Source organism: Silene latifolia, chromosome 9, assembly GCF_048544455.1.
Source record: "Silene latifolia isolate original U9 population chromosome 9, ASM4854445v1, whole genome shotgun sequence".
In the NCBI taxonomy this organism is placed as follows: Eukaryota; Viridiplantae; Streptophyta; class Magnoliopsida; order Caryophyllales; family Caryophyllaceae; genus Silene; species Silene latifolia.
Genome location: NC_133534.1, coordinates 188,322,702 through 188,394,790, shown reverse-complemented (window position 1 = coordinate 188,394,790; position 72,089 = coordinate 188,322,702).

Genomic DNA, 72,089 nt, shown 5'->3' with positions numbered 1-72,089 from the left:
TCAATTTGAAGTTTGAAAAAGCTATGGCTAGACTTGAAGAAGCATCAAAATCACCAAAGCATCATGTTAATGCCACGACGACATCTTCATCAATCCCAAGTGGGATATGTGAGAATTGTGGAACCTTGGGACATGACCAAAGTGAATGTGGGGGAACAAATGAACAAGTGAATGTTTTCCAAGCATACAAGAGTGGTACCCCTTATTCAAACTATTACAATGAAAACACCAAATTCCATCCAAATCTCTCATACAAAAGACAAAATGTTCAAAACCCTCAACCAACATACACCCCACCTCCCATGAGAAACCAAAATCAAAGACCCTTTTACAACCAAAACCAAGGTTACCAAAATCAAACTCCATACAATCAACAAAATGACCAAGGTTTTGATGTTCAAAAAGCGGTCCTCCAAATGCAAAAGAATCAACAAGAGTTTTTCACTCAAATGCAAAAAGATAGTCAAGCAAAGGAAATCACCATCAACAACATCCTAGCTCACACCAAAATGTTGGAAACCCAATTGACTCAACTAGCATCTTCAAGCTCACAAAGACAAAAGGGGCAATTACCACCTAAAAGTAATCCCCCAAGACATGAAATGGTTAGTGCCATTCACTTGAGAAGTGGTACAAGGTATGAAGCACCGAAGAAGCAAGTTGAGGATGAAGTTGTGGAAGCTAGTGACAAAGAAGAATTTGTGCAAAACTCCAAGGATGGAGAACCATCAAAAGAAGAAATTTCAAAGAAAAATGAAGACAAGGTCAAGGAGAAGGAGCCCATTGTGATTAGACTTCCTTTTCCAAGTCGTCAAGCCAAGCCCAAATTTGATGACCAACTTGGGAAATTTATGGAAATTGTGAAGAATTTGGAAGTCTCAATTCCTTTCACGGAATTAATCAATCACGTATCGGCCTATGCAAAATACATGAAAGACATCCTCACAAAGAAGAAGTAGATCCGGAAGCTTGAGACTATCGCCTTCACTAAGGTGAGTAGCGCAATACTTCAAGGGAGTTCACCTCCAAAACTCAAAGATCCGGGAAGCTTCTCAATACCGTGTACCATTGGCGACACCACAATCAACAAAGCCTTATGTGATCTAGGGGCTAGTGTAAGTGTTATGCCGTACTCGGTTAGTAAAAGGTTGGGGATGGGAGAGCTTAAATGCACCAATATCACACTCCAAATGGCCGATAGATCGACGAAGACACCATTAGGGATATGGGACGATGTTCCCGTAAGAGTTGGGAAATTTTTCATCCCGGTGGACTTTGTCATTGTTGACATGGAAGAAGACTCCAACATTCCAATCATTCTAGGAAGACCTTTCTTACACACCGCGGGTGCGATGATTGATGTAAAGCATGGAGAGCTCACTCTATAAGTGGGAGATGAGAGCATAACTTTCAATCTTGACAAGACCATGAGAGCTCCCCGTTTGCATGAACCATGCTTTATGATTGATCATTATAGCCGGAAGGATGAAAGGAAGAAGTCGAAATTCCAATGGAAGAAGAAAATTGATGATGCTTCATTCAAAGAGCAAATGAATTGTAACAAAGAGAGCTTGAAAAGCTCACCAAAGTCAAGCAATGAAGAGAATAGCCTCATTGGCCAAGACAAGAAAGTGGGAGAGTTGTCTCTATCAACTCAAGAGATCTTTAGTGATCAAGTAGATGAAGTTTGTGGTCTTTGGGACGATGAGTTTGAAGGGATTTTCAATCCCTATATTGGTAATGCTATCGATAAAGACCGACATGAAGCACAACAAGGGCAAAGATCTATTGAAGATCTTTATCATGATAATGAACAAGCTTTTGGCTACTTTTTCAAGGTGTTGAGCAACATCAACAACACCTTGGACATGCCCCCATGACATCTCACTAAGGATGAGAGTTTGGTGGAGTCCTCCCTAAACCACCATTTGTAAATATTTCTAACTCCCTAACTCGCATTTTAATTCTTACATTGCATTTTTTGTCATTTTTGGATTTTTATGCTTTGATCAAGGTAATTATCATTTTGAGAGAAGTGAGGGAGGGACTAATGATTTAATTAATGTGTAGTGCTTTAGCTTAGTGTGAGGATAGCAATTGCCTAGGCTATTCATGCCTTAGTAGTGCCCCTACAATGAAGAACACGAGACTTGAAGAATGAAAAATGACAAGGGATATGCAAGTGCACGGATGGAACTGAATCCGGGTTAAACAGGGAGGTCTTCATGGGAATCCGCTCGTCTTCAGGAAAGACGCCCGTCTTTGCCTGAATCCGCCCGTCCATCTGAGCTGAAAAATTGAAATTTTGGGATTGTTGAAGAATCCGAGCGTCCTGGTAGAGAAGACGCTCGTCTTCAGAAATCCGCCCGTCTTGGAAGGAGAGACGCCCGTCTTTTTGGCTGTGAAAAACAAGAAAGCTCACTGTCTGAGAATCCGCCCGTCTTCAGCAGAAGACGCCCATCCTGCAATTGATAAATCCGAGCGTCTTTGCTGAAAGACGCCCGTCTTTAGGCGAGAATTCTGAACCAAAAAGAGGCAGAATCCGAGCGTCCCGAAGAAAAGACGCCCGTCTTCCCCTGCTGTTTCAAATTTTTCGGGTATTTTAAATACCCCCTCCCACATTCATTTCTTCATTCATTCATTCATTCAAAACACTACCCATAAACCCCAAAACTCAAAACCCTCATCCTCTCCATCACCAAAACAATATTTCCTCAACCAAATTCAACAAAATCAAATCCAAACTTCCTTTTAACAACAATTAATCACTCCTCTTCCAACAAAAATCAAACCAAGCACCAAAATCTTCAACCTTTGAGTCAATTTTTGAAATTATAAAGGCAAAGCCTTTCATCTTAAAATCGATTTGGGTATACTTGGAAATTGAAGATTTTTACTATTTTCTTGGTATTTTCATCAATGGCAAGGACAAAGGGATCAACAAAGGCACCTAAGGCAAAGGCACTCTCAACAAGACAAAAATGTCTTCAAGCAAAGAAAGTCTCATTGGCTATGGTGGTAGCTAATTCAAACTTGGAAGTTCAACAACAACAACCTCCCTTGAAAGCAACAACATCAACAACTCCGGAAATTGCTCAATTATCAAACTATCCGGAGGTAATTTTCATTTCTAACTCCCATAGGGATACATTTGCCAAGTATGCTAGAAAATCCTTTATATCCACCAAATTCATATGTGAAGATGTCTTGAAAAAATTGGGTGTCCTTGAACAAACAAAAGCCTTCTTTGAAGCCATGGGGTTGGGAATATTGTTTGCTACAAGAGAATCGACATACCCCTCCCTTACCTTAGAATTCTTGAGTTCTTTGAAAGTTACTAAGGTAGAGACTAGAGAAAACATCGAGTTCCGCCTTGCCAATGTGAGTAGGCGCATCACCTTTGATGAATTGGGTAAAATATTAGGTCTTAGTGATTCACCTAGTTATTACAAGAATCCCAAAAAGTATGACCCCAGACCTCTTTGGGAGGCGATTTCCGGGAGGAAATTTGAGAACTATCATGCTAGTCGCGCTCTATTAGTCCACCATCCGGGCATTAGAGTGTGGCACAAGGTCATCGGGAATACTATCATTGCAAGAAAAGACACTAACCACTTTACCAAGCTCGATTGTGTTCTACTTGAGTCGACCTTAAATATTGGAAGGGAATTCACCAAGCCTTACAATTCTCTAAGGCTTTTGGTGGAAAGATGGCTAAATGTTGATAGTGGAAAGTAAGGCACCACTTTTATTGTAAATGGAGGTCTAGTCACTCTTTTGGCTAAGTACTTTGATCCGAATTTCAACAAGGATAACAAGTATGTGGCGAAAAAAGGGGGTCATCTCATTGACATGGATGCCATGATTAACAAGTACAAGTGGGTTACCCATAATCCTCTTGACACCAAATATGGGTGGCTCACCAATGAGGCTAGATCTTTTACTTTGCCTTCCAAGATATGCCGTTTGAGTGTCCATCGGACCAACTACCTTCTTCCCCTCTCAAAAGAAACCGAATACATCATCCGTCAACAAAGGGGTGAAATTGAAATGCCCTCCTCCTCCATTGTCTCACCACCCTATCCATTCAAGTATAAAGAGTTCAAACCCGAAGGTGTTGAAGCAAGCAAAGACTATATGACTCTACTTATGCAAGAGATGCACAAACAAGCTTTTAAGGATCGGGAAGATGCATACTTAGCCCAATATCCACCCCTCCTTCATTTAGCTAGGCAAGGACTACTTGATCCTTCATGCCCTTTGCCTAGTTGGGCGGATAGGGAAGTCTTCTTTCCAAGTGCATCTAGGGGTGAGATTCCGGGTGACGATGAGGTTGTCGATGATGAGGTCGTTGATGATAGCATTGATGAAGAGGCTAATGAAGAAGAAGAAGAGGATGATGAAGGAAGTGAGCAAGGAAGTGAAGAAGGAAGTGGTGATGAGTCCACTTCTATTGAGGAAGATGATGACAATGATGATATGGTGGAAGACTAGCAAGCTTTAGAGGCGCCTACCCTCTTGAGGTTTGTCTACTTCTTTCTTTGTTTTATTTATTTATCTTGATGGTTGGAGAGTCCTAGCAACATAGAGGACTAACACCTCGGCCCCATTGAGGTGTTCTTATTTCATTGTTCCCACTTTTGAAAATCCAAAATGACAAATTTAGTTTCATGCATTACATCTTGTGTGCATGAACTACCCCCAACTTTAGGACATTAGAAATAATGTCTATCTCGGTTTGGGGAAGTACATGCATACGCAACGGGAGGTAATCTAAATTACACTCTCCTTCATAAACAAAAACCCATGCATCATGTAGTGTAGATTAGTGTAGCTTGCATTTAGTGTAGAAATCATGCATCATGTTTGCATAATTTCCCATCATTTTGGCCATTGAGGACAATGCCCATATTAGTGTGGGGATGGGGAATTCTAACTTAGCTTTTATTCAAAAATCCAAAAAAATCAAAAAATTTCAAAAAACCATAAAAATTTGAAAAATTTAAAAACCAAAAACAAGTTCATTTCCTTTGTAGTGTAGTCATGTATATATTGTTGTATATATTGTGTTTATTCATCCTTGTTCACATTGATTGACTACGCCACATCCGAGACATGAGGATATTGAAGACCGCATGGTATGATCTTTCCAATCTCCTTTTTCCTCTTTATGTTAATGACTATGTGGCTTTATTTTGATTGATGCGGTATAACAATGTGAACTTAGGACTTGCATTTAGAATTATTTGGCATATTAGTTGGTAGAATCATTTGCATTAGGATGTTTATATGTTAGTTGCATCATGGCATGTAGTTGCATGTTAGAAAAATTTTGCGAAACCGTCTACTTGGGAAGCTTGACAAGTGTATATAGGCCCTAGTAGATGCTTTTTCTTCTTAAGACTTTGCTTGTTAGAATACTTGTAGAACACCCTAGGATGTGTCATGCTAGTATCCTTTGACCCATGGATTAAGGCTGTTGGGCCCTACATTATCCTGCCTGACCTGATATAGGCCAGGCAACAGCCAAAGACAACTTCCAGGCTTTAGAGATCTAAAATCAGGCATTACTTCAACACGGATAGGCACCAAGCAGGAGTTGGTAAAAGACAGGCGAAAGATAACCAGCAGCCTAAAAAGGAGAAGCACCAGGCCACTGCAGGCGACAAATAAGGCAGTTAATATATGCTCCCTACAAAAAAGGAAGACCAATTCCAGAAAGCTATGATAAAGGAAGCAGTCAAAACAACGGCTAAGAAAGAGGCAACCATCTCCGGATAAATAGGGCACATTCCCTATTTACCAGGAATACCTAAACGGCACAAAAACAATTGGAAACAACCACCTATAAATAGAAAGGAGGAGAAGACAAGAAGGATCATCTGAAAGACCATCACTTTTACTCATATTCTTTGTATTCTTAAGCTATATATTCGCCTGTCACGCCTGATATACCAATACTCTGTCAGGCTACTTAAAATCATAGTAACAATCACTCCTGGCTTGGTGCCCGTGGTTTTTTCCCTTATTCCCAGGGTTTTTCCACGTATAAATCCTTGTGTCATTATTTATTAGTTTGTTTTACATTTAATTATACCAATCAGGCGAGTTATTCGAGTTAGATCACCCTACACATAAATCCTTGGCAGGACGCTCTAGATCAACAAAAATCCTGCCAAAACAATTGGCGCCCACCGTGGGGCATCTAACTCAAAAATAATCAAAAGCCCACCATCAAATACCACAAAAAACTAAGAAAAAATGGCAGGAGATAACATTGAGCAACAATTAGTCATGCCAAACAACAACGATTGTTAGAGATGGAACAATCAAACAAAAAATGATCCAGTTGAAGCGAAGTGGCAAAATTGAAAGAATCAGAATCCAGCCTAAAGATACAGCTGGGAGAAAAAGCTTCAGGATCAAAGTTGAAAGTCCAGCCTGGCACACCATTCTCCTCCATCATAAGGAACATTGACTTCTCCAATATTGGTACTCCAACTCCATCAAAATCCAAAGCAGGAGAAGAAACGGACTCAGGAGAACTCCAAAATCAAGAACTCCAAGATCAGACTAACACAGCCATTATGATGGCTATGCTCCAGGAAATCCAAAAACTTCACGAGAGATTTGAAAAGATCCCAGGAGTCCCTACCCCAATTGAAGAAGCAAATCCAGAGAGCTATCTTTGATTCACCCTTCGTGGATGAAATAGCAAAGATAGACCTGCTAAAGAAATTTGTGATTCCCTCAATGAGAATCTATGATGGAACCACGGATCCACAAAACCATGTTGCCTATTACAAGCAAAGGATGCTTTGGCAAAGATCAATTCCCGATGAACTACGTCAAGTCTGCATGTGCAAGGGATTTGGAACAACTCTGAACGGACCTGCCTTGCAATGGTACATAAACCTGCCAAATGGAAGCATCAAGTCCTTTGTGACCTGGTCAATTCTTTCAATCATCGGTTTGCCAAAGAGCAGGAACTAGAAAAGAGATCCAGCGACTGCGGATTAAACAAAAGCCTGGAGAATCCATCAGATCCTACATGACAAGATTCAACAAAGAAAAAGTGTCAATCCCCGGATGTGATGTTGGAACAGCCGTTGAAGCTTTCGAGCAAGGGCTACCCCGGACGATGACCTCTACGATGAAATGACCATGAAGCCCTGTCATACCTTTGAAGATGTCCAAGCATTAGCCATAGGCTATATCAGTGGGAAGAAGACAAAGGCTACAAGGCGATAATGCGACAACAACTCGGGATATGACAAAACCAACGAAAAAAGCTTTAACCACAAAGGAAGCGCCCAGGCCATCTCCCTACACAAGACCTGACAGATCAGAAGTCAACTATACACATGAACAACGAGGTAAATCCTATACTTATCCTCCTGTCCAGGAATATAACTTCTCTGTTGACATTGCAGGATTAATCAAAAGACTTGACCATATGGGAGACATTGTCAAGTGGCCAAAGAAGTCAGACAACCCCAACTCAAGGAAGGACACCACCAGGTGGTGCGAATTTCACATGGACATAGGTCACACAACAGAGGAATGCCTGGGATTACGGAGACAAGTGGCTTACCTGCTAAAGAAAGGATACCTGAAAGACTTGATGCAAACAAAGAACAGGAAGACGATGGAACAAGAAGAAACACGAAAAGGCAACAACGTGACCTACCCCCTGCACCACCCATTTATGAAGTCAAATTCATCAATGGAGGATCAGAAATTTGTGGCCTGACCAGCTCAGCTGCTAAGAAAATTGCCAGGGAGTCAAAAATGAAATCCCCTTTTAAACCTATCAATTTACCTCAAATTACTTTTGACGACACTGATATGTAGGGCATTCCAGACCTCCACCATGACAACCTGGTAATCACCATGCAAATAGGGACTGCACGTGTCATGAGAATCCTGATAGATGGAGGCAGTTCAGTAAACCTGATCATGCTTGATGTCCTTAAAGCAATGAAGATTGATGAAAGCCAAATCATAAAGAAGTCTAATGTCCTAGTAGGATTCAGTGGAGAAACAAGAAACACACTGGGAGAAATACACCTGCCCACATATGTGGAAGGAGTATCTTCATATGAAAGATTTGGAGTCCTGGACTGCCTGTCATCCTATAATGCCATATTGGGAAGACCATGGATCCACAATGTAAGAGCCATACCCTCCACCTATCACCAATGCATCAAAATACCAACAGAATGGGGAGTAGCAACCATTAAAGGTGAACAAAAATCTGCCCAGGAATGTTATACTGAGTCACTGAAGCCTTCCAAGGCAGGTAAGTCCCTCGCCTAGCAATTACTGTACCCTGTCAGGACAACTCATGTGGCAGAAACCAAAATGGAAACTGATCAAGTAATTTTAGACCCTGAGTACCCTAACAGGCACGTACTGGTAGGGTCTGATGTCCCTGATCATATCAGGCCAGAATTAGTAAATTTTCTTAGAGGTAAATCTTCATGTTTTGCCTGGTCACATTTTGATATGACCGGAATAGATGCCAATATTATTACACATAAACTAAATGTTGATGAGTCTTATAAGCCTCCAGTCCCAGAAAAAAGAAGAAAGTTTGCCGCCGAAAGACATGCTATCATTAATGAAGAAGTAGACAAACTATTGGACATGGGGATGATAAGAGAAGTCATGTACCCTAGCTGGCTAGCCAACGTAGTGGTTCAAAAGAAGAATGGCAAGTGGAGAGTTTGTGTAGATTACACAGACCTCAATAAAGCCTGTCCAAAAGACCCATTTCCACTCCCACACATAGACGCAATGGTGGATGCTACAGCAGGACATGAACTCCTGACATTCATGGATGCCTCAAGTGGATTCAATCAAATCAAGATGCACCCATATGATCAGGGAACATCTGCATTTATCACGGAAAGGGGCATATCTTGCTACACAAAGAATGCCCTTTGGCATGAAAAATGCAGGGGCAACATACCAACGCCTGGTCAATACAATGTTTAAAGACCAAATAGGGGACACCATGGAAGTCTATATTGATGACATGGTAGTTAAATCAAAGAAAGCTGAAGATCATGTCAGGGACTTGGAAACAGCCTTTAAGATCCTAGAAGATTTCAATATGAAACTCAACCCATCCAAATGCCATTTTGGGGTATCCTCAGGAAAATTCCTGGGGTACATGGTGACCAAAAGAGGAATAGAAGCTAGCCCAGAACAAATAAGAGCCATACTAGAACTGGAATCCCCAAGTCGACAAAGATATTCAAAACCGACAGACAAGTTGCAGCCCGAATAGATTCATTTCCAGATCATCAGTAAGATGCAAGGCATTCTATGACCTACTCAGGAAGAACAAAGCATTCAAATGGTTACCTGAACACGAATCAGCCTTCCAGGAGCTCAAAACATACCTGACTACACCTCCGCTACTTGCCAAAACTGCAGACAAAGGAGAACCCCCGACGGTCTACCTATCTCATCACGAAACAAAGAGTAAGTGGAGTCCTGACCAAAGAAATTGATGGCCAACAGCATCCAGTCTACTATGTAAGTAAAAGTCTCCTAGATGCAGAAACCAGGTATGGCCTACTTGAAAAATATGTACTTGCTTTAGTAATGTCCTGCACTAAACTTCGACCTTATTTTGAAAGTCACCCAATCATTGTAAGAACCAACTTGCCTATCAAATCTGTCCTGAGAAAGCCTGAGTTGTTAGGCAGAATGGCAAAATGGTCAGTACAAATCAGCACCTATGATATAACCTTTGAACCCAGGACGACAATTAAATCTCAGGCACTAGCAGACTTCGTGGCTGAATTCAGTCCTACCCTAGAACCAGACCTCATAAAAGAGGTCAATCTTCTTGACACCCAAAAAACAGACCAGGAATGGACTCTCCATGTAGATGGGGCAACAAATATGAAAGGCACTCGGCCTAGGATTAGTCCTAAAATCACCACGGGGAGACCGATTGCACAGGCTATTAATTGTGAGTTCAAAGCCACGAATAATGAGGTTTGAATATGAAGCCCGATTCTTTGGATTAAAGGTATGTATAGAACTCGGTGTAGCAAACCTCAAGGTAAAAACTGACTCTCTCTTAATTTCCAATCAAGTTAAAGGAGTATATCTTTGCAAAAGATTCAAAGATGATACTCTATTTAGAATATGTCAAAAACCTTTGCAAAAAATTCAAACCTTTGACATTGACCAAATACCAAGGGACTTAAATACCAGGCGGATGCCCTAGCCACCTGGGATCAAATTTCCGCCCGATGTGTTTGACAAAATACCCATCGTCCACTGCTGGAACCAACCATAGAAAGGCCGAACAAATTTGCCCTATCCAGGAAGATACAAATTCTGGACTAAACCTTACTATGATTGGTTCCTACAGGGATACTCCCTACAAATAAAAACGAAGCAAGGGCCACGAAAATCAAAGCATCCACTTATACCATTATAAATAACACCTTGTTTAAAAAGTCTCAGTGGACCTTACTTACGTTGCCGGAACCAAATGAAGCCACCAGGTCATAGAAGACATACATAATGGATCTGCGGAAATCATAAAGGTGGAAGGAGCACGACAAGCAAAATTCTCGGACAGGCTACTTGGCCAACCCCGAGAGCTGATCGCATAGCATACACTCAAAATGTGAAGCTGTCAAATCCATTCCCCTTATATCCATCAACCATCGAACTACTACATTCCATCTCAGCCCCCTGCCATTCATGAAATGGGGCATGGACATAGTAGGGAAGCTACCTCAGGCGCCTGGACAAAAAGTCTTCATGCTAGCAATGACTGACTACTTTTCCAAATGGATAGAGGCAGACTCTTACAGGCAAGTCAAAGAAAAAGATGTCATATCATTTATCAAAAGGAATATCATATGTAGATATGGAATACCTTCAGAAATAGTCTGTGATAATGGGACACAATTTGTGGGAAAAAGAACAGCTAATTTCTGTGCACAATGGAATATCAATTTAGTCACATCTACACCAGGCTACCCTAAAGCCAACGGCCAAGCAGAATCAAGCAACAAAGTAGTAATCGTTGCACGAAGAAAAAGTGAAAAGAAGAAAAGGAAGATGGGCGGAAGAGCTCCCCTAGTCCTATGGGGCCGACAGGACCACACCCAAAACAGCCACAGGCCAAACACCATATTCCCTGGTCTATGGCTGCGAAGCAGTAATACCAGCAGAAATTCATGTGCCAACTACCAGAAGCAGCCTGAACACAATAGAAGAGAACAGGCCCCTATTACAAGATAACCTACTCTTAACAGAAGAACTGAGAGACGCAGCCAAAGTCAGGATAGCCGCCTACCAACAGACAGTAGCCAGGAGTTATAACAAAAATGTCAACATCAGAGTATTCAAAGAAGGAGACCTGGTACTAAGGAAAGTTTTCCCCAACACCAGAGAAAAGAACGCAGGCAAACTAGCCCCTACATGGGAAGGCCCGTACTTAATTGATTCAATAGTGGGACAAGGAGCTTACAGGCTACAAACTTTGGAAGGAGAAATGATCCCCAGATCTTGGAACATTTCCCACTTAAAACTATTTCATATCTGAGAAGCAGGTAAAACTACCCACCCTATATACATGTGCTAAGTTTCATACCTGCTATATGCTAAAGTTCCCACTTAAAACTATTTCATACCTGCTATGTGCTAAGTTACTTGCCTGTTATTCTTAATTTCACCTAAAACTTTATTTCAAATCCTGAAAACTTGTTTTACGCCTTCTTTTCACTTATTATATGTTATACTTTAGGCTTAAACAAATGTTCAGGATTGAGGGCCACTCCACCCAACCTGAACAACATTTCTAAAAATGCTCTAAATTGGCACCTGCCTGCCTGACCCGAAAATTAAACTGAGCTCAGTACATAAAAAGACAAGTACAAAGGTGGAATAGACCATAGTACTTGTCAAAGAAGCCCTCCTGACAGGCTGAGGGCCATAAGCCCTCCTGACCGGCAACCACCCTCATTCTTAAAAGCCCTCCTGACAGGCAGATAAAGCCACCATTTCCCATAAACACGGAATGAGGGCCATAAGCCCTCCTGACAGGCATTACTCTAACAAAAAAATATCACATGAATGTACAGTACAAATTCCAGTCAAAAACAAAGAAGAAAATCAAGAAAGGAAAGGATATATATATTAAAACCTACCCAGAATACACCCTCCCCCGGGCAGAAGAACACACCGTTTATCCAGGCAAAGCCAACAAAAACCAAAACAAATCCTAAATTATTTGTTCCGGAACATCCCCCCTGAATAGGCCAAAACAACACAAAATCCCACAAACAGAAAAAATCAAACTAGCCCACCTTGGACACGAGCGAGCCAATCCCCTCATCGCCTCCTCCTCTTCTTCATCTCCATCCCCTTCAACATCACTATTTTTCCCTTTGGATGGAGGAGAGTCCACCTCCTCGTCGATGCAACTTACAAAGCTCGGGATAAGTGGTATTGAGATCACCCAATTCCCGATCGGGATTCCAAAAGGCGACTTCAACGAGGCTCTTTCATAGCATCCACACGACCCTTGCCAAAGAAATACAAAGAAAGATCTTTATACCTGGCCCGAACCTCATCCCTCTCTACAGACCAATTCTTCATTTACCTTTAATCTGCTCCTACATAGCCTGTTTTTTCACCTTCAATTCTTCCCCGGGCAATATCAAACTTAGCCTGAAGAGCTTTCAAGGCATCCTGAGCGATTTCAGCTTAGCGGACTCCACCAAAGAACCGAGCCTTCCCCGCCTCATTATCCTCCTTCAACGAATGATTCTCGGCCTTGGACACCTCCAAATCGGCTTTAAGCTTGTCAAAGATCTTTCTTCAAGATTTGTACCTCCCAATCCAAGGCATTTTTTAGACCATGGATGAATCCAGTTGACAGGCACTCCTCAAAGACATCATTAACATTCTAAAACAAAAGAAAATGCCCATCTAAGCCACAAAAAAGAAAACACACACAAAAACCCACAACAAACAAAGACAAAAAATATATACCTCCTGAAGCATGGTAACCAGGTTGGCAAAGATAATCCCTGGAACGATACATAGCGGCAAAGCACGAGCGAAGCTTCCTCTGCCTGGTACTTGAAATAAGGATCATCAACCACAAAAGCCTGAGCCTGAATTTGATCCTTAGCAAACTGGACCTCATCCATACGAGCCCTGACTCCCCTGACCTCATGAACTCCTCCCAAAGACTCATCCACTCTCTTCCTCTTCTCAGGACGATCACTTTCATCCACAATCTTTTCAGGCGACACCAACCGAGCCCCCGCACGTGATTCCCGAATTTGAACAAAGACTATCACTCCCCGTTGCCTCACCGCTCTTTGACTTCTCCCCTGTAATTTGAGAAACCCCCGCCTTCACCAGAGAGACAGACCAAAGCTATCAATTCCGCGAAAGCCCTGGTGGCTGCACGACGAGCATCTAAAATCAGCAATATAAGCATGAATCCAATACAGGAAACAGAATGACAAGACAAGCAAAAGAACTTACTCCCTGACGAGGATGCCCCTGGAACCTTAGTGCTCTTCACAGGCTTATACGTGCTCAACTTAGCCTTCTTAAAACGAGGCATAGAAGCTTGCCCCAGGACAGGCAGGCCAAGCCCTCTCCTCTTCAGTAACGCCATAAACGCCGCTATCCGGTCACCGACCCCTCAAAGATCGTGGATCATTCACCCAATCATCTACTAAAAGAAAGCACGGGCAAAGTAAGTGAACTCTCCAAAAAATACTATTACCAAACCAAAAATTATGCAGAAAGAAAGATTACCTCCTTCAACAATTTGGGTAATTGAGATAGTCCAGTCGGGGGCAATTGAATCGGCCTTGATAAACATATAAGTCTCGAGCCAACCTTTATCATCCCCTGAATCAAAATTGGTGATCAGGTGAGCCATCTTTGACCTGACTCGAAAATTGAACCTCCCAGTAGAATGACTCTTCAGGTGATAGACATTCTTAAAATCATCCAGAGTAATAACCAACTTATGCTTTGAACATAAATGCTCAATAGAATGGACAATCTTCTAAACCATTGGCATGAGTTGAAACGGAGGAACCCTAATAGCCCTAATCACCTCAGTCATGAAAGGAGAAAGGGGAAGTTGACCACCACCCCTGAAAGCCCACTCAAAAATACGTAACCAACCCGGCTACTCCAATTAGCCCCGATAGGACCATTCTCGGAATCCAAACCTCGGCCCATGAGGAATGAGACCCCTGCCCTTTATATAATGCTCAAAAGCAGGTTTCAGTTGATTAGCCTCATGGAAAGAGACTGCCAAAGCCTTATTAGGAGAATACTCAACCCCCTTATAAGACATAGACAGAATCTCTGGAGGAGGAACAATCTCCACCACATCATCCTCAGGGATGACATCAGGGACCCCCTCAACCTCAGCAGAAACCATTTCAACTTCAACAGGAACTTTTTCAACCTCAGCAGGAGCTTTTGAAGCTGCTGTCCTTCTCCTGCCACTAGCCATATATTATTTTTTCTGGAAGATGAATTTTTCAAAGAGAGAATTTTTTAGAAAGAGAAAGAAGAAATTTAGGGATTGAGATATGGAAACAATCACGGCAAAGGAAGGCTATTTATAACCGCAAATCCTAAACGGCTAGAAAAGCAAGTGGTAGAGACTAATCATGACTCTCCTAGGGTTTTGTGAACCTACCCTATTAATGACAAATAACCGTTATAAGAAGTTGAACCAGACACCAATTCTGAATCCGATAGAATGTCCCTGCACAAATCACTTGCCTGGCCCAAATTTTTATCTCCTCATTCCTGGCCAGACCCAATAAAGGAATAAGCAGATAAGGGGCAATTGTTGGGCCCTAAATTATCCTGCCTGACCTGATATAGGCCAGGCAACAGCCAAAGACAACTTCCAGGCTTTAGAGATCTAAAATCAGGCATTACTTCAACACGGATAGGCACCAAGCAGGAGTTGGTAAAAGACAGGCGAAAGATAACCAGCAGCCTAAAAAGGAGAAGCACCAGGCCACTGCAGGCGACAAATAAGGCAGTTAATATATGCTCCCTACAAAAAGGAAGACCAATTCCAGAAAGCTATGATAAAGGAAGCAGTCAAAACAACGGCTAAGAAAGAGGCAACCATCTCCGGATAAATAGGGCACATTCCCTATTTACCAGGAAAACCTAAACGGCACAAAAACAATTGGAAACAACCACCTATAAATAGAAAGGAGGAGAATACAAGAAGGATCATCTGAAAGACCATCACTTTTACTCATATTCTTTGTATTCTTAAGCTATATATTCGCCTGTCACGCCTGATATAACAATACTCTGTCAGGCTACTTAAAATCATAGTAACAATCACTCCTGGCTTGGTGCCCGTGGTTTTTTCCCTTATTCCCAGGGTTTTTCCACGTATAAATCCTTGTGTCATTATTTATTAGTTTGTTTTACATTTAATTATACCAATCAGGCGAGTTATTCGAGTTAGATCACCCTACACATAAATCCTTGGCAGGACGCTCTAGATCAACAAAAATCCTGCCAAAACAAAGGCCTAGTTAAGAGTACCTTATGGTGTGATAACTCCTTGGCTACCGTTTATTCCAAGGTGACCCTTGAAACCATGCATGCATCCATCATCCATGTTCTACCACTTTTTTACCATCAAAGGGAATGGGCACAAAAAGAAATTGATTTGAGTTCAATGAAATGAAAAGTGAAAGAAAGTTTGCAAATTGCATCAAATGAAAAGAGGAGCAAAAATAGACTCCTATGCTTCAAATATAAGGCACCCTCACTACATACGGGGTGACTTTGAAAATGTTCAAAAAGAAATGCAAAGAAAAGTTGAAAATTGTCAAGTATTGAATTGCCAAACATCAAAGAAATGGCAAGAAAGTGTTCTCAAATGTTATATGCCACAAGAAATTGGGGGGAAAAACAAAAACAAAAGCAAACTCCCAAAGTGAAAATCAAATATCTATTGATCCCTTTATCCATCGTATCCATTTTTGTGCATGGTAGAGAGGGGACGACCCTTCTTCTTGTCTAGGCAAGAGGGGGAATTCCGCGATCCTCCAGTGTTTCTAACACCATAGGGAGTCTATTCTTGACAAAAGCATTTAACAATTGAGGACAAAGGTACCCTAGCTTGACACAACTAGGAGGTGATTTATTGGTATCCTTCTAGGCTTAGTAGTTTGAAGAAATTGCATCTATGAAGGAGTGTGTACCCTTAAATTGCTTCCCTTGTAGATAATTTCCGCCACTTAGATGAGGAAAGTGGCTACTCTTTTGTAGATGCATCCATTACTTGATTTTGTGTGCTTAATGTTTGGATGTGTCGCCATTTTGGCAAGACCCACCTTGCCTTCCAAGAAGGCATCCTACCTCATGGTTGTCTTGTTGTGAGTTGAAGGGGCGGAGTGAGACCCGCTAATTGTCTCATATCGGCTATGTTATTAGGTTAGTTTAAATAATGATCCTAGTCTTTGTCACCTCTTTACTCGGGACGAGCAAAGGTTCGGTTTGGGGATATTTGATGTGACCATAATTAGAGCATATTTAGTCCCCGAATTAGCCTTGTTCCCATGATTTTTAGTGCATATTTGGGTCATTTATTGTCTTTAGTTCTTCGTTTTGCATATTCTTTGAGGTTTTGATCCTTTGGTAGGAAAGGAGTGCAAACCTTGCATTTTCATGGCAAAATGAGGCTAAATTGATTGAATTCAATGACCAAGCATCAAGGAGAGATAAGATTAGAAGGCCTTTATACATACTATAGTAGATGGGCAATGATGAGAAAAGATCCTTGCATCCCCGAGGAAATCCTCAAGGATTTTATGAAGAAAAAGGAAGAAAAGAAGAAGGAACGAGACTGCTTGACAATCCGTGCGGATTGCCTAGAAGACGCCCGTCCACCACCCCACAATCCGAGCGTCTTCACCCACAAGACGCCCGGGCAGAACCACCAGAAGACGCCCGTCTTCACCCTCTGGACGCCCGTCCAGAAGCCGCCAAATCCGCCCGTCCCGTGCTAAAGACGCCCGGATTCCCAGACAGTCCCATTTCGTCTTCTACAAGCTTCAAGGAAGGATGCACATCTTTTTCTAGAGACCGGAGTCTCCCTAGAGAGACCGGCGATTCCTCAACAAGGGACTTAATCGTCATTTAAGCTCTTAGTTAACCCTAATTCATGTACCTAATCCCCACTATAAATACCCCATTAGTCTAATTAGAAGAGCATGTTCTTCTTAGCAATCTTTAGTGTAGTTAATATCAATCAAATCTCTCTTTAATCTTGTAATCAACATTTAATCAAGTTTTAATACAAGTTTTATTTCCTTAATCTCTCTCTTGTTCATCCTTTATTTTGGGTAATTGAAGATTATTTGGGTTATTATTGGGAGATTGACAACCTTCCAATCAAGCATCAAGTACTTCTTTTATTCTTTGCTTTATTATTGGAATCATTAGTAGGTATAATTCTCATAATCCCTTTTTAATTATTGTTAATCACTTTCATTTATTCATCATGTTTCACCTTGTTGGTATGATTGACAACCTTGCTAGCATGTTCAACATGATAATGAGTGAGTAGTTTCTTTAGCTAGGGTTAATGGGTAATTAGGGAAACCAACATGGGGAATGATTCATGCTTAAATTAATATGCTTTCATAGTTTATTTGCTTGCTTGTTGTGATCTCAACTTATGCACATGTTATGTTTGATGAAATGTGAGCCTATGAATCCTTGCATTTTTTACCCATCACCTATCTTTTCAATGAGATTTGTAAGACATAAACCAACTCGAGTCTCATTAGACCATGCATATTGTTGAGTAGGGAAGATTAAGTCGACTTGTAGGTGTTGTACAATCTAATCAATTCGGCTACGGAACCCAAACTTTCCTAGGATTGTAAGATATAAACCAACTCGATCCATCACAACAATAATTGCTTGCTTATAACTTGAGAATATGTTTGTATGATCAATTCCCATGAATTCCCTATGACCCCATGACACCCTAGTGCCTTTTATCAATTGTTCACATCCCTTTTAATTCATCTTGCTTGTTTACTTTCATTACTATTTAGTTTAGTGATCTTCTACTTCAAACCTCAATTAAGACACCCTTAGACACCGCTAGTTGCAATAGAAATCTCATCTCAATACCCGTCCCTTGGGATCTGACCTTTACTTGCCTCTTTACTAATTGTAGAGTTGTTTGTGAAGTTATAAATTGTGTTTTGGTCTAGGTGCTCCTAACGACAAGTACTGAAAACTAAACCCCACGAGGGAACACGACCAGTTCCTTCAGGCTACTTTATGCTTGCTATCAGGTCTTTCTTCCTGGGTCTGATAGCTTGCTTATCCCCTGGTGTTCTTTGCCTGTCAAACAATAATTGTATTTGCCCGGACTTTGGTTGCCCCAATCAGCCTAATCGTGCCGGGCTAGACTGAAGTCAGACCAGGCTAATTTGGTCCTAACAATTGCCCCTTGACATTTTACCCGTGCTGGATTAGGCCAGGGGTGAGATGTCAATTTACCGGGCTCAAAAAATAAAAAGAATCACAATTACTCCATGACTCTTAGACTTCTAGTGACCGTTAAACACTGCAACGACTAGCTTGATGATGTCACGCTGACAATTTTGCAATTTCTAGGGGTTTTGCACCGTTATTTTGCTCCTATAAATACGGTATTGAAGGTGAGTTTTTTATTCACCAAAATTCTTCTATCTCTCTTACTATATTCTCTCTGAAACTCTTTCTTATTTTCCCAGGAATTAAAGCTTTCTTTGCTGCCTGCAATTCTTCAAAAATTCTGTTAATTTTCACAAAAATCTTTATCTTTAAGAAACACTAAAGAGTATGGGGGCCAACAAACGCCCTGCTTCTCAGAAGGCTGCAACTGATCCTGAACCAACAAAGACTCATGAAGAGGAGGTGGTTGAGGTTGATCCTCCTGCTCGTGCTATAGCATTCAAGTATCAGGATTCTATTTTCTCTGCTCTACGGTCACTTGAGTTTTCTTTTTCTGAAGAGAATATGCTGAAAACAAACTATGACGGGATTTTAAGGGATAAAAAATTGATCCCTGACTCAGCCGAGGTTTGGATCCCTGAATCTTGTCCGGTCAGGGCTAATTGGACATCACCAGGCTGGTTCTGCATCTATGAGTGGGTGTTCAAGGCTGGTTGTAAGTTGCCTTTTACTCCTCTGATGATTGATACTATCCGAGCTATGGAGGTATCCCCCTTCCAAATTATGCCAATGGTTTGGAAACTTGTCCATTCCGTTGAGAACTTATGTGCTAAACATAAACTTACAATTACTGTCAATGATATCAAGGCAGTATATCATCTGAAAAATCATTCTACTGCCCGTTTTAATTTAAGAATTAGGTCCAAAATGTCTCCATTAATCACTAACCTGGATTCGGAAGATGATAAAGGCTGGGCGAAGACTTACTTATTCGTCCGGACTGATAGTCTGGGGTCTGGCCTGAACTATCTGAGATATCCTCCTTTGGAGAGTGGTAGGTTTCCTGTATTTTTGATTCACATATATTTTAATTTGTACAAATTTGAAGCATTTAAATTTTACCCGAGTATTTTGGGGATGTTTGCAGCGCCTGACTGGAATTTTGATCCTCTTGATGAGGAATCTATTTCAAGAATAGAAGCTTTTCTTGCTCTTCCCGAGGAAGAGAGAACTTAGCCTGGTAGTCTGGGTAGAGACTTGTTGCCCCGGTATATGAGGCCTAAGCTGAGTGTAATTAAAGTGCCCAAAGGCAAGCTTACCTCTTCTGCTCTTTTCTGTACGTCTTCTTTGTGTTTTTGTGTTGACTGTTTTCTTTCTGTTAGTTGTCTCCTGTTATTTATATTTGTCTCTTTTTGTTTATTCAGTGTATAGGTCTTATGCCAGACTGGCTAGCTTCAGTGCTGCCGATTTGAAGGCTGAGGTTGCTAGAATTTCTGAGCAATCCAGGAGTCAAGAGGCTACTGGTAGTGGGAGTGACAAGACTCTCAATATTTTGGTTTCTGATCTTCAGCCTCATAAAGAACCGCCCAGACTTGTGTCTTCAGAAGTTGTCCAGCCTTCCAAGAGAAGAAGAGAGGCTGTTATCGCTGAAGAAAAGGGGGAAGAAAGAGAGCCTATCCATGCTCAGCCAATAAGGAGCATCAGGGGGGGTGCCTGCTCAATTTGGTGATATGGATGCTGCTCGGGCACAGATAGATGATTTTTCTGCCAATATCAGCGACCAGCTTTTATCTGACAATGTTCTCGAATCCTCTACTAAGGTTGTGGCTCTCCTGTCCTCCCTTATGGCAAACACTGCTATTCTTACTTCTCAGGCCAAGGAGGTTGGTTGCAAAGGGTTTATTACCATTATTATTATTTTTATTTCTTTTTTCCTTGGGTTTGGTTAATTAGTTTCACTTTATCCCTCCTTAGGGCTTGGATGCTGGGTTGATTACTGCTTGTCAGCTTAGGGATGCCCGGATTAGAATCATCGGCTTAGAAGAGAAGTTTGACAAGGTTAACCATGAGTTGCATACGTCCAGGGGTAACGAGTCAGTACTTCAGTCTCAGCTAGGATCAGCCAGGGAGGCGTCTATAGCTGCTCAGGCTTGCGAGGTAGCCGCAAAAAATGCTGAGAAGGTAGCCAGGAAAGAGCTCGAAGTCATGTAAGGGAGAGCCGGAAGTCTGTCGAAGAGAGTTGGTCGAGAAGCGAAGCGATGCGAGATCACCAAGAAAAATGAAGATCTTGGTGCTGAAAAGGAGCTGGTGGAGGCACAGCTTGCTGATGCTGCCCAATATTTCTTTGGGAAAGGTCGGGTTGATGCATGAGGGATCCTGAATCTGACAGGGCTAAGTGGAACCCGGATCGGGTCGTTGGGTCCTCGTTGACAGAGTTTTCTAGTAGGAAATCAGCGACGGCCCTTCCCTTGGTACATTTGAGGTCGAACTCAGATAGCATGAGTGTCCACCTTTATAGTGTTCCGTTCAATACGGGCTTTTCGAAGATGTACTTGATGGGTTCCATCTTAGAGTAGATGTGAACAGTGTAGCTAAGCATGTAATGTCGCAACTTTTTTGATGACCATACTAAAGTGAGGCATTTTTTCTCCAATTAGGTGTATTTGATCTCATAATCGATGAATTTTTGGATGATTTAGTAGATGGCTCGTTCTTCGCTGTTAATCGTCTGTGCGAGCATTGCTCCCATGGCCGTGTCGGTGACGGTCAGGTATAGGGATAGGGGTGTTCTCTGCTGTGGAGGCATGAGGACAAGAGGCTCGGCTAGAAAATCCTTTATCTTGTCGAAGACTTTTTGGCAATCATCGTCCCAATCGGTATGATCGGTGACGCGGTGATTTTTGAAGATACGCTTGCAAATCATGGTGAGCTTGGCTATGAAGCAACTGATGTATTAAACTTGAAACAGAAATCCCCGAATCTCCTTCTCTTTCTTAGGCCGAGGCATTTGATGAAGAGCTTTGATTTTGGTGGGATCGATTTCGATGCCTATTTTGCTGACGACGTGTCCCAAGAGTTTTTCGGAGGTGACTCTGAATGCACACTTCTTAGGATTTAGTCTCATGTTGTATTTTCGAAGACAAGAGAAGAATTTTTGAAAGGCGTCGACGTGTCCATCTCGTTATTTTGATTTAACGATCATGTTGTCGACGTACACCTCCACTTCCTTATGCATCATGTCGTGTAGGAGAGTGGTGGCTGTTCTTTGGCAGGTTGCTACAACGTTGATTAGACCGAAGGGCATGACATTGTAGTAGTGCGTGCCCCACTGCATAGTGAATGCAGTCTTGTGCATGTCTTCCTCAGCCATTTTGATTTGGTTGTATTTGGCGTACCCGTCCATGAATGATAGAAGGGCGTGTTCGGCGGTGTTTTTCACTAAGATGTCGACGTGCGGTAAGGGAAATTCATCGTTTGGAGTCACCTTGTACAGGTCTCTAAACTCAACGCAGACCCGGATTCTCCTGTTCTTTTTAGGTACGGGAACTATGGTAGCCACCCAGTCAGAATATTTGGAAACTTTGATGAATCCGGCTTTGAATTGCTTGTCAACCTCTTCTTTGATTTTCAATGCCCATTCGGGGCGCATGTGGCGCAATTTTTGCTTCATGGGTTTGGCTCCGGGCTTAATGGGTATCCCGTGCTCTGCGATCTCCCTGTCAATCCCAGGCATGTCTCTGTAGGACCATGCGAATATGTCCTTGTATTTGAGCAAGAGGTCGATGAATTCCCGTCTTTCTGAGCGGTCAAGGGTGATCCCTATCTTAAGTTCTTGAGGTGTTTGACCAGTCCTTGCGTTTATGGGTTTAGTGTCCTCAACGATGGGTTTCATAAGTTCGCATTTGTCGAGTTTTTTCGCTAAATGAGGTGCGTAGTCACTCAAGTCAAAATCTCATGTTCGTTCAGAATTGCATTATAGTTAAAATGAGATGAGTCGTAAGCAAACTTGGCCTTCATTAAGTCAATTTAAGAGAATAGCTCGGACAGGACAGACATCTCGTGGGGAGTCATAGGCGACGCTGTAGAGGAGGTGGCCCCTGGGACAAGCTCCAGGTTACTACCTTCTGCAGGAGTAGGGGTGACACTAGTTGACTCAGCCTTTGAGACAACTCCGAGTTTGTGATAAATAGCGGGAAAGTTATTTTGTTGGTGGATGGGGTACTGAAAGATCATAGATCCATATTAGACTCTCTAATAAAAATTAAATATCTTATAATTTATCATTTTAGTGATCTATGTAACATGCATGCAAATATAAAAGCATAAAAATGAAAGTGAAGAAAAAACAATTTCCTTACATAGATTTTTATGGTAATATGGGCACAAACTAGATCACCTATCTAGTTTGTTCTTGAGCTAAAAAGAAATGGATGACCCTACTTGAAAAACCTTCAAAAAGAAAGTCTCCTTCAAGTTGCACCCAAGAACAAATCACCCAAAATAGTTTTACAAGTATTAACTAGATACTTGTAAAATTAACCCTTGATAATATTTTTAATATTACTAACACTCTTAGTAATAATATTTTTGATTACTGACTTCTTAGTAAATGATGTATAATAATTTTAGAGAGATAGACCAAGTTTTGTTCACGTGCAAAAGTGAAGTAATGAAGTGTAGGAAAATATGAACAAAAGATGGAGTGTAAGTAGAGGAAGTGGTGGGTGGAGTAAGGTGGCGTGAAGGATTGATTTTCCTTATTTTTTTATCCAATGCATTATGACACACATAATGATTACACGACAATTATGGAAGAAAAATAAGCAAAATGTAATGATCATGATCATCCACTACACTCCATTTACACGGTCTAATGTCCCATTTACGGGTCCATTTTGTTTCTTATATTTGTCGCACAAGTACGTGTAAATTTTATTTAAACATCGTTTCATGTTTAAATGCTTTCAATTAATTTCGTCCAAATCACTCCGTAAATATACATGTACCGCTACAATTAGTTATCAATTTCGTCCAAATCACTCCGTGCCTCGAGTTCGCAACTCAAAATCTCTCTAAAATAATCGACTAACTTCTTAGTCTATAAATCAAGGGACTAAATAAATTGTATCTCATACAATCAATTAGTTATCAATTGGGGTTCGTTTCTATAGGTGTGACCGAAAGGGGTCAGTTGATCACCGCTGTCTCACTACAATAACGTCAAACTCTAGTCAGCCAACCGTTATCGATGTACGTTAATCAACTGACGAGGATCAAATAATTAAATATCTGATGATATTCCCTTAATGAGATTTATTATGTAAACGCACTATTGTGGAGGACACTAACTCCAACAATCTCCCACTTGTCTGACAAAAGGTGTGCGCTACCAATTCTCTTGTCCGTTTTAATCTCCCACTCAATGCAAGGTGTTTTCAGGTCGCACTTGCACATGACCATATCGCAAGTGGTTTTCTTGATCGGGAGTGTGACTACCTGACCGGATAAATCTCTCACAGATTACTTCCAAGCGTGGCCACGCATTTGTAGTCATTAACTCCTCGAGTGGCCTTGAGATATAGTTACCCAACGTGGGTGGACAATTCCTATATGCCCTATCTATCTTTGCCCAATACAGCTCATCATGACTCAGAAGATGTGTTTTTGGCCTCCTTTCACGGCACGACCTAGGACAAAAACCAAAGTCACTCAGAAACTGCATTGAATTGGATAATAGTCTCCAGTCAAAAGAATCGACTCATAGGAACGTCTTAGAGATCCCTGCCACGACCAGGCATCTATAATAGAACTTAGGGACTCTCTAAATGGTCACTGTCTGGCAAAGTGTCACACACTCTGCCTATGTAATCGACTAGTCATCACGTATGACCTTATGGTGTTGAACAACCATCAATCGACTTACAATCTAGTCACTCCGAGACATCACCTCATTAAGTGACTAGGGACAAATACAATGTTCATCTTATTCACTTGAATATTGTACAAAATTGTCTCCAGAACTTATTTAGATAAACAAGGTATTACAAATTTAGTCATACTAAATAAAAGATTCAAAAATGAATACAAAAACAATGAATGCGATTATCATATATATAATAAGAGATACTCTATCCAATTATTACATATCCATAATCTAAAGAAAATCTGGTACTCGTCTCAATCACATTGCGACGACATGACCATCATGCTTAGCCTTTGATAAAGGCTTGGTTAATGGATTAGCAATATTATCATCTGTCCCAACCTTACAAATGTCAATTTCCTTCCTTTTCATATAATCTCTAATTACATGGTATTTCCTTTAAATGTGTCTAGATTTGTTACTAGACTTCAGCTCTTTGGCTTGAAAAATAGCTCCACTGTTATCACAATATAGAGTGATCGGATCTTCGGCAGAATGGACTACTCGTAATCCCTCCATGAATTGCCTAATCCAAACAGCTTTCTTCGCAGCCTCAGACGCTGTAAGGTACTCAGCCTCTGTTGTAGAATCCGCAGTAACACTTTGCTTGAAGCTCTTCCAGCAAACAGCTCCTCCATTTAGCATAAACACATAGCCGGATTGGGATTTCATATCATCCCGATCGGTTTGGAAAATTGCTTCCGTGCAACCTCTTACACGCAACTCAGTTTCTCCTCCAAACACTAAGAACGAATCCTTAGTCCTTCTCAAGTACTCAGGAAAATTGCGTCCGTGCAACCTCTTACACTCTCACCAGGCTTGGCTTGATAAAGACTTGTCATGCTCAAGGCATATGCAACGTCAGGACGAGTGAAAATCATAGCATACATGATAGACCCAACAGCGGAAGCATAAGGGACGGTCTTCATGTGTTCAATCTCCTTAGGGGTGGAGGGAGACTGTGACTTGCTCAAAGTAATCCCTTGGCCCATAGGTAGAAATCCTCTCTTGGAGTCTTTCATATTGAACCGGTCAAGAACTTTGTCAATATAAGCTTCTTGACTCAATGCTAGTATCCTCTTGGATCTATCCCTATAGATTCGGATACCCAAGATTCGTTGTGCCTCTCCCAAGTCTTTCATCTGGAAGTGTTTCCCTAGCCACTCCTTTACGGAAGTGAGCGATGGAACATCATTCCCGATGAGCAATATGTCATCCACATATAGGATAAGGAATGCAACCTTACTCCCACTAAACTTCATGTACAAACACGGTTCTTCCACACTTCTAGTGAAACCGTATTGTTTAATAACATGATCAAAGCGATGATTCCTACTCCTAGATGCTTGCTTAAGATGACAGATGGACTTTTTAAGCTTACACACCTTCTTAGGGTTAGATGTATCCACAAAACCTTCAGGTTGTATTATGTACACCTCTTCATCTAGAATCCCATTCAAGAAGGCGGTTTTGACATCCATTTGCCAAATCTCATAATCATTAAATGCGGCAACTGCTAAGATTATCCTAATGGACCAAAGCATAGCGACTGGAGCGAAGGTTTCGTCATAGTGTAAACCATGAACTTGGGTGAAACCTTTTGCCACCAATCTAGCTTTGTAAACATCTACATGTTTATCCACGCCGAGCTTAATTTTATATATCCATTTACACTGAAGGGGTCGCACTCCCTCAGGTAAATCCACCAAGTCCCATACTTGGTTCTCGTACATGGAATCCATTTCGGACCGCATGGCTTCTAGCCAAAGCGAGGAGTTGGGACTAGACATGGCCGATTTGTAGGTAGTGGGTTCATCACTTTCTAAAAGTAATAAAACACCATCCTCTTCGATGTTACCAAGGTAGCGGTGATGTGAACATTATTTGTACACATTTAGTCCCCTAATTGAGCCTATTTTGCATACTATTATAACATTTTATGGCCATTTTATCCGTCAAAACCTTCCTATTTGCTTTTCTAGCGCATTTCATATGTTTTGTAGAAAAGGAGATAAATGAGGCGGAATTTCCCCCTCTTGCATGCATATTTGGAAGATTGTTTATGATATTGGATGGACTATTATGAAGAGAAGGCAAGAATGATGACCAAGGATGTAGGAATAAAGAGTATATAGAAGGATCATAGGGTTAAAAGTAAGGATGACGAGAGGGAAGGCATTACAAGAAGAAATGGCTCGAAACCCAAACCAAGAATTGCTCCTTTGGCTCTGAAAGTATGCTAAATGGAACAGCGTTGAAAAAACAAGTGATCTAGGCTTTTGAATCACTCCAATAGGAGTCCGGACGAGAAAATGACGTCCGTTTTACAATCCGAGGTCAAACAAAGAAGTTGTCCGCCAATCCGCTCGTCTCGAGACCCAATCCGCTCGTCTGCTACAGGAATCCGCTCGTCCACCCTCCAAATCCGCTCGTGTTCCCTTCTTTTTATCCGAGCGTCCCGTGCTTGAATCCGCTTGTCCGCTGCTCCAACAATCCGAGCGTCCCGACCCCTTGGCCGCTCGGATTCCCTTACAGCAACTTTCGTTTTCTTCTTTCTCCATGAAAGATGCGCATATTTTTGAAAGACTAGCAAAAAGGAGACTAGCATCTTTCTTTGAGAGGAGCATTTCCCTACTCAATAATTAGCATTGTTAATTACTATTTTACCCTTGCTTAACCTAATGAATCCCTACTATAAATACCCCATTTGTAATAATCAAAGGATCAAGTTTTTAGAGTAGAAGCTCTCTTAACCAAATTCCCATATTAGAAATTCCTCTTAGATTAGATTAGGAGTAGATTAGAATAGATTACTCTTTAATCTTTCCACAAATTACACATTAATCTTTCCTTAATTATTGTTCAAGTTTATTATTGGGTAATTGAAGATTATTGGGTTATTATTGGAGAATTGACAACTCTTCATCAATCAATCAAGTTCTCTTCTTTTATTCTTTGCTTTATTATTTGGAATCATCTCAAGTTTGGTATAATTCTTTTACCCTTTACTCTTTATTGTTTATTTCCTCATTCTCTTATCATGTTTACACTTGTTGTGATGATTGACACCATTGATGACATGTTTCCCATGATAATGAGTGAGTAGTTCTTTGGCTAGGATTAGTGGGTGATTAAGGGAAACCAACATGAGATTAATCATGCTTAATCTAATATGTTTTCATAATTAAATTGCTTGCTTGTTGTGATGTCAACCTATGCACATGTTATGTTTGATGAAATGCTAAGCCTATGAATCCTTGCATTTTTACCATCTCTTATCTACTCAACTTGACTTGTAAGATATAAACCATCTCGAGTCTTGTTAGACCATGCATAGAAGTTGAATAGGAGGAAAGTAAGTCAACTTGTAGGTGTTGTACAATCTAATCGATTCGGCTCCGGGACCCAACTCTTCCTATGAACCGTAAGACATAAACCAACTCGGTTCCTCCACAACATTAATTGCTTGCAACTTTGTAAACATGTTTGTATGATCAACACCATAAATCCCCTATGACCCCATGATATCCTAGTACTTTTAGCCACTTGTTTACATCTCTTAGTTTATTGTTTGCTTTACTTCATTACTTTTATTAGTTTAGAACACAACTACAAACCCCATCAATTGTGACACTAGCATAAATTGAGATAGATAGACTTAGAACCCAAAGCACACCGTCCTATGGATCGACCTCGACTTAACCACTAACTAGTTGTTTATTGAGAATTATAAATGTGTTTGATTGGATGTGTGACGACCAACTCTTGTCCTGATCAAGCGATCAGGTGGATTAAAAATCCTACTTGACTTTCTAAGAACAATTACCGTTTCAGAGGAAGAGGAAATGCTATCCTCCACGTTCTCCTCTAATGCATTCTCGGTTTGTGGCTCTCGAACTTCATCAAGTTCAAATTTTCTCCCACTCGGTCTCCTAGAAATAAACTCCTTTGCTAGGAAGACAGCATCACGAGCCACAAACACTTTGTTCTCGTGTTTATTGTAGAAGTACTAGCCACGTGTTTCCCTTGGATATCCTACAAAAAGACATTTGTCAGACCTGGGTGCAAGCTTATTGTCAGACTTGATCTTGACGTATCCTTCGCAACCCCAAATACGAATGAATGACAAATGAGGGACTTTCCCTATCCATATCTCATATGGAGTCTTATCGGCCGCTTTAGTCAGGCTTCGATTTAGTGAAAATATTGCAGACATGAGGGCAAAACTCCAAAACGAATAAGGAAGCTCGGTTAGAATCATCATAGACCGAACCATGTCTAATAAAGTTCGGTTTCTCCTTTCGGCCAAACCATTTAATTGTGATGTACCAGGAGGAGTCCATTGTGATATTATACCACAATCTTTTAGGTGTGAATCAAATCATAATTTATATATTCACCACCACGATTGGATCGTAGGGTCTTAATCTTTCTATCCAATTGGTTCTCTACTTCATTTTGAAACTCTTTGAGCTGGTCAAAAGCTTCACTCTTGTTCTTCATTAAGTAGACATACCCATATCTACTTAAGTCATCAGTAAAAGTAGTGAAGTAGTGAAAACCTCCTCTAGCGGTGATGGATAATGGTCCACACACATCCGTATGTTTGAGAGCCAAAACCTCACTAGCTCGTGTCCCTTTTCCCGCAAAAGGTGCACGAGTCATCTTCCCTATAAGGCAAGACTCGCATGTACCATAAGATTCGAAACCAAATGGTTTGAGCACTTTTGATGAAGCAAGTCTCTTAATGCGTCTTTCGTTTATGTGGCCTAAACGACAATGCCAAAGGTAGGATTCGTTTGGATCACCCATTTTGAGCTTTTTAGTTTCCATATGATAAACGTCATTAACATCATTTAAAACCTAAATGCCTTCAATTGAAATGGCCTTGCCATAAACCACATCATTTAATGAAAAAGTACAACTATTGTCCTTAATCATAAAACAAAAGCCTTCCGCGTCTAATGCGGAAATGGAGATGATGTTCTTGGTTAAAGTTGGTACAAAATAACACTTATTTAAATACAACTCTAAACCACTAGCTAAAGTGAGCGCATAGGTCCCCAAGGAAACGGTCGCTACTCTAGCTCCATTGGCCATGCGGAGATCCACATCACCTTTTGCTAGTGCTCGCACGTCCCTTAAACCCTGCAAATGATTACAAAGATGAGAGTCACATCCGGTATCAAGTACCCAAGTGGAAGTGAAAGTATAATTAACGTCTATCACATAGAGAGAGAGGAAATCATACCAATAGGCGTCACACGCCCTTCCTTGAGATCCTCGAAGTATTTAGGACAACTCCTTCTATAATGCCCCTTCCCATTATAATGGAAACATTCGGTCTCGGAGAGTTTGACACTTTTTGCCTTGGGATTGCCATTCTCAACGGCCTTCTCCTTTCCCTTGTCATGTTTCTTTGACGATTTCTTGAATTGGGACTTTTCCTTCCTCTTTCCCTTCTTAACTCCAAGGGACATGTTCTTTAACTTCATGGTTAGAACATCCCCTTTTTCATTCCCACTAGCTTCCATATCCCTCTCCGCTTGGGTGAGGAGTGCATGAATTTCATGATAACTCTTATCCATGCCATTCATGTTGTAGTTTACTCTAAAGTGGGCAAACTTGGTGGGAAGTGAGTGGAGGATTCGATCCACCACAAGAGTCTTTGGAATGTTACACCCTAGACGCTCTAGGATGTCGACATATTCGACCATTTTGAGTACATGGGGACCAACCTTTTGGCCCCCTCTCAAGCTTAGCTTCAAAGAAGCGTGCCGCCGCATCGTACTGACGGACTTTAGGTGTTTGTGAAAACATAGTAATCATACGAGTGAATATCTCGTACGCATTTAAAGAAATGCATGAAAGCTTGAGCTTTAGGGACATAGACCATATCAACACATTTTTGATATCATTAGACATCCACACATGGTCATCATAGGCGGTCCGCACCGCCGATGAAGCCCTTGGACCGGGCTCGATGGGAGGAGCTTCGGTCAAGTAAGTGAGCACATTGTCGGACAACGCGACACTTTTGATGTTGGATTCCCATTCAAGAAAGTTACTACCGTCATCTTTTAAGATACATTTGTCCATTACGGACCTTAGCCATGAATCTTTGCCTAGTGAAATAGTCGATGGAGTTGATGAAGTTGCCATTGCGAATTAAAATGCTACAACAAAAAGGAAAAATTAACATCCATTGTTTTAAAATACTTGTGAAAACATGTTTAACAAGTTTTAACATTTATATAATGATCTCCCACTAAATTATATAAATGATTCCAAGACCCAAATATTAAACAAAATGAGCATCGCTTGGGCGAAACATCCCATAATTGTGTAAATTCGTTAAGTCACATTGAATAATTCTACCTCTAGAACTCTTGGTCGACGAATTTCCTTAAATCCATCTACTAGTCCCGGAACACAAGACCGTCTTATATCCCGTTGAGTCCAACCAATTTTGGCGTGTGATAACCGCTTACCACCCTACTTACTCAAGGTAAAAAGAGAACACCCCGCTTGGGCGAGCGTGGCTCTAATGAACATGAGATTCATAGGTGTTACTAATTGGTAAGGCTAATCTCAATTTTAGTTATGTGAGAGATCTTGTCAATTTAGTCATAAATTCCCTATAAGTGAACTAATTCGGTGAATTTAAATGACGTGAATTGACAACCGCGAAGATAAAATGCATGTGAATGGCGATTTTGGCATGTGCGAAAATAAAACAAGCAAGCAAGTAAGCATATGAAAAATCCTAGTATGGCCACCTAGTTAATAAAAAACTAGTCTATTACATTTCGGAAACCAACTCCTTGGTCCCTTGCCTCTTCATTCCAAAAGTGGCTCCTTCTTGTGGGATTTGGAACACCTTCCAAAAATAGGCTCCGTCTCGATATAATCCGTCTTTTGGTAACGCCGGTATGAACAACTATTATAATTGAATTACATAGCTATTCCTATTATAAATTAATTAATAAAATAAATAAAACTATTAATTAATTACAAACCAACGATACGAGATCGTATTTAATTACAAACAAATCGATATTCCCATTCATTTCGGGTAATAACGATTAAAATAAACTAGGCCATACTAGGTACAACAAGATAAATACTTTAAATAAATGACAATCATTCATTCAACTTAAATAAATATGCTTAAAATGCTGTAAAATGATGCCAAAATCGCCCTATCTATTAATCGTTGGTATCCATCTCGGTTTTTGTGGATTTAATTAATTTTTAAACTTGTACAAATCAATAATCAACTCTTAAATCTCATTTAAATCCAAACTAATTGTCCAAACGGTTTTGTACCTCAAAATTAGTCCTCACTAATTTTATGATGAAGAATTAGTTTGATTTGGTGATATTTTGGTAATTTAATCGGTAATCATAAAGTTTAATTAAAAATCCAATATAATTGAAAAATTACCCAAAAAATTGAAAAAAAAAATTGAGTATTCTGGAACACTCCCAAGAACACCAAAATGTCAGAAAAATTGCCCCAAAAAATCGGATAAAATTTATGAAGAAAAACATCGATATTTATCGGTTTTTAACCACTAAAACCAATAAACATCAAAACAAGGTGAAACCACATTTTAAATTTCACTTTTAACTTTTAAATAATGATTTAAAATATACATAAATTTATCAAGGGCAGAATCAATCGTTTCAAAATTATGATTAATTTATTTCACTTTTATCTCATAAAATCAATAAACATGCAAAAATTCAAATAAACCTTAAACATTTTGCTTAAAATCAGTAGAAAATATGCATAAAAGACCATAAAAATTCCATGACCCGAGTCAACTTTTAACTATTTTTAGTCAATTTATAACTAAAATACGGCATTTTGACTCGGTTTTCTACTAAAAATCATTAAAAATAGCAAAATAACTTCATAAATCACCAAACTTTACCACAAATCTTTTGAGATCATTAGGTGTGCATGACCCAAAAATTTCGTGTTAAAACCTTTTCTAACACAATTTTTGAGTTTTTATAAATTATCTCATAATTTATTAATATGCTTAAAATCAACATGCAAATTACAAGCCTAAGCTCTGATACCACTTGAAAGATCATAGATCCATATTAAAATCTCTAATAAAAATTAAATTATTTCATAATTTATCATTTTAGTGATCTATGTAAGATGCATGCAAATATAAAAGCATAAAAATGAAAGTTAAGGAAAAACAATTTCCTTACATAGATTTTTATGGTAATATGGGCACAAACTAGATCACCTATCTAGTTTGTTGTTGAGCTAAAAATAAATGGATGATCCTCCTTGAAAAACCTTCAAAAAGAAAGTGTCCTTCAAGTTGCACCCAAGAACAAATCACCCAAAATAGTCTTATAAGTATTAACTAGATACTTGTAAAATTAACCCTTGATAATATTTGTAATATTATCATCACTCTTAGTAATAATATTTTTGATTACTAACTTCTTAGTAAATGATATATAATAATTTTAGAGAGATAGACCAAGTTTTGTTCACATGTAAAAGTGAAGTAATGAAGTGTAGGAAAAAATGAACAAAAGATGGAGTGTAAGTAAAGGAAGTGGCGGGTGGAGTAAGGTGGAGTGAAAGATTGATTTTCCTTATTTTTTTTCCAATGCATTATGACACACATAATGATTACATGACAATTATGGAGGAAAAATAAGCAAAGTGTAATGATCATGATCATCCACTACACTCCATTTACACGGTCCAATGTCCCATTTACGGGTCCATTTTGGTTCTTATATTTGTCGCACAAATACGTGTAAATTTTATTTAAACATCGTTTCATGTTTAAATGCTTCTAATTAATTTCGTCCAAATCACTCCGTAAATATACATGTACCGCTACACATATTATTTACGTACTAATATTAATCACATTAATCAATTAGTACAATTTTAGTGAATTAACAATTAATTAACTAAAACCCGACACCCAAAATTTATTATTCAATTTTCGCATAATTAAATAATAACTGCTGTGCCTCGAGTTTGCAACTTGAAATCTCTCTAAAATAATTGACTAACTTCTTAGTCTATAAATCAAGAGACTAAATAAATTGTATCTGATACAATTAATTAGTTATCAATTGGGGTTCGTTCCTATAGGTGTGACCGAAAGGGATCGGTTGATCACCGCCATCTCACGACAATAACGTCAAACTCTAGTTAGCCAACCGTTATCGATTTACGTTAATCAACTGACGAGGATCAAATAATTAAATATCTGATGATATTCCCTTAATAAGATTTATTATGTAAACGCACTATTGTGGAGGACACTAACTCCAACAGGTACAACTTCTAGGATAGTCCCCAGCTTATCGTAGAAAAGTGGAAAATGAGTTTTGACAAAGGTGTTGGGAGTATTAGGAACCAACAAAGACTCTGACTCTAACTTGTCAGGAGACTCGGGTTCAGACTCATCTTATCTTCCCCCATTGAACATGGGGCCTTCTCCAGTTGTGATCTTGAGAATGCAGCCTTGGCGATCAGTCCATTTGAAAGTCTTCCACCAGCCTAGAACAGTTTTCTCTGGGTTAGTATCAGAGATCAAAGCAGTAGGGTCAAATTGGTTGTCTTTGAGGGCAGTAACTATGATCTTCTCGTTGTTGATGTGCTTGATGTTGTCTTCTCCAAAAAGGAGCCTTATAGCTTGCCCGTCCAGGAAAGGGGTCGACTCAGATTTGACTCGCGTAGTATTGGCGTCATATATAGGCTCAGGAAAGCCGTTGTAGGGTTCAAATTCTCCTTCAAGGACGAAATATCCATTGAGGGTCAGATGATATAGACGACTCCTTGTTTTCTGCATTTCCTCACGAGGAGGCTCATCTCCTGGATGTCTTCATCAGACGGATCGTAGCATAGCATGAAGGGAATGTTGGGGACCTTGGCCTGCTTTAGAGGAGACAAGGTGCTTTTCAATGGGTTGAGGGACAGGCCCGAGAAGTACCCTTGGCGCATCAGGATGCAGTTATTCGTGAGGTTTGAGAATGGGTCACAATCAAAAGGTGTTGGGTCGTCGGTTAGGGCATTCATGGCTTGGAATCCCCACATTTATTCGTTGACTTCCACAGTAACCTGAGAGGCTATCCCTTTTTCCATGATAGCATTGATTGGGGATGCAGGAATAGTGATTGTTTTTCCGTTAAGGGAACCCTGATCTTCTGGTGTAGGGTCGAAGTGACAGCTTTGGTGGCATGGATCCAAGGACCCCCTAAGAGCATGTTAAAGGATGCTTCAATGTCGACCACATGAAAGTTGACTTGCCTTTCCAGGGGTCCGGTCATGACGGTTAAGGTAGTTAGACCGGCGACTTTGCGGCGAGTATCGTCATAGGCGTGAACTCCTTGGTTGATTGGGATAAGATCAGCTTCTTTAATTCCTAATTTGCGTGTGGTTTTGAGAGGGATGACATTCATAGCGGAACCTTCATCAACTAAGACCATGGGTACATTTCTCTTCAAACATTGGACGGTTATGTATAACGCCAGGTTGTGGTTGCTTCTGAAGGGAAGGATATCCTCTTCGGAGAAGATGATGGGGTTGCTCAACTAAGGAATGTCTCTTGTAATGTGAGCTATCACTTCTTCAGGTGAGGAAATGGATGGTACTCTCAATCTTCCTAGTGCTTGGAGTAAGGCTTGACAGTGTCCGAATGACGTGGCTATTAGTTACCAGATGGATATTTCGGCTTTGGCTTTTTGTAGTTGTTTGAGGATATAGTTTTCTGGGATCCTCGGTTGGTTGTCTGCGTCCGGGACGATCTGGTCGTCGATCGCCGGCGCGTTGCTTGTCCTGGGATTTGGGTTTTTGTAGGGACGTCCATATCGGGTGAGGTGATCGATTTCCTTGGTTTGCTTTCCTTTTCCCTGGACGATGTAGACGTTGTCTACGTCTTCTCTCCAAATGCCATTGATTTCAGAATCACGAGCGAACCTGGAAGGAGTGTTTTTTGGTGGCTAATTTTTGTGGGGATGATTTTTTTAGGGTGATTTTTGTGGGATAGTTGTAAGTTATGTAGGAGGGTGTGTGGCAGAATGGACATGGAGATGGTCCACCTTGGAATTGGGAATTTTGGGTGCTTGGTGGACCCTTTCTCGAGCGTGGCATGGGTGCTGGTGGGTTGAAGATGTGTTTGTGGTAAGCATCTTCGAGCCGAGTGATCCTCTCAAAGAGACTGACAGTTGTCTTCTCGACCCACTAAAACATGGAAAACATGGAGGCATCGCTGAATATGAACATGCCGTCCGGGGCGTCATTTTCCAAAACATTAATTTCGCCCTCAACAGGTAAGATAAGGTACGAGCAATCCAGAGTTGGCTCATCTTCTGAAATGGCATAGATTCCCAAAAGGTTTGTTTGGTTGTTTGGTTTTGTAGGTGGAGGTAGGGGTAGTTTGCCCTTCTTAATTATGTCCTGGATGCCGTGTTTGAGCTTGAAGCATGTTTCAGTGTCATGGCCCTTGCCTTGGTGATATTGACAATAGGCGTTCGGATTCCATAAACGATGTTTTTTTTCGCTTCAGGCGGGTCCAGAGTGGGCCCGATTGGTTGCAATTTCCCTTTTTTTATGAGTCTCTTAAGGCTCTAGAATATGTTGACCCTAAATTTGTGAACGTCCTTTGGGGACGTTTGGCCTTCTTTGCAGTTGGTTCTAAGAGGTTGACCTCGTCGATTTTGTTGTTTTGGCTGTAAGGACGGGATCCGGTTGCCGTAGACCCTTGATAGCCTCTACCCGTGGTTTTGGCCAAGACATCATTGCGCAGGCCATCCTCAATACGGGTCCCAAGGATTTGGAGATCCTGGAAGGTCTTGATGTTTTGGTACCTTAGAAGATTGGCATATACCAGATGGAGGTTGTTGATGAATTTCTCCACCAGGGTTGATTCACTTGGTTTGCTCACCAATTGGGTGCTTACCCTTCTCCAGCAGGTTAGGAATTCGGTGAACCGCTCCTTGTCATTTTGGGTTAGGATCTCAAGGGTGCGGGTATCGGCTTGAATTTCGACATTGTTGGCATATTGCTTAGCGAACTCAACGATAACCTCGTCCCAGGTGGTGATGCTCTTGGGGTCAAGGGAATAGTACTATTGACGGGGAATCGGTTCCAGTGATGACGGGAAGATTTCGGTAAAGAATTCATGTTTGACTCCCTTGATTGGCATATAATCCTTGAAGGCACGGATATGGTTGAGTGGGTCCTCCACTCCCTTAAACTTAGATACATCAGTTAAGGTGAAGTTGTCAGGTGGTTGATCCCCGACGGGCTCGAACCTTCGGTTATTTTTGAGGTGGATGTTGTTCCCACGGGCTAGGAGTTGTTCTTCTAAGAGCTTAAGCCTTTTCTCGGTTTCGATTAGGGGATGAGGGTTATGTTCTTTGTTTTCCTTGTTCTCCAGAGTGTCAATACGAGTCTCAACACGGTCTAGAGTGACCTTGAGGGCGGTGAGCAGACTGGCTAGCTGAGTGTTTGTGAGATCTTTGTTATTATCATCATTATTGTTGGACGAAGCTGAAGATGGGGCCATCGTCTGAGGCAGAAAATGACTCATGTTAGAACTCAATTTAACACGGGTTAACGACTAAACGCAGAAATCACACGGGCGAGAAAACATCTCAGGCTCAAAGAAACGAGGGCAACCATATGTGGCGCCTCGGTGCTGACTCGATCAATGGTGTGACGGTGTTGACTAGGCCTTGACTTGGGTTCAACTTGATGGCATGACGACGTTGTACGGGTCTAGATGGTGAGACGACTCATAAGTAAAGACCCATACGTACGTTTGCTTTGACTCGATAGACACGAGGTCGAATTGGAATGGTGGACTGAAATTATCAAAAATAGGAATTTCAAAATACATTCGTTGCTCTACAGACGGTTTACGAAAATAAAAATCTTTGGAAACCGAGTAGTTAGGATTGAAGCGGTCGTCTTAGGTTTGTTTTCAATAGAGGGTTTGAGATAAATTTGTGATGGCTTTGAAAACGGTGTGTCGTTTCCGAAGACGGGGTTTCGAAATTAAAAAAGTAAAAGTTTTAAAAATCGAGGCTTGAAAAGTTTGAAAGTGTTGTGGTTTTGAAAACGGTGCATTGTTTTCAGGATTTGAAAAAGGGCCATTATATTGGCGCAATTGTCCATTACGTCGACGCAAAGGTGCTTTTGAAACAGTTATAAAAAACCGGGTTTTGAAATCGCCATTATGACGGCGTGAAAGGTTGTTTTGAAATGGTTGAAAAGAACGAAGTTTTGAAATCGCCATTATGACGGCATAGAAGATGTTTTGTATGGTTGTAAAAAACCAAGATTTCAAATCGCCATTATGACGGCGTAAAAGGTGTTTTGACATGGTTGTAAAAAACAATGTTTTGAAATCGTCATTACGAAGGCGAAAAGCTGTGTTTGCAAATGGTTGTGAAAAACCAAGTTTTGAAATTGTTATTACGATGACGTAAAAGGGGTGATTTGCAACTGTCGACAAAATACCAGGGTTTGTAATGGCCATTATAACGGCGCGAAAAGGGTTTTTGCAAAGTTTGGAAATGACACGGAAGGACTTATGATCACATCGCACATAAGCACTCACAATTCATTATATTATGCATAATGCTGCCACGGGTTTTGGCTTAACAAGAGTGGTTACACACCAAACAATCAATCCCTAATTTTCGAGAGGGATGTCGATCCAAACAAAGTGTGTAAGGAGGGCGCCCTAACCTCGTTCACATAGCAAGTGAAGGGTCTTCGACGAAACAGAAATGTATGATGTCGATGGTATGCTTGACGCAATCAGGCTTCGAGTTTCACCATCTAGGGATCATAAAGAAACAAGTGTCCTAGTTCTCCCCAATTGAGTCGCCAATCTGTGGACATAGGCCACCTACACGCCGACCTGCGGATGTGCATCGGTCTGAAAGCCACGTTGGACGTAGAAATGCTTTCGACCGGACTGTTTTAGATCGGTCGGTTTCGTCTCGATGAAGGTCTCGAAAACGACGCAAAGATGTTGAGAGTCGTCACCAAGGATTTATGGGATGCCTGGAAACTGTTCGAAATTCTCTTTATACCTTGGTCAAACGAAGCACAAAGCACTGCTTGACATAGGTACTAAAGATAAGGACTCGTCCCTCTTTTAGCGTCCAATCGCTAGAATGACTCTCGTACGCCCTAGATAAGGCCATCCACTCTCCAAAGGTTCTGAGTAAGATGTGAGGGTACGTATTGGGAAGCCCTTTAATCGGACACCCAATCCCGCCCGCGTTAACAGCCTCTACTGATCGATCTTGGTTAGTTAAGTGCAAAGGTTGATAAGATGGGTTAAATGCATGAATGCGCATCCACAAGTTTAAACCTAACATGTGAACTTTGCTAAATCGATTATTTATCCAAGTATCAAGTAATTGATGTTGAGTTGAATTTTAGAGTTGATTTGCATGCAAAGATGGAAATTAAACACCCATTTACCAAATTAGGTTTACGGTGCTTAACACGATCTATTTGTCTAAAAAAGGTGCTTAAAAATGTAAAATGCAAAATATGAACTTGTCGTCTGATCCGTCATGTATCCGGGTTAACCGAAATCGAGATCGTCCTAGACAAGTGCTGAAAATGGGGCAGAAACAACGCCACACAACCATTGATGTGCGAGCCTATGCGCGGTGTAAGGGCCTCCCCCTTGTTTTGTAAAAGGTGAAGAATAGAAGGGTATTGGGGCGCGGGTCATACGGCAACCCAAGTGAACCTTATGGTTCTACAAAAGGTTGTCAAAATCGTTTTAAATGGATGTTTTAACCGCTTTTGGGGAAAAGGTCGTTAAGACCGCATTTGGATCCAAGTATAAAATATGACTCGGAGTATTCATTATTATGTTGATGATATTCGTTGTCGGGTTTGAATTTGCAAGCTTGACATGAATAGTTTTGTAAATAAACATGTAAAATGTATTTTCTCAACCGTTTTATCACCGAAGTCGAATTAAATCGACATGGCACATATGTTAGCCAAGGGTGATAGGCAATATGGTTAATACAAAAGGAAAAATGAAATGAAATAAAATGGAAAGTGCTTGATATGAACTAATTATATTAAGTTCATTGCTTTGTAATTAGTCAAAATTTATCATCGTACTCGGGATTAAATTGACATGGTATGTAGAACCAAGGATGATTATGAATATGACTAAAATGCTTGCAAAGGTGAATAAAAGAGGAAAATTGTTAAAATGAAGAAAAGGGTGTTAAAATACTCTTTTAAGTGTAATTAACCAAATAATATCACCGAAACACGGAATTAACCGTCATGGTATAAAGAACCAATGACGATTATGAATTATGGTTAAAAATATTTATCATAAAATGATTTAAAATGGTAAAAACCGTTTTAAGAAAGTAAAGAAAAACAAAGTAAAACATTGAGGAATGATGAACTCAAACAAGTTGAGTTTTGACCTGAGAAGCCATATGAGGCGCGAGTCTCTAAGTGAGGCAACATGCTTCTGTCTCAGGCCAAAACTCAATTTCGGCTCAATCTTTCCAAGTTTTGAGTCGTGATATTCATGTTTATGAAGTGAAAGTCATGAAAACAGTAAAAGGACATGAAAGAAGAAGATTAATTACAGTCCTATACTTAAATGTTCGGTTGTTTGACGAGAAATCGAAAAAGTGTAAAACTTATGAGACGGAAAGCTCGATTTGAAAAACCGTTTTGTAAATATGGAGTGTTGCTTTGCTTTAGTGTGAGTGTAGTTGGTCGAGGTGGTAATTCAAGTGTTTTTAATGCACGATGACGGTACCAAACAATGGGTAAGGCTTGTATTTTTAATCGGTAGGTCGAAAACACGTGTCGGTTTTTGACTTTAGAAGTCGAGGTCCAGAATTTTAAAGAAGAAAGAAGGGGCAAACTCTCGCGTAGTTGTAAATGGGGGTGCTTAAGGGGTATTTATAGAGGAATGTGTGGTGTTGCGCATTTTGGGCAACGTGACCATGCTGGTCACCCAAAGAGGCGCGTGCATGTGGGCGATACAAGGGCTATTCTGTCCTTTTCGCAAATTTAGAATTTGTGTTTTGTTATATCCTAGGTTTTGTTGGATATGTTTTGTACTTGGGCACCAAGTATACCGTGTATACTTTGTATGTGGGTGTTATACTGTAATGTGGGGTGGGTTTGTTGTGTTTGACTCGTTGTTGGAGTCGGAATTTGAATTTTGAGTCGGTTTTTGGTCTTGTGTCGGTTTTGACTCTAATTAGTGTTATTGTGTGGACATGGGCCACGGGGGCGCTTGGGAAACAAGCGTTTGCATTTGTGGAGTCGCCACCAATTTATTGTGCAAAATTGGAAACCGTTCGAATACCTCGTGCCATGTCAAGACACAAAGTAATGACATGAACACCAAGAACTCGTTACCCTTAGCATTTTATGTCTAGAATGACTCTCGTGGATGCCAATGAACACGGATTTTCACAGAGATCTGGAGTAAGGTGTGAGGGTACGTATTAGGAAGCTCTTTTGATCGAACACCTAATCCCGCCCGCCTCGATAGCGGCCTCTACTAATGATTAGGGAAGTTATCTATACTCGATATATCGTCGTTTATATGCATGCAATGCAATATCCATTAGATTAATCCTAATATGTGAGAATTAGACTAAGTCGGTGAACACGTAATTTAGCATACAATTGGGTCAAAGTAGGATTTAAGATCGATTACATGTGAAGGCATGCAAGCAATACGATAAAATAAATACAATAAAGAAAATTACAATAATTACAACGGGTTAAATGATTTATGTCGAAAATACTTTTAAAACGGATAATTTGGGAAAAAAGAATAAATAAACAAATTAACGAACATGAATTAAGCGATAATACGAGTAATAGTTAATTAATACGAAACTAAAACTAGGTCAAGGCAACACGGGAGTTCAGAAACAGAAATCAACCAGGAACAGGCGCAGCAGAGTTGCGCCCTCTGGAAGAGGCGCAACAGTCGCTGCGTCTGTTCCTTGGCTCAGTTCTGGCTGTGAAGCCGGAATTGCAAGTGGTTAATGTTCGTTGGTTAATTTAAGGCTTGATTAATATTATTTACTCGGATGGAAGTGATTAACAGGTTATTTACATATGATTAAATGGTCATAAAAGCGATAAACATGGATGAAACTAACTAAAATGAATTAATTACATGATTAATGAGATTAATAATTAACAAATTAAGAAACTAACTAATTAATTAGGTTAAATATGATGAATTAATGATGAACTAATGATGAACATGATAGTAAACAGGTGGAAATATATCAAAGGTCGAATTCCAGAAACTCAATATGAACGAATCGAATTTCTACAACCCGGTTTGACTTTAATGACGAAAACCCGCGAATATTGGTTATAAGGGATTTAAGTCGGGAATTTAATGACGAATTATATGGTAATGACGAATTATATGTTAAAGATGATGAACAATGTGTTAAATATCATGTGAACAAAATAAGTACAAACAAAGACGAGAGAAAACAAGAGATGAAACCAACTGAAGACGAAGGAAGAAAAAGAGAAGCAGGAACGGCGGCAACCTCAGGAAGAGGCGCAGCAAGTGCTGCGTCCTTTCCAAGAGGTGCAGCAGTTGCTGCGTCCCTTCTCGACATCTGCCTCCTGTTAATCCGTAAAAAGGGGTTTAAACAAAGGGTTTTTAGAAATCGGTTTTAATTATATTTTCGACATAAATCTTAAAATATGATTACAAAAATAAAGAACAATAAATAAAAGAGAGATTTACACCCTCAGACTTACATGTTTGACGAAACGAGATGAACTAAGTTTACGATTAGTGATGCTCGACTCGAATGTAACGAAAGTGCCCTCGTAATAAGAGGAAAAAAGACTAAGATTGATTAAGTTGATTATTGTGGAGTTGGTCAAATTGGTCGGTCATGCAAAACGAGGCTGGTACTCAGAAAGATCCGAGCTTACGTGGTCGAAAGTTCAAGCACGTAGACGCCAAAAAGTAAGAACGTGGTCTAGAATGCAAAGGGAGAAGAGAAGGGCGGACACTCGCGTGAGAAATATGTGAGACCGAAGGTTTCTATTTATACTAATCACACGGAGGGAATAGGGTTTTCGGAGAAACTTTGGAAGTGAATCTCGAAAAGATATAAAAAAAATACGAAAAATACGCAGAAAAGAACTTGGGAAGAGGCGCAGCAGGCACTGCGTCTCTTGGAAGAGGCGCAGCACCTGCTGCATCCTTTCCCAAGTGGTTTCCTCCTGCGGAAGAAAGATTTCCGTGTTTAGTTTATGGAATAACGGAATAATTTGGTTTTCCTTAATATTTTGTGTGAATATTACGGGAAATTGTTTACCAAAGATTAAAAGATTTATAAAATATGGAATAGAAATATCCGGAACATTCCAGAACATTCTGACTCGGTTTTTAACGGTTATCAGAAAATGAAGACGGTTTTAGGCCCGGACTAAAAATGTGCTCTAATTACTGCCAAAACGACCGTATCGGCACGTAGATGACAATTAAGAGGTAGACATAAATGTTTGAACGATCACTTGACGATAAACTTACGAACTGTCACAAATCGTTCTGCGTACCAAACATGCGGCCCAATCATCACCGGGTGGTTTGCGGGAGGTGCAGAAATGAGGTATCTACAGAGCTCCCACTTTGACTGAGGCTTGGACAAGGTGAAAGTCAAAGTATATCCATCAGGTCAATCGAATATTACAACTTGACGACCATGGCGACGCGAGGCGGCTCAAGGGGTCTGAGCCAAGGACCTGTCGTCGGGAACATTTTAGAGTCTGTCGACTATCGGGGAGCGTCGTTTAAAGTCCATTAGACTACGTAAGGAGGCTCGCCAGCCATAAGAAGAGACCATACCTGAAATCCTTGAAACTCCAGGGGAAACAAAACGCGATATTGGGATAAGACAGCAGGACACAGTTTGGAACTGCTGGGAGAAATCTGCTTGTGTTCAGCTTCAAACAAACTTCAGAAAAAATTGGGGTCGATGTTGATCTCCATGTCTCGAGAGGGAGTGACTGTCGGTCGTGAACTCTCGCTGGGGGAACATAATCGGGAACTGATTTCCATGTCTCGAGAGGGAAAGTCTATCCGTGTGCTCTCGCTGGGGGAACATAATCGGGAACTGATCCCCATGTCTCGAGAGGGAAAGTCTATCCATGTACTCTCGCTGGGGGAACATAATCGGGAACTGATCTCCATGTCTCGAGAGGGAAAGTCTATCCATGTACTCTCGCTGGGGGAACAGAATAAAGGCGTGTCGAAACACCTGTCAAAGAAGGAATGCTCGTTGTGACAAGCTAGGTCTTGGATAAAAATAAGGCGATAATTTTCTTTTGGCTTGGAAGATGTGAATCCGGGCGAAGAATATACGTCAAACGGACCAAATATGCGATATAGCATCAAGGAAGAGGCGCACCAAAGATGGGCCCACAAAATAACGAACTCATAACGAATTTTTGAAAATTCGTATGAAGGGAGGCTGAGGAAGAGGCGCATCAAGAGCTGCGTCCTATGGAAGAGGCGCAGTGCCTGCTGCGTCTATTCCTGGGTGTGGCAATTCTGCGTAAAAACCCGATGAAACAGGGGTTTCATTTCATTTGTTCGAAACATAAAATCTCAATCACTCTCTCAAATTCCAACCATTTCCGTCAAAATTTGATCCAAATGCTTGCATTTGCCATGACTAATCGAGGTATGTGTATCAATCTTGCATTTATCTTCCGTATTTGATCAAATGGGATCGACAGAATTAGGGTTTTCGACCCTAATTAGTCGAAAATTTGGAGCTTTTCCTCCAAATGATTTTGCCTTGCGAAATTGGCTTTGTAAATGGCTAATTGGTAATATAAGGATCATAACCATGTATTTGTTTCGAATTTTCGTTGAGTTTTGAGCATTTGAGTGAAATTGAGACGGTTTCACAGCTAAACCGTTAATTGCTTCGGAAATAGCCTTAGGATTGCCCATTTGCGATGAAACTTGATATTTGGAATTCTTGTGTTGTGGGTAAACTTTCTACCATCTCGGAATTTTGGTTTGTGACGGCTTTTTCAGGACACTTTCTAGGGCATAATCGCCGTTATAACGAAATGCTGTCGAAATTCCGACTCGAACCCATGACTAGGCTTCAACTTAGGCTTGACTTGACCCAAATTACCACATGAGCGGACGGGTTTGTGGGAAAATTGCCAATGATGGCGAGAAAAGAGCAATTTCGGAGCTCCGAAAACTCGAAAATCCCCTAATCAAGGCTTGTCGTCACTTGACACGGCCTAAATTTATCTTAATTTTGCAGATGATGAGGCTTCTATGTCAGGGAGAGCTCCCATGGACGTGGACACTGCTGTTGACCCTTCTCAGGTGCTTGAGGAGGCGTTGGAGGAGGCTTTCACCGCTGCGGCGATGGCTGCTGAGGACGAGGTCCTGGAGGAGGAGGTTGCTGAGGAGGAGGAGGCCCCGAGACGGGCCAACGTTGGATGAGGTGGTCGCCAGCTGAGGGGAGCACCTGCGTGGGCTGAGACTTGGGACAGTAGGCACCTGCTTTGGGCTACGGAGGGTCACCTGTCCTACAGGACGGTGAAGAGCTTGGTAAATAGGATTCATAACTCTTCATTCATCTTCTTTCATTTATGTTTGTCATTCCTTTTCTCCTTCATTTGAGCTAAAGATAGCTTTTGTTTCAAATCAACATAGGAGGCCGGGAACATCAGGTCGTTCTCGGGATATACGACGGCGATGGGGTCCTACGAGAGGCTGTTGGCTGAGGAGCGAGCTATGATCGAGCGGGGAGCGTTTGGCGCCTTGGTGCAGGCTTGGAGGGATATTGCGAGGAGGAAGCTTCGGGGTAACCTCAGTCTCGCCCGAGCCTTCTTGGACCGGTTTTGGGACACGACCTCCACGTTTCACATGCCTTTTAGTGAGGTGGGGGTCACGTTGGAGGACTACAGCATGATTTCTGGTCTGCCGTGTGGGACTGAGGTGGTGGAGTGGTCGGAGACAGCCATGAGGGTTGACTCGGCAGAGGCTAGGAGGCTGATCGACTGGAACTTGGCGCCGAAGGCGGCTGCGGTACCTGGCTTAGTGCCTAGTTCTTACGTGCGAGACTACTTTGCGGGGAAGACCCCGGCGTTGGTGGTGATCGAGGGGAGGGAGACGGCTCCTCCTCCCTGTACTGCAGAGCAGAGAGTCCGCTTGTGGCTCTGGTGGTTTCTGTCTTCTATTTACCTCGGAGACATGGGAGAGAGGCTTTCGACGAAGCTTCTTACCTTTCTTTCTGACCTGAGCTCCCTAGGCCGTTGGGACTGGGTCACTGCTGGTTTTGCGGTCCTCATCCGCTTCATGAGGGCCGTGGTGAAAGATCATAGATCCATATTAGACTCTCTAATAAAATTAATTTATCTCATAAATTGTTATTTAGGTGATCTATGTAACATGCATACCAATATGAAAGCATAAAAAGAGAGTATAAGGAAAAACAATTTCCTTACATTGAATTTGTGGTAAAAGGGCACAAACTAGTTCACCTTACTAGCTTGTTCTTGAGCTTAAACCAAATGGAAGATCCTCCTTGCAAATCTTCAATAAGAAGATCTCCTTCTTGTTGCACCCAAGAACTAACCCAATAACAATAACAAGTTTTGAACTAGAACTTGTTAATATTGTTCCCTTGATAAATATTAGTAATATCACTAACTATTCTTAGTAATATTATTGATGTATACTAGTGATGAATTATTATTGTAGAGAGATAGAGAAATAATGTTCACATGCAAAATATGTAGAGTGTGTTAGTGAGGTAGAGTGAAATGTGAACAATATATGGAGTGTATGGGAAGGGAAGTGGCGGGTGGAAGAGTGTGGAAGTGGACAATTTTTGTCTTATAATTTTATCTTACATCACATGCAAAATCTTGTATAAGATAAATTATGGTAGTATACAAAATAAGGTGAAATGATTATGTGAGTAATCATCCACTACTCTTATTTTACACGGTCCACTTGACCATTTACGGGTCCATGTTGGTTCTTATATTTGTCGCACAAATCCGTGTAATTTTTATTTTAAACATCGTATCATGTTTAAATACTTCCATAATTAATTCGTCCAATTTACTCCGTAAATATACGTGTACCACTACACATATTATTTACGTACTAATATTAATCACATTAATCAATTAGTATAATTTTAGTAAATTAACAGTTAATTAACTAAAACCCGTTTCCCAAAACTTATTATTTAATTATCGCATAATTAAATAATAACTGCCGCTCCTCGAGTTCGCAACTCGAAATCTCTCTAAAAATAATCGACTAACTTTTTAGTCTATAAATCAAGGGACTAAATAAATTGTATCTCATACAATTAATTAGTTTTCTATTGGGGTTCGTTCCTTTAGGTGTGACCGAAAGGGGTCAGTTGATCACCGCCGTCTCACGACAATAACGTCAAACTCTAGTCAGCCAACCGTTATCGATTTACATTAATCAACTGACGAGGATCAAATAAATAAATATCTGATGATATTCCATTAATGAGATTTAATATGTTAACGCACTATTGTGGAGGACACTAACTCCAACAATCTCCCACTTGTCCGACACAAGGTGTGCGCTACCAATTCTCTTGTCCGTTTTAATCTCCCACTCAATGCAAGGTGTCTTTCAGGTCGCACTTGCACATGAACACATCGCGAGTGGTTTTCTCGATCGGGAGTGTGACTACCTGACCGGAAAAATCTCTCACAGATTACTTCCGAGCGTGGCCACGCATTTGTAGTCATTAACTCCTCGAGTGGCCTTGAGATATAGTTACCCAACGTGGGTGGACAATTCCTGTATGCCGTATCTATCCTATTGCACAATACAACTCACCATGACCTAGTAAATGCCCTTTAAGCCTCCTTTCACGGCACGACCTAGGACAAAAACCAAAGTCACTCGAAAACTGCAGCTGCTCATATAATAGTCTCCAGTCAAAAGAATCGACTCATTAGAACATCTTAGAGATCCCCGCCACGACCAGGCGTCTATAATAGAACTTAGGGATTCTCTAAATGGTCATTGTCCGGCAAAGTGTCACACACTCTGCCTATGTAATCGACCAGTCATCACATATGACCTTATGGTGTTGAACAACCATCAATCGACTTACAATCTAGTCACTTCGAGACGTCACCTCATTAAGTGACTAGGGACAAAATACAATGTTCATCTTATTCACTTAAATAGTGTTCAAAATTGTCTCCACAACTTATTCAGATAACAAGGTATTAAAATTTAGTCACACTAAATAAAAGATTCATAAAAGAAATGAATGCGAAAACAATGAATGTGATTATCATATATATAATAAGAGATACACTATCCAATTATTACATATCCATAATCTAAAGAAAATCTGGTACTCGTCTCAATCCCATAGCGACGACATGACCATCATGCTTAGCCTTTGATAAAGGCTTGGTTAAAGGATCAGCAATATTATCATCTGTCCCAACCTTACAAATGTCAATTTCCTTCCTTTCCACATAATCTCTAATTACATGGTATTTCCTTTCAATGTGTCTAGATTTGTTACTAGACTTAGGCTCTTTGGCTTGAAAAATAGCTCCACTGTTATCACAATATAGAGTGATAGGATCTTTGGCGGAATGGACTACTCCTAGCCCCTCCATGAATTGCCTAATCCAAACACTTCCTTCGCGACCTCGACGCCGCAAGGTACTCACCTCGATTGTAGAATCCGCAGTAACGCTTTGCTTGAAGCTCTTCCAGCAAACAGCTCCTCCATTTAGCATAAACACATAGCCGGATTGGGATTTCATGTCATCCCGATCGGTTTGGAAACTTGCGTCCGTGTAACCTCTTACACGCAACTCAGTTTCTCCTCCAAACACTAAGAACGAATCCTTAGTCCTTCTCAAGTACTTAAGGATGTTCTTTACGGCTATCCAGTGACTCTCACCAGGCTTGGCTTGATAACGACTTGTCATGCTCAAGGCATACGCAACGTCGGGACGAGTGCAAATCATAGCATACATGATAGACCCAACAGCGGAAGCATAAGGGACGGTCTTCATGTGTTCAATTTCCTTAGGGGTGGAGGGAGACTGTGACTTGCTCAAAGTAATCCCTTGACCCATAGGTAGAAATCCTCTCTTGGATTCTTTCATATTGAACCGGTCAAGAACTTTGTCAATATAAGCTTCTTGACTCAATGCTAGTATCCTCTTGGACCTATCCCTATAGATCCGGATACCTAAGATTCGTTGTGCCTCTCCCAAGTCCTTCATTTGGAAGTGTTTCCCTAGCCACTCCTTAACGGAAGTGAGTGATGGAATATCATTCCCAATGAGCAATATATCATCCACATATAGGACAAGGAATGCAACCTTACTCCCACTAAACTTCATGTATAAACACGGTTCTTCCACACTTCTAGTGAAACCGTATTGTTTAATAACATAATCAAAGCGATGATTCCAACTCCTAGATGCTTGCTTAAGACCATAAATGGACTTCTTAAGCTTACACACCTTCTTAGGGTTAGATGTATCAACAAAACCTTCAGGTTGTATTATGTACACCTCTTCTTCTAGAATCCCATTCAAGAAGGCGGTTTTGACATCCATTTGCCAAATCTCATAATCATGAAATGCGGTAACTTCTAAGATTATCCTGATGGACCTAAGCATATCGACTGGAGCGAAGGTTTCGTCATAGTGTAAACCATGAACTTGGGTGAAACCTTTTGCCACCAATCTAGCTTTGTAAACATCCACATGTTTATCCACACCGAGCTTAATTTTATATATCCATTTAAACTGAAGGGGTCGCACTCCCTCAGGTAAATCCACCAAGTCCCATACTTGGTTCTCGTACATGGAATCCATTTCGGACCGCATGGCTTCTAGCCAAAGCAAGGAGTCGGGACTAGACATGGCCGATTTGTAGGTAGTGGGTTCATCACTTTCAAAAAGTAACAAAACACCATCCTCTTCGATGTTACCAAGGTAACGGTCAGGTGGATTAGAAATCCTACTTGACTTTCTAGGAACATTTACCGTTTCAGAGGAAGAGGGAATCCTATCCTCCACGTTCTCCTCTACCTCATTCTCGGTTTGTGGCTCTCGAACTTCTTCAAGTTCAAATTTTCTCCCACTCTGTCTCCTAGAAATAAACTCCTTTTCTAGGAAGACAGCATCACGAGCCACAAACACTTTGTTCTCGTGTTTATTGTAGAAGTAATAGCCACGTGTTTCCCTTGGATATCCTACAAAAAGACATTTGTCAGACCTGGGAGCAAGCTTATTGTCAGACTTGATCTTAACGTATGCTTCGCAACCCCAAATATGCATGAATGACAAATGAGGGACTTTCCCTGTCCATATCTCATATGAGGTCTTATCGACCGCTTTAGTCGGGCTTCGATTTAGTGAAAATACTGCAGACAAGAGGGCAAAACCCCAAAATGAACTAGGAAGCTCAGTTAGACTAATTATTGACCGAACCATATCAAGTAAAGTTCGGTTTCTCCTTTCGGCCACACCATTTAATTGCGGTGTGCCAGGAGGAGTCCATTGTGATACTATACCACAATCTTTTAGGTGTGAATCAAATTCAATATTTAGATACTCACCACCACGGTCGGACCGTAGGGTCTTTATCTTTTTATCCAATTGGTTCTCTACTTCTTTTTGAAACTCTTTGAACTTGTCAAAGGCTTCACTCTTGTTCTTCATTAAGTAGACATACCCATATCTACTTAAGTCATCAGTAAAAGTAATGAAGTAGTGAAAACCTCCTGTAGCGGTGATGGTTAATGGTCCACACACATCCGTGTGTATGAGAGCCAAAACCTCACTAGCTCGTGTCCCTTTTCCCGCAAAAGGTGCACGAGTCATCTTGCCTAAAAGGCAAGACTCACATGTACCATAAGATTCGAAACCAAATGGTTTGAGCACTTTTGATGAAGCAAGTCTCTTAATGCGTCTTTCGTTTATGTGGCCTAAACAACAGTGCCAAAGGTAGGATTCGTTTGGATCACCCTTTTTGAGCTTTTTAGTTTCCATATGATAAACGTCATTAACATCATTTAAAACATAAATGCCTCCAATTGAAAATGGCCTTGCCATAAACCACATCATTAAAAGAAAAAGTGCAACACTTGTCCTTAATCATAAAACAAAAGCCTTCCGCGTCTAACGCGGAAATGGAGATGATGTTCTTAGTTAAAGTTGGTACAAAATAACAGTTATTTAAATACAACTCTAAACCACTAGCTAAAGTGAGCACATACGTCTCTACGGCAACGGCGGCTACTCTAGCTCCATTACCCATGCGGAGATCCACATCACCTTTTGCTAGTGCTTGCACGTCCCTTATACCATGCAAATGGTTACAAAGGTGAGAGCCACATCCGGTATCAAGTACCCAAGTGGAAGTACAAGCATAATTAACGTCTATCACATAGAGAGAGGAAATCATACCAATAGGCGTCACACGCCCTTCCTTGAGATCCTCCAAGTTTTTGGGACAACTCCTCCTATAATGCCCCTTCCCATTACAATGGAAACATTCGGCCTCGGAGAGCTTGACACTTTTTGCCTTGGGATTGCCATTCTCAACGGCCTTCCCCTTTCCCTTGTCATGTTTCTTTGACGATTTCTCGAATTGGGACTTTTCTTTCCCTTTTCGTCTCTTAACTCCAAGAGACATGTTCTTTAACTTCATGGTTAAAACATCTCCCTTTTCACTCCCACTAGCCTCCATATCCCTCTCTGCTTGGGTGAGGAGTGCATGAATTTCATGGTAACTCTTATCCATGTCATTCATGTTGTAGTTTACCCTAAAGTGGGCAAACTTGGTGGGGAGTGAGTGAAGGATACGATCCACCACAAGAGTTTTAGGAATCTTACACCCTAGACGCTCTAGGATGTCAACATATTCGACCATTTTGAGTACATGGGGACCAACCTTTTGGCCCCTCTCAAGCTTAGCTTCAAAGAAGCGTGCCGTCGCATCGTATTGACGGACTTTTTGTGTTTGTGAAAACATAGTAATCATACGAGTGAAATTCTCGTACGCATTTAAAGAAATGCATGAAAGCTTGAGCTTTGGGGATATTGACCATATCAACACATTCTTGATATCATTCAACATCCTCACATAGTCATCATAGGCAGTCCGCACCGCCGATGAAGCTCTTGGACCGGGCTCGATAGGAGGAGCATCGGTCAAGTAAGTGAGCACATTGTCGGACAACGCGGCACTTTTGATGTTGGATTCCCATTCAAGAAAGTTACTACCGTCATCTTTTAAGATACATTTGTCCATTACGGACCTTAGCCATGAATCTTTGCCTAGTGAAGTAGTCGATGGAGTTGATGAAGTTGCCATTGCGAATTAAAATGCTACAATAAAAAGGAAAAATTAACATCCATTGTTTTTTTAAAAAATTACTTGTGAAAACATGTTTAGCAAGTTTTAGCATTTATATAATGACCTCCCACTAAATTATATAAATGATTCCAGGACCCAAATATTAAACAAAAATGAGCATCGCTTGGGCGAAACATCCCATAATTGTGTAAATTCGGTAAGTCACGTTGACTAATTCTACCTCTAGAACTCTTGGTCGACGAATTTCCTTAAATTCATCTACTAGCCCCGGAACACAAGACCGTCTTATATCCCGTTGAGTCCAACCAATTTTAGCGTGTGATAACCGTTTACCACCCTACTTACCCAAGGTAAAAAGAGAACACCCCGCTTGGGCGAGCGTGGCTCTAATGAACAAGAGATTCATAGGTGTTGCTAATTGGTAAGGCTAATCTCAATTTTAGTTATGTGAGAGATCTTGTCAATTTAGTCATAAATTCCTTATAAGTGAATTAATTCGGTGAATGTAAATGGCGTGAATTGACAACCGCGAAAATGAAAAAGCATGTGAATGGCGATTTTGGCATGCGCGAAAATAAAACAAGTAAGCATATGAATAAATCCTAGTATGGCCACCTAGTTAATAAAAACTAGTCTATTACATTTCGGAAACCAACTCCTTGGTCCCTTGCCTCTTCATTCCAAAAGTGGATCCTTCTTGTGGGATTTGGAACACCTTCAAAAAATACACCGTCTCGATGTAATCCGTCTTTTGGAAACGCCGGTAAGAATAACTATTACAATTGAATTACATAGCTATTCCTATTATACATTAATTAATAAAATAAATAAAACTATTAATTAATTACAAACCGACGATACGAAATCGTATATAATTACAAACAAATCGATATTCCCATTCATTTCGGGTAATAACGAATAAAATTAAACTAGGTCATACTAGGTACAACAAGATAAATACTTTAAATAAATGACAATAATTCATTTAACTTAAATAAATATGCTTAAAATACTGTAAAATCATGCCAAAATCGCCCTATCTATCAATCGTTGATATCCATCTCGGTTTTTGTGGATTTAATCGATTTTTAACATGTAAAAATCAATAATCAACTCTTAAAACTCATTTAAGTCTAAACTAATTTTCCAAACTATTTTAAACCTCAAAATTAGTCCTCACTAATTTTATGATGAATAATTAGTTTGATTTGGTGATATTTTGCTAATTTAATCGGTAAAATCATAATATTTAAGTAAAAATCCAAAATAATTGAAACATTACCCCAAAAATTGAAACAAAAATTTTGAGTATTCTGGAACACTCCCAAGAACACCAAAATATCAGAAAAATTGCCCCAAAAATTCGGATAAAATTTATGAAGAAAAAGATCGAAATTTATCGGTTTTTAACCACTAAAACCAATAAACATCAAAACAAGGTGAAAACATATTTTAAAATTCACTTTCAACATTTAAATAATATTTTAAAATGTACATAATTTTATCATGGGCTGAATCAATTGTTTCGAAATTATGATTAATTTACATCACTTTTATCGACTTTTATCTCATAAAATCAAAAAACATGCAAAAATTCGAACCAACCTTCAATCTTTTGCATACAATCAGTAGAAAACATGCATGAAATAGCATAAAAATTCCATGGAGCGAATCAACTTTTAACTATTTGTAGTCAATTTTTAACTAAAATACGGCATTTTGACTCGGTTTTCTACCAAAAATCATTAAAAATAGCAAAATAACTTCATAAATCACCAAACTTAACCAATAACCTTTTAAGATCAGTAGGTATGCATGTCCCAAACATTTCGTGCTAAAACCTCTTCTAACACAATTTTTGAGTTTTTATAAATTATCTCATAATTCATTAATATTCTTAAAATCAACATGCAAATTACAAGCCTAAGCTCTGATATCACTTGAAAGATCATAGATCCATATTAGACTCTCTAAAAAAATAAAATTATCTCATAATTTATCATTTTGATGATATATGTAACATGCATGCAAATATAAAAGCATAAAAATGAAAGTTTAAGGAAAAACAATTTCCTTACATTGATTTTATGGTAAAATGGGCACAAACTAGATCACCTTACTAGTTTGTTCTTGAGCTAAAAAGATATGGATGATCCTCCTTGAAAAACCTTCAAAAAGAAAGTCTCCTTCAAGTTGCACCCAAGAACTCAACCCAAAAAATCTAACAAGTATTTAACTAGAAACTTGTTAAAATTATAACCTTGGTAATATTTTAATATTACTAACTCTCTTAGTAAATATTAAATTTGTATACTAACAATCTTAGTAAGAGGATTGATATCCGTCGTTGTGAGTACCAAAAATAATATTTATAATACCTATTAAAACTAACAGAAGCTAGTGGTAACAGAGTCGAACCACAGAGAGGCAGATGTAATTATTAGTTGTCTAATTTCAGTCTAAGGTGACGAATGTGGGGGTTGAGTTGATTTGGTCTATAGCTAAAACAATAAAAGACAATAAACTAAATAAACGAATGAAACAGATATTAAAAAGGGTGCTAGGGATGGTCGGTTCACTGTAGTTTTGGCGGTAGCAAACTAGGTAGGTCTAAAACAAACACGTGAGACGGGAAAATAAGAGGCCCTCTCGGTCCACTCTCACAAGTAACATCTTTCGATCTTGCTACAAGTCCCTAATATCACTAATACTAAATTTCGTCCTGAAAAGTGACTAAAAGGCTAAACTAACTTATCTTCCGATCTCGTTAATCTAGTCCTCTTAATTAGGTAGGCTATCTCCCTTCCCTATCTTTCGATCTTTATTGGGTCGGTTAAATCCTAAACATTCAACTAGTCGCGTGCACTCGAATCGTCAAATATAGAAATCAAATTAATTAAAACGAAGCATATCTCATGAGGCCAGTCGATCGACCAAGGTAGGCGGTCGATCGAGTGTGGCGCGATTGAGGGTTCCCTATTCTAATGCCGCCTAATCTACAGTTCCCCTACATCCTAGCACAAGCTATTTAGCTACTCATACTGGGAATAATAACAACAATAAAATTGACTAATAAAACTACATAATTCATGATTAAAAAGGCTAAATAAACGATTAACATAAGATGATAATTCGGCTTTGGGAAACTGATCTAGCAATTCTAAATCTATGAATGAAAGCAAAACAATTGAATAAAATCAGGAGAGTACCGTGTGGAATTGCGAAGGAAAAGAACAAAGCCGAACGCGAAAGTGAATTGTATTGACTACGAAACAATATTGAAAAACCCAAATTATTTGATATTCTAATACCTAAATAAAACTGAATAAAAACTCGATAAAAAGGATCTCCCTTATGCTGAAAACTAAAGCTACGTTATATAGGAATACAACGTAGTTCTTATTTCCTAAAACCTAATACAATGGGCTTCAAACTTCTCGATCTTTTAATTCACGTCTGAAAGAGCGTCTTGGTCGATCGACCACTGAGGCCGGTCGATCGACTGGTAAGCTCTGAACAGTGGCTCCTGTAAGTCGTGGTATGGTCGATCGACCATAGGTAGCGGTCGATCGACTGCTTTAGCTGATAGTTGACTTCTAAATTCTCGTGGATTTGTCTCTCGGGCCTCGAAATGCGCACCAAGCTCGTTCCTTGAGCAAATACTTCACGTCAAATGCAATGCAAGATACTCGGGGACGGATTTGGCTCAATATCTACTCATTTCAGCATAAATCTGCAATATTACATAAAAATACGAAAGTAGACGAAATGGGGAAAATAGTAGCCTTAAACCACATAAATGAGCTCTGAAATGCGTGTAAAATAGGGTGTAAAACATCATATAATTGACACGCATCAAACTTCCCCAAACCAAACCCTTGCTTGTCCCCAAGCAAGAACTAGACTCGATCCTAAAATCTAATGGAACGAGTTCAATCTCAGAGCGAAATGCACATGTAAAGCCTAAACCGATTTAATGCAGCAACCAACAATCAATTAGAAATGTGAATCATGCAAACGAGTTATGTAGTCGTCAAAAACTGCTGAACCGTCAACTATAGAGACTTATCAATATGGACTCTCACGGGTCGCTCAAATCACTCAATAAATACAGGTGAATATATGTGAAAGATAGAAAGAATTCATTTTGTTAGTGACACTCACTTAACTACGACCTATAATAACATGCCTGCAATATAATATGAAAGTAATCTCTACAACCGTACATATGCATTCCAACCGAACAAATGACCATGACACATACTGAGGTAAATAAGGGATATGTGAGGTAATGGGCAGGAAAGGCAAAACATTATGGGAATGTGGGGGTACAGGTGATCAAGCTAGTACCGTAACAAAACCATATGACAATATCCACTTCTTGCTCAAACTTAAATCGACACGGTGCTATAGCAAGCACAAAACTCACAATCTCCGAAATAATCAACTCCCCATAAGATACAAATGAAACATGGGAGCAAAAATCGCCATTTGAATAAAGACTTGAATCATGCGAATTGATTTCTTTTCTTCTCGGGTGTCGGTCGATCGACCAGGATGGTGAGTCGATCGACTGCATTAAACAGTACAGCACTCTCTTTTTTCTTTTTCGAATCATTTTTCCTCTTTTTTTTCTTTTTTCTTTGTTCCTTTCTTTCCAATTTTTTTCTTTCTTTCCTTTTTCCAACTCCCAACTTCATCTCAAAATGAGCATATGCCACCAAAAACGAAGTAACAACCTCAAGAACGTAAACTACTAGCTTGACAAGGGCAGGCTAAATGTATGATGTAGTAATGGGACAAAAAGGCTGTTTTTGGCAGTGTGGAGCTTATGGGTAAAAATGAGAAAAAGGGGGACCTCTACCACATGTGTCAACAAAACACAAACCGAATGCATACAGGTATTAAGCAGATTGAGTTCACATTTATGCACATTTATGTAACATGTCTTATAAGGAGCAACTACTCACATCCTAGATAAACTGGTCATAGATGTCACCGGTTATAAGGCTCTAACAACTCAGAAAATGATGTAGTTTGCCAAATTTCTAAGTCAAGTCCAAAGTCCAGCAGGAATTATAACGAAAACTCGTAGACTATGCAATTGATGCTACTAATAACATGTCAATTGGCAAGGCTTAGGCGATAAAACAGATGCAAATGCAATGTCATCATTGAAATACTACCGTTCCGACTCGACCTATATGCTAAAATAAACGTGCATTTTTTTAATTTTGTGAATTTTTCAATTTTTTTTTAATTTTGTATATATATAGAAAATTAAACAACAATGCAAATTGAAATGTAAACGTGCAACTGAAATGCAGTAAAACATATGAAAATGCGACGCAAAACCCTTCCCCAAACCAAATCACACAATGTCCCCATTGTGCAAAATCATGTAATGAAGTAAAAAGGGAAATGGGAATTTGCGTTAAATAAATAAATAAGACGCGAAATAAGGACTCGGAAACTCACAAGACTTTAAGCGCAGCAAAAGGAAACCTCCCCAAACCAGCGTGAGCTAGGAGGTTTCAGTAGCCAGCAGTGCTACCAATAAGTACCTGAAAAGATAAACAATACCACGCGTAATCCGAGAAAGCAAAATTGGGACGGTGAAATTATGTGCAAGATTTAGAAAAACAGAAGAAATCAGAAATTAAGCGGAGAATAAGGTGAAAGGAATACTCCCTTGTCTCCGCAAATCGACCAAGCGCAGCAGGGGAATGACCGAAAACAGGTACAGCAGCTCTGGGTGGTCGATCGACCATAGGGGGCAGTCGGTCGACGAAGGTGAACAGCACAGCAACAGAGCTTAAAATCGCGGCTCGCGATCGACCATAGGAGGCGATCGATCGACCGTGACTCTTGTAACTTTCTGATTTCGTCTAATTAGCTCACTAAGTTGAGCCAATATGGTCTATATACCTGTAAAAGCACATAATAACGCGCCCAAAATTGCGCAAAACCCAAAGCAATAGTCTAAAGTGTATACAATCCTAAGCAAACTTAAAAGAGCGAAGTCTCGCGCACACGAAATAAGGTAAATAGTCTTAACAGAACAATAAAATAAATGGTTTATAAAACATTTGATCAACTAGTAGTTGATCAAGAACGGCCACGGGATGGCCCACTTGGTCGGCTTTTGGCTACTAGAGGTAGCCTCAACAGTGCTCATCTTCTCAGCTGCACTCTTCTCAGCTCCAGCATCCGCAGAACTCAACGGATCAACATGTCGGACATCTTCCCATTCAATGACCTCTTCGGACTCGTCGGAATCCAGATCGACTCCGTTGCTTTGACTGGCTCATCTTCGGGCTCCTCATCCGTGCCATAGCTAAGGCATCCTAGACCGCCTCTTTGAACTATTGGCTCCTTCACAGCTGGAGCGACATGCGGCTTTTCCTTCCCCAAACCAGCTCCTGCAATATCTAAAATAGAAGAATCTTCCTCCACTTTGCTCCCAGTCTGGGGCGGAGGTGTCACAACAGGAGTAGGGGTAGAGATAGGCATATCAGGAAGTATAAAATAAAATTTCTTTTTAGAAACCGTATTACAGGTTATCGGCCACATGGGGTCTTTCTTCTTAGCAGTCTGGGCAAAGACAATAGAATGCTTTCCTACTTTAAAGGTCAAAGTCCCCGAACCAACATCTATAACAGCACCAGTATTGTGCAGAAATGGTCTACCCAATATGATAGGAATGTGAGCATCCTCGGGCATATCTAGTACAACGAAGTCAACAGGGAAGAAAAACTTTCCTATTTGCACAGGAATGTCCTCTAAGACTCCTATTGGCTGGACCGCAGATCGATCAGCCATCTGTACCGTCATGTTGGTAACTGCAAACCTAGTCAATTTGAGCTTCCTAGCAAGACTCAAGGGCATAACGCTAATACTGGCTCCTAGGTCGCATAAGGCCTTCTCAATAGAAAAGGTGCCAATACTACATGGAACTGAAAAACTACCCGGGTCTTCTAGCTTATGGGGTGCAGTGTGGGTCAAATAAGAGCATGACTCCTCAGTGAGTGCGACAGTATGCACAGCTTCAAGTGACTTCTTTTTAGATAAAAGTTGCTTCATGAATTTCATATAAGCAGGCACTTGATTGACTAACTCAAGAAAAGGAACTTGTACATTTAAGCTATGGATAACATTTTCAAACTTATTAAATGATACCTGTTCCTTCGTCGGCACCAATCTCTCTGGATAAGGGGCTGTAAGAAGTAACATAGCCCTCTCCTCTAAATCTCTCATGCCGGCATCGGTGGACTTAGGCTGAAAGTCCACAACCTTCTCCTTGTTGTAGCTTGACCCTTCTTCAGACCGTCTCAAATGTGAACCATTAATAGACAAAGGGTCGTACTTCGGAACCGGAACTGACCTATCAGCATTTGGGTCTTGCCTCAATATTTTCGGGGCAGTCGTACCCCGAAACAAGTGAAACCTCAAGTTATCGGGCATTGGAGGACGAAAAGAATCATCTTCAGCAGCGTTGTCAGTCGATCGACCGGGTAGTGCAGTCGATCGACTGGAATCTACAGGACCAGAGGCTACTGTTTGTCGCGGACTGGTCGATCGACTGGGTATGTCAGTCGATCGACTGACATACCTGCTGATCGTCTTTTTCTTGTTATTATTCGTCACTGCTTTGTTCTTGCTCGGTTCCGCCTCATATTTTTCGGCGACATCCTCAACCATAGCGGGCCCATCAAGGGTAGACCCACTCCTCAAGGTGATTGCATTTAAGGTCTCCTTTTGATCAGTTTGAGTCGGTAAATGTCCCGGAGCTCGAGTTGTATTCTTGCTAGCCAATTGGGCAATTTGGCTCTCTAGCATCTTCATCCCGGCCTCTCTAGCTTGAGACTCTTTCAGCAACAAGTTCTTCAACTCGTTGAAATCAGAACCTTGGGCTTGTTGCTGCTGCTGTGGGACATACGGAGGCTTTTGGAACTGTTGTTGCTTATGAGGGGGCACATAATTCTGCTGTTGCTGCTGCTGTGGAGGTTGAGTCAGATTCAAGACATTTTGGCTGCTCCACCTTAGATTCGGATGGACATTCGGCTCATAGTAAGTGTTTGTCTGCCTATAATGTTGAAAGGCAGCACAAGACTCAAAGGGACTAGGACAATTGTCTGAAACATGTCCCTCAGCTCCACATCTTTTACAGACGAAAGGACCGTCTGAAACAGCATTTACATGGTAAATCCCTCCTTTTGAAGCTCCTCCCAACTCGTACTTGTCAAATCTCGCCGTGAGAGCTTCTAATGCAGCTACAAAAGGAGATTCAGCAGCTCACCTGTGATTTCCCCGGAAATTTCCATACTCAGCTTTATGGGTGGCCAAGTCATCAATGATCTTCCAACCCTTAGTCTCTCCCATATTCTCCTGGAATCTGCCACTGGCTGCCGCATCCAGGATAGCTCTCTGATCGTCATAGAGCCCATTATAAAACTGATTGCATAGGCTCCACTTCTCAAACCCATGATGCGGAATGGTTCGCACCAGCTTCTTGAAACGGACCCATGCCTCATGAAAGTTCTCATCAGGCCCCTGTTTAAAGCTCGTGATTTGAGCTCTAATAGCATTCGTCTTCGAGGCAAAGAAGTACTTCTTGTAGAATGCCAAGGCCAAAGAATTCCAGTCGATGATCCCATTAGCAGCTCGGTCCAGGTCTCTGTACCACTCCCTTGCAGCATCACGGAGTGAGAATATAAACATTGTCTCCTTCACCTGGTCCTGGGTCACACCGGTCGGTGGGGGTATAGAGCAGCAATAATCGATAAATATCTTCATATGCTTGGCTGCATCTTCATTTGCAGCACCTCCGAATTGGTTTCTCTCAACCAAGTTGATATAAGAAGGCTTCGGTTCGAATTTCCTATCAGCTCCCGGTAATTCGAACCCCTTATATAGATTTGCAGCTGTCGACTCAGAGTGACTTGCTATACTCGCTTCTTCAGCCATGACTGGAAAATCTGGAGAAGTGACGGTCTCGACTGAAGAAGTGGAAACAGGAGATGAAGGTGGATCTTCTTCGAACAACTCGTTCTCGTAGTAACTGGACAGAGTACTCAGCTCTTCCTCTATCGGCAATATCCTAGATGATCGTCTCAACTCGCGCAAAGTCTTCTCAATCTCAGGATTGAACGGTAGTAATTCACCACCATGTGACCTGCGCATAAGAAGAAACTACAAAAAGAATATGAGAATAGTTTAAGGAACGAATGCCCCTTAAACTAAGAAACAGACTAAAATAAAACAACTAAAAATTAGAACAATTGCCTTCCCGGCAACGGCGCCAAAATTTGATACCCGTCGTTGTGAGTACCAAAAATAATATTTATAATACCTATTAAAACTAACAGAAGCTAGTGGTAACAGGGTCGAACCACAGAGAGGCAGATGTAATTATTAGTTGTCTAATTTCAGTCTAAGGTAACGAATGTGGGGGTTGAGTTGATTTGGTCTATAGCTAAAACAATAAAAGACAATAAACTAAATAAACGGATGAAACAGATATTAAAAAGGGTGCTAGGGATGGTCGGTTCACTGTAGTTTTGGCGGCAGCAAACTAGGTAGGTCTAAAACAAACACGTGATACGGGAAAATAAGAGGTCCTCTCGGTCCACTCTCACAAGTAACATCTTTCGATCTTGCTACAAGTCCCTAATATCACTAATACTAACTTTCGTCCTGAAAAGTGACTAAAAGGCTAAACTAACTTATCTTCCGATCTCGTTAATCTAGTCGTCTTAATTAGGTAGGCTATCTCCCTTCCCTATCTTTCGATCTTTATTGGGTCGGTTAAATCCTAAACATTCAACTAGTCGCGTGCACTCGATTCATTAAATATAGAAATCAAATTAATTAAAACGAAGCATATCTCACGAGGCCAGTCGATCGACCAAGGTAGGCGGGGCGCGATTCAGGGTTCCTTATTCTAATGCCGCCTAATCTACAGTTCCCCTACATCCTAGCACAAGCTATTTAGCTACTCATACTGGGAATAATAACAACAATAAAATTGACTAATAAAACTACAGAATTCATGATTAAAACGACTAAATAAACGATTAACATAAGATGATAATTCGGCTTTGGGAAACTGATCTAGCAATTCTAAATCTATGAATGAAAGCAAAACAATTGAATAAAATCAGGAGAGTACCATGTGGAATTGCGAAGGAAAAGAACAAAGCCGAACGCGAAAGTGAATTGTATTGAATACGAAACAATATTGAAAAACCCTAATTATTTGATATTCTAATACCTAAATAAAACTGAATAAAAACTCGATAAAAAGGATCTCCCTTATGCTGAAAACTAAAGCTACGTTATATAGGAATACAACGTAGTTCTTATTTCCTAAAACCTAATACAATGGGCTTCAAACTTCTCGATCTTTTAATTCACGTCTGAAAGAGCGTCTTGGTCGATCGACCACTGAGACCGGTCGATCGACTGGTAAGCTCTGAACAGTGGCTCCTGGAAGTCGTGGTATGGTCGATCGACCATAGGTAGCGGTCGATCGACTGCTTTATCTGATAGTTGACTTCTAAATTCTCGTGGATTTGTCTCTCGGGCCTCGAAATGCGCACCAAGCTCGTTCCTTAAGCAAATACTTCACGTCAAATGCAATGTAAGATACTCGGGGACGGATTTGGCTCAATATCTACTCATTTCCGCATAAATCTGCAATATTACATAAAAATACGAAAGTAGACGAAATGGGGCAAATAGTAGCCTTAAACCACATAAATGAGCTCTGAAATGCGTGTAAAATAGGGTGTAAAACATCATATAATTGACACGCATCAAGGATGATTTATTATTTTTAGAGGGAAGAAGATACACATGCAAAATGTTCAAGTGTTGTTGTGTGTAAAAAAAATGAGCAAACATTTTGGAGTGTATAAGGGGGGAAAACCGGTGGGAGGGGTAGAGTGTAGGAGTGGATTTGTTTTATATTTTTTTTAATCTTACATCACATGCAAAATCTATTATAAGATAACATATGGAAGTATTTAAAGTAAGGTGAAATGATTATGTTTCTAATCATCCACAACTCTATTTTACATGTTCCACTTGCCCATTTACGGGTCCATGTTGGTTCTTATATTTGTCGCACAAATACGTGTAATTTTTATTTTAAACATCGTTTCATGTTTAAATACTTCCATAATTAATTCGTCCAAATCACTCCGTAAGTATACGTGTACCACTACACATATTATTTACGTACTAATATTAATCACATTAATCAATTAGTATAATTTTAGTGAATTAACAATTAATTAACTAAAACCCGTCTCCCAAAATTTATTATTCCGTTATCGCATAATTAAATAATAACTGTCGTGCCTCGAGTTCGCAACTCGAAATCTCTCTAAAATAATCGACTAACCTTTTAGTCTACAAATCAAGGGACTAAATAAATTGTATCTCATACAATTAATTAGTTGTCAATTGGGGTTCGTTCCTTTAGGTGTGACCGAAAGGGGTCAGTTGATCACCGTCGTCTCACGATAACAACGTCAAACTCTAGTCAGCCAACCGTTATCGATTTACGTTAATCAACTGACGAGGATCAAATAATTAAATATCTGAGGATATTCCATTATTGAGATTTATTATGTAAACTCACTATTGTGGAGGACACTAACTCCAACACGATCATCTCCGCTTCAAGCACATGAGAGGGGTCACTTATGTACTTACGCAATTGAGACACGTGAAAGAAATTGTGAACACGGTCCAAGGCCGGTGGAAGTGTTAAGCGGTAGGCCACTTCCACGACTCTATCCAAAATTTCATCGGGACCAATGAACTTTTGGCTCAACTTGCCCCTCTTCCCAAATCTCATTACTCCTTTCATGGGTGAAACATTGAGTAGTACTTTGTCTCCTACTGCAAATTTAATGTCACTTCTCCTCAAGTCGGCGTAACTCTTTTGCCTATCGTGTGTTGCTCTCATCTTCTCACAGATTACATGGACTTGGTCAATCATGTCTTGAATCATTTGGGGTCCCAATAGCATGGCTTCGATGCTATCATCCTAACATATCGGGCTTCGGCATTTCCTTCCATATAGAGCTTCAAATGGTGTCATGCCAATGCTAGCATGGTAGCTATTGTTGTAGGAGAACTCAATCAAATGTAGTCTTTCTTCCCAAGAGCCTCAAAATTCCAAGATACAAGCTCTCAACATATCCTCCAATGTTTGGATGGTCCTCTCTGTTTGTCCATCCATTTTCGAGTGAAAGGTCGTACTCATCTTCAATTGGGTGCCCAAGGAGCTTTGAAGTTCTTGCCAAAATCTTGAAATAAACCGCGAATCTCGGTCCGATACTATGTCCTTTGGAAACTCATTAAGCTTGACCGCATATTTGCAATAAGCATTAGCCAACTCTGCCTTACTCCAAGTGTCCTTCATTGCGATGAAATGAGCCAACTTGGTAAATCTATCCACAATGACCCAAATGATGTTGTTCCCCTTTTGGGTTCTTGGTAGTCCAACTATGAAATCCATAGATATCGACTCCCACTTCCATTCCGGCACATCTAAGGGTTTTACTTTCCCTTGGGGTCTCTTTTGTTCTCCTTTCACTCTTTGGCAAGTTAAGCACCTTACCACGAACTCCGCCACCTCCATCTTCATATTTAACCACCAAAAGGTTTTCTTGAGGTCCTTGTATAACCTATCGCCACCCGGATGCACCGAATAAGGTGTGTTGTGGGCTTCATTCATAATCTTCTTCTTAAGTTCATCATCATTCGGTATACACCACCTCACTCTGAACCTAAGACTTCATGAGGATCTCTAGAGCTCTCCCCTTACTAGTATTCCCTTCCATTCTTGAATTTTGACGTCACTTGTTTGCCTTCCCCGGATTTTTCATATAACTCGGGCTCAAAGGTCAAATCTCCCATTGTTTCCCCTGTTCGTATCACATAGATACCCATCTTTCTCACTTCTTCCTTCAACCTTAGCATGTACAAGGCCGTACACAAGGAGTGCACCGACTTCCTACTCAAGGCATCGGCCACCACATTAGCTTTCCCTTCATGATAGACTATCTCCATGTCATAGTCCCCAATAAGCTCGATTCACCTCCTTTGTCTAATGTTCAACTCCTTTTGGGTGTAGATATACTTCAAGCTTTTGTGGTCGGAAAACACCTTAAAAGTTGTTTCATACAAGTAGTGCCTCCAAATCTTCAAGGCAAAGACAATGGCTCCCAATTCTACGTCGTGGGTTGGGTAGTTCTCTTCATGGGTCTTCAATTGTCGCGAGGCATAGGCAATGACTCTTTCATTTTGCATAAGCACACATCCTAGACCATTCTTTGAAGCATTGGTGTATACCTAAAAATTTTCACTCCCTTTCGGCAAGGCTAGTACCGGGGCTATGGCTAGGCGCTCCTTTAGGGTAAAAAAGGCCGTCTCACAACTCCCGTCCCATTTAAAACGGTTCTCTTTCCTCATTAATGATGTCAAGGGTCTAGCTATCTTGGAGAAGTCCTTCATAAATTGGCAATAATACCCGACTAGACCTAGGAAACTTCAAATTTCCGCCACATTCTTGGGTGCCACACACTTAGACACGGCCTCAATCTTGGTGGGATCCACGGCAACTCCTTCCTTTGATATTATATGCCCTAGGAAAGCCACCTTATCCAACCAAAACTCGCACTTACTAAGCTTTTCATAGTGTTGGTGCTCCCTCAAGGTTTGTAAAACAATTCTTAGGTGCTCCTCCTGTTTTTCCTTGGTCTTGGAGTAGACCAAAATGTCGTATATGAATACCACCACGAACTTGTCCAAGTATGGTGTAACACCCCCATATACCAAGGAGCCTTAACAAGACCTTCCCTAGCATATAGAGACATTACAATCACGGTTGCCCGAGGAGAGTAATTATCAAAAGTCGATAAAAAAACATTTATAAATTATTACAAGTGACTAAACCGAAATTACTGATACAAAGATACAATTCAACATCCTTATGTGAACTATCCCTGTCGTGACTCGTGAGAGACCCATCCCTGCCAAGACTCCAGCTGACATCCAAGACATCACCTGGTAAGACTGGCTGCTCACCATAAGGGACCACGGCAGACACAACAAAAGCAAACAAAAGACAAAACAACAAAAGGCCAGTAACTGAGGCAACACATCAACAACCAGAGACACTACACAAGTACACATCACGCACATACACCACATCTCCAACCAAACACCGTCACCGACTGTCCACTGGACCAGCCCTGCCAGTGGGGGACCGCAGCCGTACCCACCAAATCCCCGCTCATCATACCGAGCGATAAACCTATGACCATTAATGTGCACATCCCCTCCTGTGGCGGGTTTCACAGAGGGCGAATCAAGGGCGTGAAGCCACTCCCGCAAGTGACTCCACTCAGCCAGGGACGCGCCCCGAAGAACACAGACAAGTATACAATAATCACAATCACGCCAATTGAGACAACACAACATTTAACGAACACCACAATCAATCCAATCATACTGACACTACAATCAACACAACAACTGACCCACTAAAAAACCAACAGAAACTGAGTAGGTGAACCTACCTTTAGCTAACCGCAACGATTCCTTGTTCAATCACATGACATCAACCAAGCAAGCAAAACCCCTATATAAGCAGTACGAACACCTATTACTATCACCACAGCCCTACAAGAAACAACAATGACAAAGATGATGATGATGATGACATACCTACGCATAGCATATCGGCGTCAAGACCGCTACCCGACTCAAGCAGCCTATCCCCAAGGCACAAGCATCCTCAAAGGCTCCCATGTAAGGAATTATGGTGAAGGAAATGAGGAAAGGCGAATCTAGGTTTGAAGGAAGGAGGCGGAAATGATTTGCGATTCTATCAAAACACGGTTATAAACCCTCGTTGTAAAGACTCTACTCGATCGAGTAACTAACTTACTCGATCGAGTGGCCTCTACTCGATTGAGTACACAACCTACTCGATCGAGTGACCTCGACTAGATCGAGTACCACTCATCCCAAGTCCAACACGACACAAGACACCTCTTGTACGAATTCCCAAAGGCTACAACACGCCTCTAAGGTCGGTCAACGGGTTCCTAAAAGGACGGGTATTACAGTCTTCCCTCCTTAAAAAGAACTTCGTCCCCGAAGTTCGACTCATCCTCCCCCCGAACCATACGACAAGAAACCAAGTTCGATGCCACCGTTTACCCGACACAGGTCAACAAAACTATTTAGAAATATTATCCCACTACGTATGTCCATCAAACAATATCCTCGTCAATTGCTTATACTTTCATTCAACATCGGCCAACAGTTACCAAAACAATCATGCAGAACAACGATGCAGCTATCGATTCGCAACAATACATGTAATTACTGAGAACTGAGTGTACAACATGTTATTTCATTCGACAGTTGCTATAAATCCTTTACCCAAATGCATTACAACCATCATGAAGTTACCAGACATACATATGAGACTATAAAACACACATAAGAAATTATTCAAGCAATTGTTCACATACTTTACAATACCGCAAAATACCAAAGAATTGTTATAATTGCATTATTTTTCTTTTGCGAAATTACTCTTCCCCTCTAAAAACGAACTTCGTCCCCGAAGTTCACCATCCAACAACATCCCCTGTCTCCCAGACCGACACAAACGACACTACTTTGACATTACTCATAAACCACTTAAAACAACATTGATGCACCTGAACACTACTTCTAACGGACATTACGTGATTACAACTCATACAAATGTAAACCTCTGAAATTACGTACGACATCACGGATATATTGTTACAATTAGTAGTAAATTCAACCATTATTGTGAAACTACTTCTCTAAATAAATGACAATATCATAATTATAATATTCGATTAAACCACGACAGATGGTACCCGCATGAAGATTTCGAGGTAAAACAAATACCGCTAAAACTGCGTGAAGTGATCAAAATCCATAACCGACTCATGACAGAAACAACAGTCTCTTGACATTACTTAACCACTACTCGCAAAGCATAGATATATATACATATTTACAAACATGAACTTAAACAACATCGCTTTCATGCCAAGTTCTTGCAACAATATGTCTTATTGTTTCGACACGCCTATATTGCATAAAACTTTGCTCACGACTTGACCACAAGCTGAAATAAGACCAACGGTGGAGCCAAAACATATTACTAAACACCAACAACCATGAATAAAACAAAGACAATCAAAAACATAAGGATTCGAACAAATTAAACTTGGAAATGTGCCTGTAACAGTGACACTCAATCGAGTTGGCCAGGCACTCGATCGAGCTGGGCCTACTCGATCGAGTTCCTTAGCTACTCGATCGAGTAGCCCGAGATCAGAATACCACCAAATGACACACCTGCAGCTACTCGATCGAGTTAGGGGCACTCGATCGAGTTGCCACAAGTCACAATTGTCCATAAATCCAAACACAAGGTATATAATCACCTAAACACGAGTTGGGATGCTAACCCGATCCACAAACCCTGTGAAACAAATCCAGAAATATGCAAGTACGGCCTTATGGCCACCTATACAAACCAAGTTCGAAGAAAAGTACCAACTGAAACCGACTAATATCCATCATCAACTACAAATATAAAAGAAAGAAATGGAGTATCATCACTCCTCCTGCTGCTGCTGCTCATCCATCACTGCATCCTCATCACCACCGCCACCTGAACTGCCTGCTCCTGACGCACCATGTCCCGCCTCACCACCGGCTCCAGCATCTGGTCTCACGTACCAAGGGTCAAACCACCGTAAGGGTACAACGGAGGATCTCCCCAAGTAGACATGTCCACCCCATAAGAGTGGAAAACCCCGCTGCTGTCCCCGACTCCCCTCCACCAAACCGGATGATGTCCCGAGGTCCCAATACCCTGAACGTACGCCATCTCATATAGGTTCCGGAGTGTCAAGGTAGAAGACACTCTCTCGGCAAGGTAGCTCTCACGCGCCTCCGGGGTATCAAAAGAAGGGTAGCCAGGAAACGGATACTGTGGTGGCACCGGCTGCTGTGGCTGAGTCTCAGCCACTCTCTCTCGTACTCGGCGTGGTCCTCTCCCCACTCTAGGTATATCCCCCTCAGCTCTCACGTTCTCCCCCTTCCTCGGCTCGGGCATGACCCGGAGGATCTCCGGGTCGATGAAGTACGTCTGTCGTGCAGGACGCGCATCCTCCTCCTCCTCCTCATCAGAATCGGCAGATACTACTGCTGCGGGTAAAGGCTCTGTCGGTGGGAGGTGCTCAGGAGCTGGTATCTTCATCCAACTCATACCCCACACCCTCCATGCTAAACTGCCTTCCTCCAAGGTTCTCAACCATTTCAGGTCGAGGAAGTAGGCTCTATCCAAGTTAGGTACCGGGGTGGCTAAAGGGGTGTAGGCCGGGGAAGCCTCAAAGGAATTTAGCTTCTCAGCTAAATGTGTGGCAATGGCACCACAACTCAGGAACCTAGTGTCAGACGAGGCCATCAAAGCTAGGCTGGCACACACCATGGCAGGGGCATTAAAAACTACTCTCTGAGACCGCTCGGGGTTAAGATACGCCATCAAAAGCATCAACTCATGTGAGTTCAACTAACTCACATCCTTCCTCTCGTAAAGAAGACACGTCAAGGCAAGAAGAAAGATCTTCAAAGTGACATGTTGAACGTCATTAATCAACATGTTACTCAAAGAGGGGACTGATTTCCCGGTGATACAAGGCATAAGACTACACACTCCACACTCAGTCGATATGTCATGGAGAGCCCCCTTGGCAGGCTTAGCCAAGCCAAGGTGAGAAGCAAACAGGTCCATGGTCAAGATAAAGCTCGTGTTCATGAGGCGGAACTCCATAGTTTGTTCCACCGGCTCGTATTTAAACGAGCTCATGAACTCAAGGATCAGAAAGGCGTATGAGTGCTTCCGGAGGTGATAAAGCCCACTCATCCCCAAGGTCTCAAAGATGTGTCTGACATCGGTCTCAATACCCAAGTCATCCAAAAGGGTTGTGTCGATACAGCGGGTTGGTCTCATACTACGACCCTACAAAGCCACAAACCTCTTCCTCTGTGTAAAATCCACAAAAACCACAAACAGGTATTCCGGCACAGCCGGGACTACCGGTCCACTCCCTTCCCCCACTTCGGGCTCAGAAGCCCTACCCCTCTTGCTCTGTCTGTTCCCTACTGTCGGTCTCGGCATCTGTTTCAGCATACAATTTAAATACACCACCACATATACACAGAAAACATACAAAGCATTCATATTTGTTCATAAAAGAATCAACTAGATACACACTATCACCAACAATCCCAAATTACAAGTAAAATTCCCAATTTTAGTTATCAGACGGTCTCTACAGCTGTAAAAATTTTGACATATTTAGCATGAATTCGCTTAACCACTGCTACTTTAAGGACTCAAACCTTCAAAACATCTTCACATACAAACCAATTTCACAACAACATGAGACGAATTTCAGTTTGGGGCACCTTTAAGACGGAGTTTTAAGACAAATTTTTAAGTGGAAATTCACAAAATCAATCCTAAACATGATATATATGACATAGATTACCCAATTTTCATCATTTTTCACCCAAAATACAATCAAAAATCAATTTTAAATCTCAAACCCTAGAATTTTCGAGTCACATAAACCCCAAATTTGAGTCGATTTTATATGGCTATTAACAAGAATCATCAAAGGAAGGCATCTAGATCACATTGCAACAATTAGAAGCAATATTTAATTCATATAAATCGATTTTCCAACCATTTCTAACATCCTATATGTGTCTAACTAATTAAAACATCGAAATAAGATAAACATTCATACCTTAACTGATTAGCAAGTAATAAGGAGCGAATTAAGCAAGAAAATCACCAAATCCAAACACCAAACCAACAAGAATCAAAGGTTTTTGAGAGAGATTTAGGAATTAGGGTTTACAAAATAGAAGAAGAAATAAGAAGAATGAATTAGGAAAAGGGTTTATTAACCCATGTTTTCGCAGCACTGTAGCATCTTACTCGATCGAGTAAGTATGTTACTCGATCGAGTGGCCTCCACTCGATCGAGTTGGAGCTACTCGGTCGAGTTTTCGCAGTAAATTTCAACATTCTCGACATAATAGCTTCCTAACTAGATCGAATGAGGTCTACTCGGTCTAGTAGACACTCGTACTCGGTCAAGTAAGGCTAGATACACGGTCGGAAATACAAGATTAATTAAAGATCCCTGCAAAACAGCAACGCGTGTCGATTCCAAAAGTGAATTCGGACATCGGCACAAATTAACACACCCATTCACATCGCATTACTACTACACAAACACAACGTATCATCTCACAATTACATTACCTCATTCAACTTTTCATTTTCATCATATAACCATAATTATGCAACCAAGTAACCAAATTTCTCAATTTTATCATGCACACCCTTAACATTTTTCCTTTACTCTTAAGCATACATTCGTGACTTCAACAAAGTAACTTTTAATCATATTGCTTTAACCATATGTCTAACAATCACCGCACACTAGTTTGATTGCTCAACTGAATTACACTACACGCGGAAACATTCAATAATTCATCTACTACATATACTCTACTACTGTCCTGATGACCATCAAAACAACATTGTAACTTACTAATCATCACTATTACTACCACACACAAGGCTCATAAGTTTTTACACCAATTACTAATATCAACTATTCGGAACAAGCATTATCAACGCCACACCATACACACTTTCCCACATTGCAAACAAATCGCCACTTCTATTACTACTCAACTACAGGCTTTCACTATTCTATTCACAATCATACACACCTGACACCCACAAAGACTCCCCTACCAATATCTCTACATCATTATTATCAACCCTAGGCACATAGTTCCCGACTCAATACCCCTTAACTAGTGACTGGCTTAAGCATAATGGGGCCATGATTTTGAAATGAGGGCGCCTACTCACCCAAAATCTAGCATCAGCTGGGGCTCCCAAGATACATACACCAGGTTCATTTTATTTAGACTCGCTACATTCATTAGGCTCATTTGTTAAACGTTCCAAAATCGCCGCTCTGATACCACTTTGTAACACCCCCATATAC